Consider the following 72,089-nt stretch of genomic DNA (forward strand, 5'->3'; position numbering starts at 1 on the left):
TCTCCAAAATCGTTTCTGTGAATCGCATACTTGGAGACTAGTAAACTGACGAGCTCAAGAAAATTTAGTGCTCTCTGGGCGCTAACTGTTTATCCCGTTTGTGAGGACGAAAAATCAAATGGGTCAGACAAAAAATTGGTCAAGCAAAAAATCGCATAAAAAAGACCACAGGACTATTATAATTGCTAAATTTCGTTAGAGAGCAATTAAAAAAGACCTAACAAAAACAATGATCTTTTTTGAGTCGCAAAGAAACAAGGATATCGATTACAGTTTCGTTATTGCTTTGCGGCTAAAATCAGAGAACAGTTTCACTATTAGTCTGCTTTTTCTGAAATTGCTTTATGATGCTTAGGTGAAAATCTGATAAATACAGAGACTACTTTTCTTGTCTTCCAGAATATTCTCACTTCTCTTATCTGAATCTCTATGCTTTAAAAACTGTTTTCAACTGAATTTTTTGTTTGCAGTCAATGTCAAAAGCTAAGGTGACGTCTTGGTTGAAAATCGGACCACCAAAGCAAATATTCTTTTGACAAAACTCTTGATTACAAGCAGTCGCTTCAAGAGAGCTTCATTTCTCAATAAGGCGGTTTTTTGGATTTTCGCTTCCGGTACTTTACTGCCTTGCCTCGATCCATGTCGAAGATCAACTTCTTCGAGTTGTCCAGAATACCTAAAATTGTTCTCATCTTAAAGTTGCGCATTCGGAATTCGATATCACCAAACACGCTGCTCAAAAAATCAATGCACACATTAAGTTTAAACTGAGACGAGAAAAGCATCTAACTTTCACTTGCAACCATCGCCTCCTGGTCTCTTTTCACGTAGTCGTCACAAAAAACCTTCATGAGTTTGTGACAGTCCTCAGAGTCGAGCAGGAAGTAGGTAAAGCAGTTGGGATTCAATTTCAAATTGATTTGAATCCACTTCTTGTACTCTTCCTGGCTCATTGAACTAACATCTTTTCTCAAAAGGGACATCTGCTGTTCCTTCTCGTCCACAACTTCCAATTCGGGACTATCCGGTTTGTCATCATCTATACTTTCGCACGTTTCTCTTGGAGGCGGAACTGATCCTTCAAGGATTACGCTCTCACCGGCCAGGTCTATAAGATCGTCAAAACAACAGTTCACATCAAACGCTAACTCGGACGTTAGTAACTCAAACGAGCCGCCAAACATGTCAGACGAGCTCGTGGTTGTAGATTCCGGTCTCAGCATGAAGTCGTCGCTCCCTCTCGATCGCGGAACTTTGCGTACGGGCTGCTCAAACTGCACAAGAGGCCTGGGCTCTTTCTTGAATACAGACGGCATTAAAGCGTACAACGGGAGCAGGGAACTTGCCTGCTGCGTAGAATTCGACAAATTGAGTCCACTCCGAACTGGACTCCACGGAGCCACATTCCCTGTGTCACAACAAATAAAAGGATTCAAAGTCTGGCAAATTTCACCTTAAAACTTTCCGATAGGAATAGGAAAAGTGTCGCATTTAAACAACAGAACAGGAAAACGGTCACTAGATAAAGAGAAAGTGCTTGAAAAGAAAACTTTCACAGTACATTCTCTGCAAGAAAACAATACGATTTCCCTATCTACCACCCGCAGAAGAATTTGCCGATCATTGAAAGATCTGACAACTCAGGCCTGCGCAAATCTTAATTGGGATAGGCATCGTAGATTCGTCAACTTTGGAAAATCAATAAAAATAGCAATCTACGGTCAATTCCGATCTTACAATCGATTTTAATTTAGCAACCATCTTTCAGAGTGAGAGCAATTGAGAGAAAGCGTTCCCGAACAAAAGCACAAAAACGGTCAAGCGAAAAATTTGCATAAAAAATACGCACACGTTTAAAATAACTGCCTCAAACTTCGTTCGAGAGCAATCAATCATTTTGCCGCTTTGGGATCGAATCACTTCACCGATCAACAAACCATACCACGAATTAATCCTGTTAGGAACACTACAGGACAACTTTATAACATCGAGTGGATTTTGAAGTGCATCTTAAGTGTTTTAGTTTTTGAAGTGTTTCAACTGCTGTTCTGATTTCCACAAAACTTCAGGAATTTTGCCAACAATATTTTAGCCAGGATTATTGAAACAGTACAAAAAGTGACAATAAAGATATGTTATATCAACACCTGGAAACGCAAAGCAAAGCAAATGGTTGGATTAAAGGTAAACCATCACAATTGAAAACAAGGAAAACCAAAAATGATATACAACAGTTAAAGATGTTTCGCACTGAAAACCCGAGTCAATTGCTATTGAACCCTAATTGAACTATAAATTCGATTAAAATGAACAATCTTTGAATTGATTAACTGGTTTAAGCATAGCTCCCGATCACCAGAAAAACGTAACCGAAAAACATCGGGCGTATTCCTCTCAAACGACTGGCTTCGCCAGTAGTTAGCTGTCGTTTTAAGGAGGCTAGCTTAAGCTTAATTGAGGGGGAGCTCAAATTCCACAAATATTTAGTTCAGGATTTTCGCCGAATGGCGACGAACATTTTGTTCGTCTAATCGAGTTTTCGCCTGAAATCCCTCCCCTTTTCATAGAATATAATTGACGAAAAATTTTGCAACAAAAATTGAACAATGAAAATCAAATGTCACTCACGTTAATTCAGTTTCAGGGCTGCAGAAATACCTGAACAACTACCGGATTTCTGAAGAGCAAACAATGGATTGGAAAATGTGGACCGATATGAACAACACTACCAAAAGTCAATGTTACAATTAATAGCAAATTTCAGCCAGAAGATAAGAAGAAAACGTAGACAGAAAAATCAGTTGATCGCATATTGTTTTTTTTCTCAGCTGTATTGAAACTATAAAAATCTACCTCGAAGGGTTGAAAATTTGATCAAAAGTGCCTTTATTGCCTAATTTTAACGAAAAGCTTTATCAGATGATTTTTACCTATATTTCAATGTTGATATTCGTCATTAACGCGACTGTGCATTTTCCATTTGCCACCCTTGATCAGAAGAGAAACAAATTAGTTATTTTTTACATCTAACAGTGGTCTTCCGCAAAATACAGCAAAAATTTTTGATGAAAAAATGTGTATGCATGAGGATTGCGCAGTAAAATATGAAATAAATGAGTTTACTGACAAATCAAAGAAAGCGAAATCGATAAAAGGAAAGTTACAAAAACTTGATGATTAAAGTTTCACAGTGACTAATCCTCGATCAAATTTACTCGCAACAATAGATGACATTGAAACAATACAAAAAAGTGACAATAAAGACATTATATCAATACCTGAAAACGCAAAGCAAATGTTTAGATTGAAGGTACAAAAACACAATTGAGCAAGGAAAGCCAAAACTGATATACAACAGTTAACGTATTTCTAAAGCTGTTTCGCACTGAAAACCCGAAAGAATTGCTATTGATCGCTAATTGAACTATAAATTCGATTAAATTGAACAACCTTTGAATTGATTAACTGGTTTAAGCAGCTCCCGATCACCAGAAAAACGTAACCGACAAACATCGGGCATATTCCTCTCAAACGACTGGCTTCGCCAGTAGTTAGCCGTCGTTTTAAGGAGGCTAGCTTAAGCTTAATTCAGGGGGAGCTCAAACACCAAAAATATTTAGTTCAGGATTTTTGCCGAATGGTGAAGAAAATTTCGTTCGTCTAATCGAGTTTTCGCCTGAAATCCCATCCCCCTTTCATGAGAATATAATTGACGAAAAATTTTGCAACAAAAATTGAACAATGAAAATCAAATGTCACTCACGTAAATTCAGTTTCAGGGCTACAGAAACACCTGAACAACTATCGGATTTCTGAAGAGCAAACAATGGATTGGAAAATGTGGACCGATATGAACAACACTACCAAAAGTCAATGTTACAATTAAAAGCAAATTTCAGCCAGAAGACAAGAAGAACACGTAGACAGAAAAATCAATTGATCGCATATTGTTTTCTTTCTCAGCTGTATTGAAAATATAAAAATCTACCTCGAAGGGTTGAAAATTTGATAAAAAAGTGCCTGTATTGCCTAATTTTAACGAAAAGCTTTATCAGATGATTTTTACCTATATTTCAATGTTGATATTCGTCATTAACGCGACTGTACATTTTCCATTTTGTTTCAGGATATCTGCCACCCTTGATCAGAAGAGAAACAAATTAGTTATTTTTTACATCTAACAGTGGTCTTCCGCAAAATACAGCAAAAATTTTTGATGAAAAAATGTGTATGCATGAGGATTGCGCAGTAAAATATGAAATAAATGAGTTTACTGACAAATCAAAGAAAGCGAAATCGATAAAAGGAAAGTTACAAAAACTTGATGATTAAAGTTTCACAGTGACTAATCCTCGATCAAATTTACTCGCAACAATAGATGACATTGAAACAATACAAAAAAGTGACAATAAAGACATTATATCAATACCTGAAAACGCAAAGCAAATGTTTAGATTGAAGGTACAAAAACACAATTGAGCAAGGAAAGCCAAAACTGATATACAACAGTTAACGTATTTCTAAAGATGTTTCGCACTGAAAACCCGAGTGAATTGCTATTGATCGCTAATTGAACTATAAATTCGATTAAATTGAACAACCTTTGAATTGATTAACTGGTTTAAGCAGCTCCCGATCACCAGAAAAACGTAACCGATAAACATCGGGCATATTCCTCTCAAACGACTGGCTTCGCCAGTAGTTAGTCTTCGTTTTAAGGAGGCTAGCTTGAGCTAAATTGAGGTGGAGCTCTAATTCCACAAATATTTAGTTCAGGATTTTCGCCGCATGGCGACGAAAATTTCGTTCGTCTAATCGAGTTTTCGCCTGAAATCCCATCCCCCTTTCATGAGAATATAATTGACGATAAATTTTGCAACAAAAATTGAACAATGAAAATCAAATGTCACTCACGTTAATTCAGTTTCAAGGCTGCAGAAACACCTGAACAACTATCGGATTTCTGAAGAGCAAACAATGGATTGGAAAATGTGGACCGATATGAACAACACTACCAAAAGTCAATGTTACAATTAAAAGCAAATTTCAGCCAGAAGACAAGAAGAACACGTAGACAGAAAAATCAATTGATTGCATATTGTTTTCTTTCTCAGCTGTATTGAAAATATAAAAATCTACCTCGAAGGGTTGAAAATTTGATAAAAAAGTGCCTGTATTGCCTAATTTTAACGAAAAGCTTTATCAGATGATTTTTACCTATATTTCAATGTTGATATTCGTCATTAACGCGACTGTGCATTTTCCATTTTGTTTCAGGATATCTGCCACCCTTGATCAGAAGAGAAACAAATTAGTTATTTTTTACATCTAACAGTGGTCTTCCGCAAAATACAGCAAAAATTTTTGATGAAAAAATGTGTATGCATGAGGATTGCGCAGTAAAATATGAAATAAATGAGTTTACTGACAAATCAAAGAAAGCGAAATCGATAAAAGGAAAGTTACAAAAACTTGATGATTAAAGTTTCACAGTGACTAATCCTCGATCAAATTTACTCGCAACAATAGATGACATTGAAACAATACAAAAAATTGACAATAAAGACATTATATCAATACCTGAAAACGCAAAGCAAATGTTTAGATTGAAGGTACAAAAACACAATTGAGCAAGGAAAGCCAAAACTGATATACAACAGTTAACGTATTTCTAAAGATGTTTCGCACTGAAAACCCGAGTGAATTGCTATTGATCGCTAATTGAACTATAAATTCGATTAAATTGAACAACCTTTGAATTGATTAACTGGTTTAAGCAGCTCCCGATCACCAGAAAAACGTAACCGATAAACATCGGGCATATTCCTCTCAAACGACTGGCTTCGCCAGTAGTTAGCCGTCGTTTTAAGGAAGCTAGCTTAAGCTTAATTGAGGGGGAGCTCAAATTCCACAAATATTTAGTTCAGGATTTTTGCCGAATGGTGAAGAAAATTTCGTTCGTCTAATCGAGTTTTCGCCTGAAATCCCATCCCCCTTTCATGAGAATATAATTGACGAAAAATTTTGCAACAAAAATTGAACAATGAAAATCAAATGCCACTCACGTTAATTCAGTTTCAGGGCTACAGAAACACCTGAACAACTATCGGATTTCTGAAGAGCAAACAATGGATTGGAAAATGTGGACCGATATGAACAACAATACCAAAAGTCAATGTTACAATTAAAAGCAAATTTCAGCCAGAAGACAAGAAGAACACGTAGACAGAAAAATCAATTGATCGCATATTGTTTTCTTTCTCAGCTGTATTGAAAATATAAAAATCTACCTCGAAGGGTTGAAAATTTGATAAAAAAGTGCCTGTATTGCCTAATTTTAACGAAAAGCTTTATCAGATGATTTTTACCTATATTTCAATGTTGATATTCGTCATTAACGCGACTGTGCATTTTCCATTTTGTTTCAGGATATCTGCCACCCTTGATCAGAAGAGAAACAAATTAGTTATTTTTTACATCTAACAGTAGTCTTCCGCAAAATACAGCAAAAACTTTTGATAAAATGTGTATGCATGAGGATTGCGCAGTAAAATATGAAATAAATGAGTTTACTGACAAATCAAAGAAAGCGAAATCGATAAAAGGAAAGTTACAAAAACTTGATGATTAAAGTTTCACAGTGACTAATCCTCGATCAAATTTACTCGCAACAATAGATGACATTGAAACAATACAAAAAAGTGACAATAAAGACATTATCAATACCTGAAAACGCAAAGCAAATGTTTAGATTGAAGGTACAAAAACACAATTGAGCAAGGAAAGCCAAAACTGATATACAACAGTTAACGTATTTCTAAAGATGTTTCGCACTGAAAACCCGAGTGAATTGCTATTGATCGCTAATTGAACTATAAATTCGATTAAATTGAACAACCTTTGAATTGATTAACTGGTTTAAGCAGCTCCCGATCACCAGAAAAACGTAACCGATAAACATCGGGCATATTCCTCTCAAACGACTGGCTTCGCCAGTAGTTAGCCGTCGTTTTAAGGAAGCTAGCTTAAGCTTAATTGAGGGGGAGCTCAAATTCCACAAATAATTAGTTCAGGATTTTTGCCGAATGGTGAAGAAAATTTCGTTCGTCTAATCGAGTTTTCGCCTGAAATCCCATCCCCCTTTCATGAGAATATAATTGACGAAAAATTTTGCAACAAAATTTGAACAATGAAAATCAAATGTCACTCACGTTAATTCAGTTTCAGGGCTGCAGAAACACCTGAACAACTATCGGATTTCTGAAGAGCAAACAATGGATTGGAAAATTCGGACCGATATGAACAACACTACCAAAAAGTCAATGTTACAATTAATAGCAAATTTCAGCCAGAAGATAAGAAGAACACGTAGACAGAAAAATCAGTTGATCGCATATTGTTTTCTTTCTCAGCTGTATTGAAAATATAAAAATCTACCTCGAAGGGTTGAAAATTTGATAAAAAAGTGCCTTTATTGCCTAATTTTAACGAAAAGCTTTATCAGATGATTTTTACCTATATTTCAATGTTGATATTCGTCATTAACGCGACTGTGCATTTTCCACTTTGTTTCAGGATATCTGCCACCCTTGATCAGATGAGAAACGAGAAACAAATTAGTTATTTTTTTACATCTAACAGTGGTCTTCCGCAAAATACAGCAAAAAATTTTGATGAAAAAATGTTTATGAATGAGGATTGCGCAGTAAAATATGAAATAAAAGAGTTTACTTACATATCAAAGAAAGCGAAATCGATAAAAGGAAAGTTACATAAACTTGATGAGTTAAGTTTCACAGTGACTAATCCTCGATCAAATTTACGCGCAACAATAGATGACATTGACACAATACAAAAAAGTGACAATAAAGACATTATATCAATACCTGGAAACGCAAAGCAAAGCAAATGGTTAGATTGAAGGTACAAAATCACAACTGAGCAAGGAAAGCCAAAACTGATATACAACAGTTAACGAATTTCTAAAGATGTTTCGCACTGAAAACCCGAGTGAATTGCTATTGATCGCTAATTGAACTATAAATTCAATTAAATTGAACAATCTTTGAATTGATTAACTGGTTCAAGCATAGCTCCCGAACACCAGAAAAACGTAACCAACAAATATCGGGCGTATTCCTCTCAAACGGCTGGCTTCGCCAGTAGTTAGCTGTCGTTTTAAGAAGACTAAATTAAGCTTAATTGAGGGGGAGCTCAAATTAATACTTAGTTCAGGATTTTCGCCGAATGGCGACGAACATTTCGTTCGTCTAATCGAGATTTCGCCTGAAATCCCTCCTCCTTTCATGAGAATATAATCGACGAAAAATTTTGCAACAAAAATTGAACAATGAAAATCAAATGTCACTCACGTTAATTCAGTTTCAGGGCTGCAGAAAAACCTGAACAACTACCGGATTTCTGAAGAGCAAACAATGGATTGGAAAATGTGGACCGATATGAACAACACTACCAAAAGTCAATGTTAGAATTAATAGCAAATTTCAGCCAGAAGACATGAAGAACACGTAGACAGAAAAATCAATTGATCGCATATTGTTTTCTTTCTCAGCTGTATTGAAAATATAAAAATCTACCTCGAAGGGTTGAAAATTTGATTAAAAAGTGCCTTTATTACTTAACTTTAACGAAAAGCTTTATTAGATGATTTTTACCTATATTTCAATGTTGATATTCGTCATTAACGCGACTGTGCATTTTCCATTTTGTTTCAGGATATCTGCCACCCTTGATCAGAAGAGAAACAAATTAGTTATTTTTTACATCTAACAGTAGTCTTCCGCAAAATACAGCAAAAATTTTTGATGAAATGTGTATGCATGAGGATTGCGCAGTAAAATATGAAATAAATGAGTTTACTGACAAATCAAAGAAAGCGAAATCGATAAACGGAAAGTTACAAAAACTTGATGATTAAAGATTCACAGTGCCTAATCCTCGATCAAATTTACTCGCAACAATAGATGACATTGAAACAATACAAAAAAGTGACAATAAAGATATTATATAAATACCTGAAAACGCAAAGCAAATGGTTAGATTGAAGGTACAAATCACAATTGAGCAAGGAAAGCCAAAACTGATATACAACAGTTAACGTATTTCTAAAGATGTGATCGCTAATTGAACTATAAATTCGATTAAATTGAACAATCTTTGAATTGATTAACTGGTTTAAGCAGCTCCCGATCAGCAGAAAAACGTAACCGACAAACATCAGGCATATTCCTCTCAAACGACTGGCTTCGCCAGTAGTTATCCGTCGTTTTAAGGAGGCTAGTTAAGCTTAATTGAGGGGGAGCTCAAATTCCACAAATAGTTCAGGATTTTCGCCGAATGGCGACGAAAATTTCGTTCGTCTAATCGAGTTTTCGCCTGAAATCCCATCCCCCTTTCATGAGAATATAATTGACGAAAAAATTTGCAACAAAAATTGAACAATGAAAATCAAATGTCACTCACGTTAATTCAGTTTCAGGGCTGCAGAAATACCTGAACAACTACCGGATTTCTGAAGAGCAAACAGTGGATTGGAAAATGTGGACCGATATGAACAACACTACCAAAAGTCAATGTTAGAATTAATAGCAAATTTCAGCCAGAAGACATGAAGAATACGTAGACAGAAAAATCAATTGATCGCATATTGTTTTCTTTCTCAGCTGTATTGAAAATATAAAAATCTACCTCGAAGGGTTGAAAATTTGATAAAAAAGTGCCTTTATTGCCTAATTTTAACGAAAAGCTTTAATAGATGATTTTTACCTATATTTCAATGTTGATATTCGTCATTAACGCGACTGTGCATTTTCCATTTTGTTTCAGGATATCTGCCACCCTTGATCAGAAGAGAAACAAATTAATTATTTTTTACATCTAACAGTAGTCTTCCGCAAAATACAGCAAACATTTTTGATGAAAAAATGTGTATGCATGAGGATTGCGCAGTAAAATATGAAATAAATGAGTTTACTGACAAATCAAAGAAAGCGAAATCGATAAACGGAAAGTTACAAAAACTTGATGATTACAGATTCACAGTGCCTAATCCTCGATCAAATTTACTCGCAACAATAGATGACATTGAAACAATACAAAAAAGTAACAATAAAGACATTATATAAATACCTGAAAACGCAAAGCAAATGGTTAGATTGAAGGTACAAATCACAATTGAGCAAGGAAAGCCAAAACTGATATACAGCAGTTAACGTATTTCTAAAGATGTGATCGCTAATTGAACTATAAATTCGATTAAATTGAACAATCTTTGAATTGATTAACTGGTTTAAGCAGCTCCCGATCAGCAGAAAAACGTAACCGACAAAAATCAGGCATATTCCTCTCAAACGACTGGCTTCGCCAGTAGTTGTCCGTCGTTTTAAGGAGGCTAGTTAAGCTTAATTGAGGGGGAGCTCAAATTCCACAAATAGTTCAGGATTTTCGCCGAATGGCGACGAAAATTTCGTTCGTCTAATCGAGTTTTCGCCTGAAATCCCATCCCCCTTTCAGTAGAATATAATTGACGAAAAAATTTGCAACAAAAATTGAACAATGAAAATCAAATGTCACTCACGTTAATTCAGTTTCAGGGCTGCAGAAATACCTGAACAACTACCGGACTTCTGAAGAGCAAACAGTGGATTGGAAAATGTGGACCGATATGAACAACACTACCAAAAGTCAATGTTACAATTAATAGCAAATTTCAGCCAGAAGATAAGAAGTACACGCAGACAGAAAAAACAGTTGATCGCATATTGTTTTCTTTCTCAGCTGTATTGAAAATATAAAAATCTACCTCGATGGGTTGAAAATTTGATAAAAAGTGCCTTTATTGCCTAATTTTAACGAAACGCTTTATTAGATGATTTTTACCTAAATTTCAATGTTGATATTCGTCATTAACGCGACTGTGCATTTTCCACTTTGTTTCAGGATATCTGCCACCCTTGATCAGATGAGAAACAAATTAGTTATATTTTTTACATCTAACAGTGGTCTTCCGCAAAATACAGCAAAAATTTTTGATAAAATGTGTATGCATGAGGATTGCGCAGTAAAATATGAAATAAATGAGTTTACTGACATATCAAAGAAAGCGAAATCGATAAAAGGAAATTTACAAAAACTTGATGAGTAAAGTTTCACAGTGACTAATCCTCGATCAAACTTACTCGCAACAATAGATGACATTGAAACAAAACAAAAAATGACAATAAAGACATTATATCAATACCTGGAAACGCAAAGCAAAGCAAATGGTTAGATTGAAGGTACAAAATCATAATTGAGCAAGGAAAGCCAAAACTGATATACAACAATTAACGAATTTCTAAAGATGGTTCGCACTGAAAACCCGAGTGAATTGCTATTGATCGCTAATTGAACTATAAATTCGATTAAATTGAACAATCTTTGAATTGATTAACTGGTTTAAGCATAGCTCCCGATCACCAGAAAAACGTAACCGACAAACATCGGGCATATTCCTCTCAAACGACTGGCTTCGCCAGTAGTTAGTCTTCGTTTTAAGGAGGCTAGCTTGAGCTAAATTGAGGTCGAGCTCTAATTCCACAAATATTTAGTTCAGGATTTTCGCCGCATGGCGACGAAAATTTCGTTCGTCTAATCGAGTTTTCGCCTGAAATCCCATCCCCCTTTCATGAGAATATAATTGACGAAAAATTTTGCAAAAACTGAACAATGAAAATCAAATGTCACTCACGTTAATTCAGTTTCAGGGCTGCAGAAATACCTGAACAACTACCGGATTTCTGAAGAGCAAACAGTGGATTGGAAAATGTGGACCGATATGAACAACACTACCAAAAGTCAATGTTACAATTAATAGCAAATTTAAGCCAGAAGATAAGAAGAACACGTAGACAGAAAAATCAGTTGATCGCATATTGTTTTCTTTCTCAGCTGTATTGAAAATATAAAAATCTACCTCGAAGGGTTGAAAATTTGATAAAAAGTGCCTTTATTGCCTAATTTTAACGAAATGCTTTATTAGATGATTTTTACCTAAATTTCAATGTTGATATTTGTCATTAAAGCGACTAAGCATTTTCCATTTTGTTTCAGAATATCTGCCACCCTTGATCAGAAGAAAAACAAATTAGTTATTTTTTACATCTAACAGTGGTCTTCCGCAAAATACAGCAAAAATTTTTGATGAAAAAATGTGTATGCATGAGGATTGCGCAGTAAAATATGAAATAAATGAATTTACTGACAAATCAAAGAAAGCGAAATCGATAAAAGGAAAGTTACAAAAAAATGATGATTAAAGTTTCACAGTGACTAATCCTCGATCAAATTTACTCGCAACAATAGATGACATTGAAATAATACAAAAAAGTGACAATAAAGTCATTATATCCTTACCTGGAAACGCAAAGCAAAGCAAATGGTTGGATTGAAGGTACAAAATCACAATTGAGCAAGGAAAGCCAAAACTGATATACAACAGTTAACGTATTTCTAAAGATGTTTCGCACTGAAAACCCGAGTCAATTGCTATTGTACCCTCATTGAACTATAAATTCGATTAAAATGAACAATCTTTGAATTGATTAACTGGTTTAAGCATAGCTCCCGATCACCAGAAAAACGTAACCGACAAACATCGGGCGTATTCCTCTCAAACGACTGGCTTCGCCAGTAGTTAGCTGTCGTTTTAAGGAGGCTAGCTTAAGCTTAATTGAGGGGGAGCTCAAATTCCACAAATATTTAGTTCAGGATTTTCGCCGAATGGCGACGAAAATTTCGTTCGTCTAATCGAGTTTTCGCCTGAAATCCCATCCCCCTTTCATGAGAATATAATTGACGATAAATTTTGCAACAAAAACTTAACAATGAAAATCAAATGTCACTCACGTTAATTCAGTTTCAAGGCTGCAGAAACACCTGAACAACTACCGGATTTCTGAAGAGCAAAAAATGGATTGGAAAATGTAACCGATATGAACAACACTACCAAAAGTCAATGTTACAATTAATAGCAAATTTCAGCCAGAAGATAAGAAGAACACGTAGACAGAAAAATCAGTTGATCGCATATTGTTTTCTTTCTCAGCTGTATTGAAAATATAAAAATCTACTTCGAAGGGTTGGAAATTTGATAAAAAGTGCCTTTAATGCCAAATTTTAGAAGCGCTTTAGTAAATGATTTTTACCTAAATTTCAATGTTGATATTCGTCATTAACGCAACTGTGCATTTTCCACTTTGTTTCAGGATATCTGCCACCCTTGATCAGATGAAAACAAATTAGTTATTTTTTACACCTAGCAGTGGTCTTCCGCAAAATACAGCAAAAATTTTCGATGAAAAAATGTTTACGCATGAGGATTACGCAGTAAAATATGAAAGAAATGAGTTTGCTGACAAATCAAAGACAGCGAAATCCATAAAAGGAAACTTACAACACTTGATGACTAAAGTTTTACAATGACTAATCCTCGATCAAATTTACTCGCAACAATAGATGACATTGAAACAATAAAAAAAGTGACAATAAAGACATATTATATCAACACCTGGAAACGCAAAGCAAAGCAAATGGTTGAATTGAAGGTACAAAAGCACAATTGAGCAAGGAAAGCCAAAACTGATATACAACAGTTAACGTATTTCTAAAGATGTTTAGCACTGAAAACCCGAGTGAATTGCTTTTGATCACTAATTGAACTATAAATTCGATTAAATTGAACATTTTTTGAACTGATTAAATGGTTTAAGCATCGCTCCCGATCACCAGTAAAACGTAACCGACAAACATCGGGCGTATTACTCTCAAACGACTGGCTTCGCCAGTAGTTAGTTGTTGTTTAGGGAGGCTAGCTTAACCTTAATTGAGGGGGAGCTTAAATTCCACAAAATTTGAGTTCAAGATTTTTGCATAATGGCTACGGATATTTCCTTCGTCAAATCGAGTTTTCGCCTAAAATCCCATCCCCCTTTCATGAGAATATAATTGACGAAAAATTGTGCAAAAATTGAACAATGAAAATCAAATGTCACTCACGTTAATTCAGTTTCAGGGCTGCAGAAATACCTGAACAACTACCGGATTTCTGAAGAGCAAACAATGGATCGGAAAAAGTACCGATATGAACAATACTACCAAAAGTCACAATGTTAAAAAAATAGCAAATTTAATCAAGACGATAAGAAGAACACGTAGACAGAAAAATCAGTTGATCGCAATTTGTTTTTTCTCTCAGCTGTATTGAAACTATAAAGATCTACCTCGATGGGTTGAAAAATTGTTTAAAAAGTTCTTTTATTGCCAAATTTAACAAAACACTTTATTAGATGATTTTTACATAAATTTCTATGTTGATATTCGTCATTAACGCGATCTGTGCATTTTTTACTTTGTTTCAGGATATCTGCCAACTTTGATCAGATGAGAAACAAAATAGTTGTTTTTTGATGTAAAAATTTTGATGTAAAAATGTTTATGCGTAAGGATTCCGTAGTAAACGCATGTTGTGGTAAAATTTTTGAAAAAAGACGACGTTATCAAACAGATATCGAGGTTCGAAACGAAAGAACTGTAAGCTCAAGTCAAAAACAAACTTGCTACAGCTAAAAAATAAACGGTAGAAAACATGAAAGCTTCGACGAGTCGTGCTATATAAACTTTTAACAAACATCACTTTCAAAAGTATCACAGAAAAATGACATAAACCGAAAGTAGACCACCCAATAAAAATGTGATTCATTGATGATTAAAGTTTCACAGTGACTAATCCTCGATCAAATTTACTCGCAACAATAGATGACATTGAAATAATACAAAAAAGTGACAATAAAGACATTATATCCTTACCTGGAAACGCAAAGCAAAGCAAATGGTTGGATTGAAGGTACAAAATCACAATTGAGCAAGGAAAGCCAAAACTGATATACAACAGTTAACGTATTTCTAAAGATGTTTCGCACTGAAAACCCGAGTCAATTGCTATTGTACCCTAATTGAACTATAAATTCGATTAAAATGAACAATCTTTGAATTGATTAACTGGTTTAAGCATAGCTCCCGATCACCAGAAAAACGTAACCGACAAACATCGGGCGTATTCCTCTCAAACGACTGGCTTCGCCAGTAGTTAGCTGTCGTTTAAAGGAGGCTAGCTTAAGCTTAATTGAGGGGGAGCTCAAATTCCACAAATATTTAGTTCAGGATTTTCGCCGAATGGCGACGAAAATTTCGTTCGTCTAATCGAGTTTTCGCCTGAAATCTCATCCCCCTTTCATGAGAATATAATTGACGATAAATTTTGCAACAAAAATTGAACAATGAAAATCAAATGTCACTCACGTTAATTCAGTTTCAAGGCTGCAGAAACACCTGAACAACTACCGGATTTCTGAAGAGCAAACAATGGACTGGAAAATGTGAACCGATATGAACAACACTACCAAAAGTCAATGTTACAATTAATAGCAAAATTCAGCCAGAAGATAAGAAGAACACGTAGACAGAAAAATCAGTTGATCGCATATTGTTTTCTTTCTCAGCTGTATTGAAAATATAAAAATCTACTTCGAAGGGTTGAAAATTTGATAAAAAGTGCCTTTAATGCCAAATTTTAGAAGCGCTTTAGTAAATGATTTTTACCTAAATTTCAATGTTGATATTCGTCATTAACGCAACTGTGCATTTTCCACTTTGTTTCAGGATATCTGCCACCCTTGATCAGATGAAAACAAATTAGTTATTTTTTACACCTAGCAGTGGTCTTCCGCAAAATACAGCAAAAATTTTCGATGAAAAAATGTTTATGCATGAGGATTACGCAGTAAAATATGAAAGAAATGAGTTTGCTGACAAATCAAAGACAGCGAAATCCATAAAAGGAAACTTACAACACTTGATGACTAAAGTTTTACAATGACTAATCCTCGATCAAATTTACTCGCAACAATAGATGACATTGAAACAATAAAAAAAGTGACAATAAAGACATATTATATCAACACCTGGAAACGCAAAGCAAAGCAAATGGTTGAATTGAAGGTACAAAAGCACAATTGAGCAAGGAAAGCCGAAACTGATATACAACAGTTAACGTATTTCTAAAGATGTTTAGCACTGAAAACCCGAGTGAATTGCTTTTGATCACTAATTGAACTATAAATTCGATTAAATTGAACAATTTTTGAACTGATTAAATGGTTTAAGCATCGCTCCCGATCACCAGTAAAACGTAACCGAAAAAACATCGGGCGTATTACTCTCAAACGACTGGCTTCGCCAGTAGTTAGTTGTTGTTTAGGGAGGCTAGCTTAACCTTAATTGAGGGGGAGCTTAAATTCCACAAAATTTGAGTTCAAGATTTTTGCATAATGGCTACGGATATTTCCTTCGTCAAATCGAGTTTTCGCCTAAAATCCCATCCCCCTTTCATGAGAATATAATTGACGAAAAATTTTGCAAAAATTGAACAATGAAAATCAAATGTCACTCACGTTAATTCAGTTTCAGGGCTGCAGAAATACCTGAACAACTACCGGATTTCTGAAGAGCAAACAATGGATCGGAAAAAGTACCGATATGAACAATACTACCAAAAGTCACAATGTTAAAAAAATAGCAAATTTAATCAAGACGATAAGAAGAACACGTAGACAGAAAAATCAGTTGATCGCAATTTGTTTTTTCTCTCAGCTGTATTGAAACTATAAAGATCTACCTCGATGGGTTGAAAAATTGTTTAAAAAGTTCTTTTATTGCCAAATTTAACAAAACACTTTATTAGATGATTTTTACATAAATTTCTATGTTGATATTCGTCATTAACGCGATCTGTGCATTTTTTACTTTGTTTCAGGATATCTGCCAACTTTGATCAGATGAGAAACAAAATAGTTGTTTTTTGATGTAAAAATTTTGATGTAAAAATGTTTATGCGTAAGGATTCCGTAGTAAACGCATGTTGTGGTAAAATTTTTGAAAAAAGACGACGTTATCAAACAGATATCGAGGTTCGAAACGAAAGAACTGTAAGCTCAAGTCAAAAACAAACTTGCTACAGCTACAAAATAAACGGTAGAAAACATGAAAGCTTCGACGAGTCGTGCTATATAAACTTTTAACAAACATCACTTTCAAAAGTATCACAGAAAAATGACATAAACCGAAAGTAGACCACCCAATAAAAATGTGATTCATTTAAAAAATATTGTCTTTAATAATGCCCCCAATTTTTATTTAGAGCGTGCGGGCAGTTTTGGGTAAGGGACGTAAGCAGAGTATGCTTTGAAGGTTGCAGGTATGAGGGAGGGGTTAGTATTTTGGGCGTTAGCTTTTGGTCGTTAGCTTTTAGTCAGAAAGGTGGCTGACGAGTGGCGCGTGATGTCTACAGTTTGGATGGTAAAGAATGTGATGGTATCACTCAAAACGGCCTTTTAACCTTGAATATTGGACAGTTCGTTATTGCTATACAGGAAATACTTTGGAAGTCCAAAGTTCAAAAAAATTCAACAAGAAGAAAGAAGTCAGAGTTCAGGTAATGCACAAATTTTCTTCAGATAAAAACACATAGCCCCTACAACAACGGAAGCGAGTTGGAGAGATGCGCAACGAACTCAAAACAAAGCTCGACTAAAACAGAACTACCATGACAAAAAAATAAATGGACAACAAAAAATTAAAACATAATTACCTAATAAAACAGCCACTACAATAACGGAAACGACTGGGAAAGATGCGCAACTAACTCATAAGACAGCTGGTCTAAACCAGAACTTTCAAGACAAAAACCAAATGAACAACAAGAAACCAGAAGTTAACTGCCTAAAAGAAACTTTTAAAAGATGCAGACAAAATTTATTAGTTTGAGCAGTGGGTACGTGGGGGGGTAGATAGGTGGTGGTCGGCGAGTATTTACGTGGGGTAGAATTCTCATGTTTGCATAGGGAGGACGAACTATACTGAAATCAAAACGTTTAGAATTGCCTTTCTATCATTATTATGGGTTAAAGCATTATTTATATAACCAAAAAGGGCTGTACAATAGAGTTCTCAGAACAAACGTTTTAAACTTCTTTCTGCAGGCATCTTATCTTTTGGATGTTATAAAATTAATTTCAACGGGTAATCTATTCCGTTCGTGCCCGATTGCAAAAACAATGATCTTTTTTCCGAAAGTGCCCTTCATAGCGGATAGCGAGAGTTTGGAAATTTTATTCACAACATCTCTCTACACAATTCCAGATAACAGCAAACTCAATCTAAAATCCTATTTGGATGGTGAGCCAAACAACGAATTTAAAGAAAACTTTGAAGAGTGCGTTCTTTACAGGTTACCAGAGCAACTTTTTAACAAAATACAACATTGGTGATAGTCGAAAGATTTGTCTGGATGCACAGTTCATTTTCAGTTGTAATTTCTGGAGAATGTGGTTAATAATATAGCGAATTACAATAGTCCAGCCTAGTGAGAGTCGGCCTTAAGTGTCCCGCCTAATGATGGAGCGGTTAGTATTTTGAGCGTTAGCTGTTGGTGAGGTAGGCAAAAAGGTTGCTGGCGGGTGGCACGCGATGTCTAGACTTGATGGTAAAGGAGAATGTAATGGTATCGCTCAAAACGGCCTTTCAACCTTGAATATTGGACTGTTCCTTATTGCTATACAGGAACTACTGTGGAAGTCCAATGTTCGGAAACAATTCATTGAGAAGATAGAAGTCAGAGTTCAGGTAATGCACAAATTTTCTTCAGATAAAAGCACATAGCTCCTAAAATAACGGAAGCGACTCGGAGAGATGCGCAACAAACTCAAAACAAAGCTCGTCTACACCAGAACTACCATGACAAAAAAAACAAATGGACAACAAAAAATTAAAAATTAATTTCCTAATAAAACAGCCACTACAATAACGGAAACGACTCGGAAAGATGCGCAACAAACTCATAAGGCAGCTTCTCTAAACCAGAACTTTCATGACAAAAAGCAAATGGATAACAAGAAACTAGAAGTTAACTGCCTAATAAACTATTTAAAGGATGCAGACAAAATTTAATTCGAGCAGTGGATATATAGGGGGTAGATAGGTGGTGGTGGAGGGCGAGCGTTTACGTGGGGTGTAGTTCTCTTTACCTTGCATAGACAGGAGGAACTATACTGAAATCACAACGTTTAGAATTGCCTTTCTATCATTATTATTGGATAAAGCACTATTTATATAATCAAACGGGCTGTACAATAGTTCTCAGAACAAAAGTTTTTATTTTCTTCCCGAAGGCATCTTATCTTTTGCATGTCACAAAATTAATTTCAATGGGTAATCTATTCCGTTTGTGACGGATTGCAAAACAATGATCTTTTTCTGAAAGTGCCCCCCATAGCGGATAGCGGGAGTTTGGAAATTTTATTTACATCAAGTCATTTTACCACTTCCAAATAATAGCAAACTCAATCTATAATCTTCTTTGGATGGTGAGCCAAACAACGACACTAAAGACAACTTTGAAGAGTGCGTTCTACACAGGTAACTAGAGCAACTTTTTAACAAAATACAACAATGGTGTGCCAGGTGATAGTTGAAATATTTGTCTCGATACAGTTCATTTTCAGTTGTAATTTCTGGAGAACGTGGTTAATAATATAGCGAATAGCAATAGTCCAGCCTAGTGAGAGACAATGCACTCACTTAATGAATATTTTGGAATGGAGTCTGATGGATTAGATTTTAAGTTATAAATAGTATCAACATGTAGAGACAAACAATTTGCTTGCAAAGAGAAAGTGACCTCTAATAAACTATAATCTCAAATATTCTCTAAGAATATTGAATCAATAGGAAGTTGAATATCACAGTCGACTAGTTGCGGCACAACGTTTAAAAATTCTGTTGTATTTATGTGTTGAAATTTCGCACCGTTAAACGATTTCTGCAGTGTGCACAAAAATGAATAAAAAAGTTCCTATGTCAAAATGTAAACAAAGTAAGCAAGCCTGTAATTATCGTTGACATGACGGTTTACATTTGGTATAGGCTGTAAAGGTAACAGATAGCAAGTGAAGAGAGCCGGAAACGGAAACGACTAATTTCGACTGCAATGGTGAAAAAGTACCGTCAGCAAAAATTTTGTGATCTACCGCAGAGGTACCACCTTAGAAACCTGAGAACACGATGCTCAATTCCTTGATTAGTTTTAAGATAAGGTCAAAGTATACAATATGTTAACAGGTTCAAATGCTGCTGAAATTGAGGCCGATGAAGACGCGCTTTTTCTATGGTTAATAGAATATGATTGGTTTACCTTTAGGACAGCAGTTATACTTGAAGAGAAATTTCTTTAAGCACTTTCGAAATATCGTCATCTTCCAGCTATCAATTGCTGTAACAGATTCAATTTAGCACAATAATAAGGCAAAGTCTTCACAATGTCTACCCAAAACAATGTCCGGTCTCAATTCACAATTAATAACACAGAAAGCTGAAACGAAATTAAATATCCTGCCAGTTGCAAGCTGAGACTATTTAATAAAATTATACCAATTTGGCGATCTAGGTATCACCTGTTGATCTTGTATTTTACCGACAGTTTCTAATAACTGGACATTTGCTTTAGGTAATAAAAACTTAAAAACCAATGCTCCTCTTCGATACGGAAAACCTATAGAATAATAAAACTCCTCCTCGAGTCATAAAAAGACAGGACTAAAATAATGGCAAAACTTTGTTCGGGAGGAATTAACAATCACGTATTGAAAAACGTCCAGCCGAAAACAGGTAATTTGGCAAGTTACTGAAAAAACCAATTTCGAGAAAAACCCCACCTAAAGTGACACCAATAGATACGCAGGGAAAGAATCTTGTAAAACTTCAAGATTGACAACAGCCAAGAAGCTTTCAACAGTCACAAAGCTTTCGCTACTGTTTGGTATATCACATACTGCTAGTTTTAAAATTTTGTCCACAAGAGCTGCAGGTTTAAAACAAGAAACTGAGTAGCAAAAAAGAATCGGAAACAGTACATTGATATAGCAAACATGTAAAAACAAAAAGTAAAAAAAGACTACCTCTCAAAAGTAAATTGAGATCCCAGAAAAATGGAAACCAAAAAATGATCTTTTTGCTTACCAAACGACGAGGCGAACCCAAGATCTTGACTGCCTTAGATAGCGTGATAACAACCCTGAGGTAATTAATGTAACTCTCATTGTGATTACAACAGTTCCATGACTGTATGCCACAAGCCACTGAGATGATCAGGCCACTTTTTCCAGCACCCTCGCAACCCTTCATATAGCAACAGAAGTGAGAACAGAGTGGCTTTGCAGCTTTTCATAGTAATTATCGGGCACTAACAAGTCAATTCACAAAGTTATACTCCAGTAGTTATCGCAACGAGAGTTTATCAAAACAAGTAGAATTGAAGAAAGTGGTAAGAAAAGGTCCGAACATTCGACATTTCACATACCATCTTCGAAATTTGAAACAGGATGTACTGCGCTTTATAATGATGTCACTAACTTTTTCCGAGGTTCTTTTCCATAATTAGAACATACCAGAAAGTTCCCGGATCAGCTGCGAAATAGACGCGTACCGTACCACAAAAATAGAAGTAATTATAGAAATGAGTTGAAAAAGTTATTGACGCCCCTTTAAAAACTATAAACACAATTTTCAGTGATATAAAGAGGGTACGTTCGTGGAGTGGTGTGGTGGTAGGTTTGTGTGTGTGTGTGTGTGGGGGGGGGGGGCGTGTGTTAATAGGGACCTAATTACTATGTATTAGTAACAGAGCCCTTGATAAAATCCACAGTTCGAGAACAGAAGTCAACGCTAAAAACAGAAGTCATGTTCGAAAAGAAAGAAGCCAATTTCATGAACTTGCTTTTGCTAATAAAAAACAGTACAATGCCAATACTACTCTTCGTGCCGTAGAAGTCTGGAATATCAATAGTCCTCTTCGAGTTTAAAAACTATACTCCTCTTCGAATAGGAAAAACCAACAAAACCGCAATACAGCTACGCTCAGCCTATAGCTTTGCAGCAATAAAAAGCTATACAATCACCATGGTCACAATTACCCTGTAAGACTGGAACAACCGTCAAGCAAAGGAAAAAACTCGACTACACAAATAGACCACCTGCAGAAAACTGATTCTGAGAGGCCATTGAACCACAGCCACTCCGCTGCATGCTTTCCATCTCTTTGACATTATGGAGCAAGTCTTGAGCGAGTGGGTCCTCTGAGAACGGCAGCAGAATGCCACCGTGTCTCATGGTCAACTCTTGATCACGCATTGTCAAGTGCACAGAGACAAAATGCTGCTGCAACTTAGCACCGCTCGGAAAGACAGCGAAACACTGCGAGCATGTGACTAGTTCTCCCATCGCCTCAGATGACGCACACGTTTTGTCCAGATAGTGCATAGTTTGATTGAAATCTTGACTGAACAGGTCAAAGTCCGATGTCAACTGAGCTTTCTTGGAACTTCCCCGCTGGTTCAATTTTTTCCTCGATCCCGACCCTGAATTAACCCACTCATTGCCCGTAATGCCTTGTTCAAAACTCAAAGCACCCATTCGATAGCCACTCCTTCGCCCAAATGGCTGCGACCCATCCAAAAAATTAGCCGAAGAACCATCATAACTTTGGTGACTAGAGGCTACTCCAGCGCTTTGCTCTATGCCCACGTATGGTACAGAGGTTCTTGATTTGCGACCCGGAACAATCATTCCTCGGTAACTTGAACCTTGATAGCCAGTAAAATTATACTGAGACGAGTCCATTGCAGCCGCTTTAGATTAAGGAGCACTGAAAATGAACTAAACTATTAAGGAGTCAGCAGCAGAAAGTAGCAAGCAAGGGATCCCTAATTTCAGCATTAGTTTTTCGTGGATAGAGTTATAAAAACCGAGAGTTGAAGAGGAAAAAAATGTTTACGGAGGAAAACTATCAAATGATATATTCGAAAATAAAATTTCTATTGTAATCTACAGTGGTAATTTGCATAAACTAATTCGTAAATTAGGCCGAAGACGATAAAGCATCCGACTGTTTCGATTCTTCCGTCCCAACACCTTCCTGGCCTGAGGTCATTGGCTCTAAAGCAGTTCCCAGTTGGATACACGTGGATGGTGGATTACACTTGGCTTTCTTCAGTTTCTGCTTTGTCAACTGCAGCTCCTTCTGTATCTCTGAACTGTTAACAGCGGCCCGCTCTAAACTCTGACTCTTATACATAGCTTCAATTGCTTGAATCCGCTGCTCTTGGACGGAATCATCGACAACGACACTCCTCTTCAAGTCTTCTAAGTGATCTATCGGAACCACTGGTGTCAGCCGCGTGTTACTTTTCTCTTTCTGTTTTGTCACCGATAAGATATATGGTTTGATGCTCTTTAAAATTTGTTTCATTTGCTCATGTTTAAGCAGTAAATCTTTGCACTCCTTGCACCATTCATCTAATTTCCTTTGAGTGAAATCGAAATCTTGGTCATTATCAACTTGTAATGAGGAACTTTGAACATTGGACCCAACTTTATCTTTCACAGATTCAATCCCCGAAACAAACTCTTTGCACATGGTAGTAAAATTTTCAACATCACTGCACAGTCGTTCCGCTTCAACTTTTTTGGGGTACACTTTTCGCCTGGTCACGTCAAGTTGCAATGATTGCACTTTCGATACGTTGGAAGCGTATAGCTTCCGGATTTCTTTCATTTCATTCCGCGTTTGTTCTGCTTCCGGGCACAACTTTGCCCGACTAGAACTAGATAAACTACATGAAGAATTTAAAGATCTATTCATAGTTGACGATTCCAAAGTAAAGTTACCCGGACTAGCTAAGCGCAGCATTGGACTGGCAGGTTTTGTCATATCGAGCAGTTTCTGAATCTGTGAAGGGTCTTGTGACAATGACCTCATCAATGCAAAATTTTGAAACTTCAAAGGATCCAGATCAAATGCAAATCTATTTTGTTCCCGATTGTGACTGGTCAATTCGTCCAATGCTCGTTTAAACGGAGTCTTAAAATCTGTTGTCCTTTTATCAGGTGACACCTTGAATGACATGCAGTCGGTCTTGAGAACCATTAAACTTCTCAGACACTCTTCAAATTCTGACACCAACTTCAAAAAATCTTTGTTCGGGTCTGAATGCTTCAGCACTTCAAACGCACTCACGTAGAAGTCCACACTTGACGCAAACTTCTCCGAGTGATCTTTCGCCATTTCCAGATTTCGCTCTCTTATATCAATGTCCTTTGTCAATTGAGCCGTTAGTTGGGCCTCAACTTTGCGAACTTCATCAATTAGCTTCTGAGCGAACTCAGACACCATTCTGCTATTGTTTTCACAGGTTTTTTGAAACTTGAAAAATTCATCCTGATTTTCCAACATTCTTCCTTTAACAATAGCTTGATTCGTTTTCAGTCGTTCGAACTCCTCCGACAAATAATCAAGTTTAGACTGAATAATGAGCGAAATTTCGCCGCACGAGGATTTAAGAGCATCGGGGAAATCCGAAAAGCATCGAACACACACAAACTCGTTTTGGACAGTATTTGCTATAATCGCAGCACTATCTGGATGGTTGCAACATTTGATAACTAAATCCTGACTGTTGCGGGACACCAACTTATGTGAAGCGAACATTCGTGCACTATGCGTTGCAACTTTGCAGTCAGCACATAGAGATTGTCGGCAAGTTTCGCAATAAAACATCTGTTCAGAAGAGAAAATCTGATCACAATTAGCACACGAGATTTCTTCAGTACAGAATTGTTCGTTTCGCATTTTCCTTAGCACCATTAGCACAAAGCTTTCAGAAAAAGTTGAGTTTTTATCACAGCGCGGACAGAAGGCTTCCAACGTCCTGGATTTGCTGTCATTGCTCGCAAAAGATGTGACCTCTTGGTCAGAGAACTGAGGGAGACAATTGTAACAAAGGATATGGCTGCAAGTTGACTGAAATAACTCATGCTGCATGAATGAGTTGCAGGACACACATGAGAGCACGTCGTAGGCAACATCTAGTGATGTTCTCCTATCAAAATGTGCCACTTCTCCAGACATTAAGCCATCTGGAACCATATCAAGTGATAAAGCACCAGAACATATGTAAAAACATTTCTAATCAGTAGCATAGATATCCAAAGCCAATGGAGCAACTCTATTATCCTAATACAAGCAAACGGTCACATGACAATATACCCAATGCCAGAATACCCAATGCGTCTATATTCAATGCCATTATACCCAGCTTTTTCCCTTTAGATTTGACGATTTGAGTAATTAGATTTCGCGATTTTCTTAAATCAGAATTAATTGCCCTTGATTATATAAATTAATCTCAATTATGGGAGAGGGGATATTTGCGCATTTAATAATCGATTAAACATATAAGTGAATTAGAAAAAAATCGAATTAAAGAATGTAAAATTGCTGCTTCATGCTTTGTAAAATTCTGTCAGTGTAGGCCATTTGGTATCGTCAGTCTTGTTAACGAAATGACTCTAAAGCCCTTTGTGTACAACACTGACGGATTAGTGTAAGTCTAGCTCAAGTTTCTGTACGTGAAATCAACTGGTCTAAAACAACGGAGAATTTGAACTAAATTAAGGGGTCTGATTTGACCAGTGATAAAATGAGTATAAAGAAACTTTAAATTACTAACATATTTGGCCTTTCGCCAATTCCATGACTATTTATGGAGAAATTTTGAAAGCAAAGCAGTTAACAACAATTTAAAACAAGGAATACAATTCATTTTTTGGTAGGTCGGAATCTAGTTGGCGCCTTGCGGTGGTCAGACTTACTCCTCGATGCCAAAATTGCCGACTTATGGCTATGATTCATAAACTCAAAGATATTACTAGCAACGTCAGTTCTAGTTGTGTTTTCTTTGATTTCATCTTCGGTGCAACTAGATAAATGTTCAAAATTATCAAAGTTTTCAAATATCAGCGTTTCACTTTTACTGGTCAGGCCAGGTAACTTGTTAATCAGGTCTCTAGACGCGAAATTAAAATTCTGGTCAAACGAAACATCAAATATTGAATTTTCGGCAGATTCTATTCCAGGCAACTTCGCAGCATCAGGTTCCGGTCTTTTATGCTTTAAATCGGCAAAAATATTGGCTGTCTGCTGTGCTCCCTCGGACCAAATAATTTTCAAAGCCGGAAAGTGGACAGTTAATAGGCTGATTCTGGTTTGTATGTCACTCGATGACACGTCCTGAGAAATTTTACCTTTTTCAGACATGTTGAAAGGCTTCGAAGGGTCGAATTCTATCAGTAAAATGGGTTTTCTGTACAGCCGACACATGGCAGTTGCCTAAACAAACGGTTCAGTTTATTAATTCATCAGATATCAACTTAAATGTAGAAAATTCGCCAAAAGTACAATGAACTGTTTCATACTCATAATGGAAGAAAATCGTTAAAAAATGAAAAAGAAAATCAAGAGAGGCCTAGTAATCATGTAAATGGATATAGCAAGCCCAACAAAGTTAGACTATTTTCAGTCGATTTCGAGCTTACTCTGGTTAACCATACAAATGAGTTAACAACTCACATGTAAAGTTTTTTGTTTATCATATTGTCTGTACCCTGTCAAATATACTATGGAGGTTGATACACAAACTTGGCAGAAATAACACGGATTAATAAGACTTGGTTTAACCTAAATTCTTGAATATTATGTCAAAATTTATGTACAAAAAAGCCAACGCAATAACCAAACTTCCGGCTCATTTCATATGCACTTGTTTTCGGTAGAAAATTGTCCAAAACCGTATTTTTCAAAGGAGTCACTGAGAAATGAACAATCGGTTCAATTTCGATATTTGGTACATTTACTTTAGCATATCTTCAGCTTCAATTTCTTTGTTAACTAGGGATATCATTTATCGTAACGTTTCAGAACTCATTTATAAGAATAAAAAATTTTTGCCAGACAATTCAGCACGGCCGCTGTTTTCTTTTTCCAAAAAATATAAAGTAAAAAATTTATTAAAATCCGAAGAAGTAAAACAGCCGACAAATTCCGGAAAAAAATCTGAGCAAACTGACAAAAGAGGAAACTAAAGAAAACTCCACTTATTATAGTATAAAACTGTTACAATAGAGATCAAAAGATCTTCACATGCATCTAAACAATTAAAATTTGCCTAGAGACAAAGCACAATCGTCATCTGCAGTGCAAGAAAAAAATTACAAAAAAAGCGCAAAAATAGTTATATCAAAGGTCAATTTCATTTAACAAATCAGTCAAGCAAGCAGAAATTGACAGTAACAAAAATTATCCATGAGTAGCAAGCTTAACGATCGTTCCAAATGAAATCAATGAAATGAAAGAAACAGTCAAAAACTCCTAAAATCTGCAGAAGGATTGAAAAGGCTACTTATTACGAAAAAACCCCTACTCTGCTTTTTTTAACACCCAGCATTTCCTGTTTATCCAGCATCTCTTGAATTGAAAGAGAAAATCAAAAGAGGTCAAGCAATTATGCAAATCGATACAGCAAACCCCATAAAGATTATTTTTGGACAATTTTAAAATAACACTGGTCTCTCGTACAAATGAGTTATTAACTTACAATTAAAGTTTCTTGTGTTATCATATTGTTTGTACCCTGACAATTATACTATGGAATTTGATGGACAAACTTGGCAAAAAAGACATAAATCGACAACTGTCTGAAGAATTCAGGGGCTGTAGCCTAAATCAATTTTTCTTTATGGGTGCAAAAACCTTTCTCCCGCCGGGATACAAAACACTGACCTCGCAATCCACAACCACCCGCACTAACCACTGCGCTGCGAATCACTTACCTCTCCTATGCTGCAACCCATCAGAAGCTTTACTTCGGAGCAATAGAGATCACTCAAAAATGAAGAACGAAAGCGTGAAAAAGTCACTTGAGAAGTCAAAGAATGTTCAAGAAAAGCGCAAAATTGTCAAGCACAAAATTTGCATAAAAAAGACACACACGTTTACAATAATTGCTATGAATTTCGCTCAAGAGCAATTAATTAACAAGGATTAATAATACTCGGTGTTCGCCTAATTTCTTGAACATTCAATGTCAATCAAGTTAATTCACTCCAGAATTAACTTAAACATAACCGACTAACGTCGGGCGAATTCCTCTCAAACGATCGGCCAGGGGTTGCTTTCGGTAGTAGCCAGTTAGGTATTGTAGCATTTGGGAGAGGGGCGGGTTTCAGGGGGGGGGGTCAAGGGTACGGGTTAGAAATAGAATGAGACAAGGGGGATTGGACGAGAGGGCGAGGGGGTAGCTTGGTACGTATGGGAGTAATTGTCGTTTGTTTATAGGGGTAGCGCTTGTTTTGGGAGCGAAAGTCCTCAAAATGACCTTTCAAACTTAAATAATACCATAATTTTGTATTTACTATTGATTATTCAGCTACGAAGTTAAAATCACAGAAGTCAATGTTCGGAAACAAAAAGTCAAAATTCAAGTCATGAGCAAATTCCCTTCAGCTAAAAAACAGCCTGTAGAATACGGCAACGACTAGAAAAGTTGTACAAGGTAATCTCTAAACTAACCTTATCTAAATCAGCAATATCAAATAACGAAAACATTAATTGTCAATAAAACCAGAGAGTGTTTTAAAATCGCAGACATAGCTTTCAGTTTAGGGGATGTGGGCAGGTTAGGGGGTATGTAGTTTTGGTGGTGAGTAATTACGCAAACGTCTCCAGAAACAATACGCCTGGAGGACACAAAATAGATCTAAAAGTGCCCCACAGTATCGTACAACAACCAAGTGCATAACGGGGCACATAGGTGCCCGGAACAATCGGCTTCCTAAAAAAATCGTTTCTGTAAGCACAATGATGCATGCCAAGAGCTAACAAAAACATACCTGGGTGTAGAGTCTTCCTGAGTTGAGAGATCCAATCAAATCTGACAAACTTTTCCGTTCAACACACAAATCATCACTCAGGAGGTAATCACCAACTTCAAGAGTAACCGGCTCAATATCTATGCCTCTCTGGTGCAACATAGGGGGAAGGTCACTGCGAAACTCACGCATGTCCACTATTACTCGAGGAGTTTGGTCCAGATCGTCTGTTTCTACTGCTCCACCTGCTTTTCGGGTGCTTACCGACTCATACGGATCAACGCTACAGAGCTTTCCTCTTTTATTCGAGTCCATATCCACGGCTGCCATGGAGGCTTTCTCTTGCATAAGTTTATCGAATGCTAACTTCTCCTTCTGCAGAGAAATGAGAAAACTTTGCTCTTCTACTGAGTCTTTGTATACCATAAAGTAAACCTTCACTGGCTTCTGAATGCTGGCTGCGTACACTTCAACTTGCCTGACGAAATCAACTTGGGGATCATAAAGAATCACGTAACGCGGACACAATCGATACAGGTTGCGGATAATATCGTGAGAAGATCTGTAAGAATGAAAAATTGTAATCGGCTCTTCGTTGCATTGTACCAGAGCTTCATTTGACAATATGTTGAGAACATCAGCATTCTCAGACTTTTTACCACCGCTCACAAATTCAGACATCAGCTTTTGCCTGTCAAGGTCGTGATATTTTCCCAGTTTGGTCACTTTGGAAGGCACGGCATCTTTTGATGCTAAAAGTATGCAGCTGAAATAATTAACTTTCTTGATTAGATTTTAACAGACAGACAATAAAATATCAACTAGAAGATTGACTAGGGATAATTCTAGGATCAAAATCATTGATTACCAGCAAAGTCTTCCATTGAAAAACTCCAGCTTTAGTTAACTTAAGATAGCTTTTCTGTTGACAAAATTTTACAACTTAATTGTCAATGAAATACTTAAAGCATCGCTTATCTTTATATAATTTAAAGCAATGAAGAAAAATGACCTTTAGGATTTGTTACGCACTGATTTTTAGAGATTGGGTCTATGGTATTATTGAGGTAAATATTTGAAGCAAATAGTTAGAATAACTGTCATTTTACAAGGACTTATTTTGATGTTTCACAGTGCGATTTTTAGCAGATATATTTTAAATAAAATTAGCTAGTAATAGCCTTTTATTGAGCGGTTCAGATGCGTGATATATCCACTAGTTTGCCTTGTATTTTAGAGTTTTGTTAATACCGGTTTCGTCTCTAATGAAGTTGACTCAAACTTAAGAGTTTTTAGAGAAAATTCCAGTTCAATCGTTAATTATTTCAGTAAGAATTATTTAATAACTTTAGTAAGAAGTTTCTCAAGTTTTATCAAGTTTTACAAGATGTTAGGCAACTGATTGTCAGGCTGGTTCTCCGTTGTTCTGGTGATCGTCGTTCCGCAGGGTTGTGCCTCGAGTTGTATTGGTCCTTCGCAAATATTTACTGATCTACAAGTTGGGCAATTTCCGGCTTTTGTACGTCTCTTGATGTTTGTTAACTACATATTCAAGTTCCGTATTAGCACCTACTTTATCAGACTAATTACTTCACCACTTCACCAAGTACACAATCTCTCATAAAGTTATTTACTGATTATGTGAATTTATCATCAAGCAACTCAAAAAAGTAAATATTGAGGCTTTTAGGCACGTGATATGTTTGCTATTAAACTGTCACTCTGCGGTTGTTTTTCGTAAACATAAACAAATTAGAGGTTACAGGCCCAGATGGAAAATACTGGCTATATATGGCCTTGAAACTAATTGAATATTAATTAATATAAAGCACTTAATTATGGATATTTAAAGGAATATCATCACGTAACTATGAGGGACGAAATAGGGGCGTGACACTACCGGACTTTATGAAAATTTTCCATGAAAATTTTGGGAAAGAACTGGGTTTTTACAATTTTTCTATAAAACATATAATCTGCACGAGTATAATGATATACACATATTTTTATTGGAGCCACCCGATTTATGTTTTCTTAGAAAAGAGTTTTGGAACGAAAGCATTTAAGTTAAAGACAATTAATGAAGTTAAGAGAAATAAAGTTTAAGTTGAGATAAATTGAGATAAGGATTAAAGTGAGGAAAGTTAAGACAAGATTAAGAGCTTTGAAGGAACGTTAAGGATGTGAAAGCGCGCTAATTTCAGAGTAAAGAGTGGGAACATAAGTTAAAGTTAAGGTTAAGAGAATAACGGGAATTAGCACTGGGAATAATCATGGTTATTTCGTTGAATAATGGCTCGAAACTTGGAGAAGGAGGTGAAGTAGGATACTGGTTGAATGACTAGTTTAAAGCACTGGTTAATTTCTGGAAGTGAACAGCTATTTCGAGTATATAAAGCACTGATTAGTTAAGCTTATTGCGTGAAGGGGTACTTAATTTGTTATAAGAATAATACTTGTCGAACTTATATAAGACTTTCAAGAACTTAAAGAATACTCTCCTCTCGGGGTTGAGCTTGATGGTCCAGTTCGTCGCCTGTATTGAATCTGTCAAGAGTGTTCAATGATAATGTTGAAGTTGCTGGCATTGAGTTTCGTCTTTGTCGCTTGAGGGTTCCAAGTTCTTCTGGAGAGATGACTGTTGGCGGTTGCTTGAGTTGTTTGGCGAGAGTAGTAACTACTTCTGCTTTCAGATGTTTGGGTACGGAAACTACTGGGTTTAGCGGTACATTGGTTCCGTTAAGCTTTATGAAATTTGGTACCATTCGTCGTACAAAGGCTACTTTATGGTATAAGAACATGAAGAGAATATGTAGGGCTAAATTTCCGATAAAGACAATGATTGTTAGCGAGAGAGAAAGTTTGATTGGAACGTAAGATTCAAATTTGTCAATTAGTGCTGGTTTAAATGACTTCATTTCAGTGGTAATGGGCTTTGCTATAGCATCTAGTGATTCTGTTGATAACTTTCGATTCGAGTAAATTCTGTTTTAACTTTCTTCAATAAATCTAGATTTGCTTCAGTGCTGGAATCATATTTCGGAAGTTCGTTGATGTTGGGTACTGAGTTACTTAAATGTGCAAGTGGATCTGGTAATTTTACATTAATTCTCGTTGCTGGAAGGTACTGACAGCTTTGTAAATCAGCTCGAATTTTAATGTGGTCACTGAACATTGTATGTCCACATTTTAATGTGATTAAACAGATGTTACAACCTTTATGAGGAACATTGGTGTGTCGGCCATTTTCATCCGTAATAATCTCAATAAGGGTATAATCACTTGAAGCTGATGTTAGGAGCCAAATTCCGCATCCAAGGTTCTGTGCTCGTTCGGGGTTGGGTAACACAACCTTCTCTGTGTCACATACTTTCAATGCTGAGATTGAGTGGTGAAACTTGAGGGTTGCTAGACACGAGGAGAATCCAAGGTGGGTTTCCATTGTCTCATGACAGATTCGGTATCGTGGCGATCCAAGACAGTTGTCATACTGAGCTCTCGTCAGTACTGTAGTTTCCATCTGTCCTTCTGAGATTGCTAAGTACTCTCCATCACGTATCGTAAGGCATCTAGAGAGTCCTCCTGGGGCATAGGGATTACAATTGCACGATAAACATCAAACACTGTCTGGCTAGAGGCTGGGGGAATGGCTAGTGTCAGTAAAAGTCCGTCTTCAACTGTCGAAATCTCTTGTACTAATTTCGCATCGTAGTACGAAAGTATGTCAGTCATGGGTATTGCCAAAGTTAGACGATCTGGGGCGTTCTTTTGGCTATCATGGACTGCATCAAGGATCTTTATCAAATATTCTCGAGGTACTAAAGAGATTGGAAGGCGTTTGTCAAGTAAAGTAGGTATAGCATTGATAACATTAATTCGGAAAGAATAAAAGGCTGCTCTGTAACTTTTGATATCTGCATAAAGAGTAAGAAGTAATGATGCTGCTGTGTCGAAGTTAAAGTTTAATTGTTGCTGTGATAATTGAATTTCCATGCAGGTTGCTAGTGCATTCAGATTATGGTCTACAATTGCAAACTGTTAAACTAGTTTCCAGTTTCTGTTCTGGTTTTCTTGCAATTCGTTATGAACTTTATAAACTTTTGCAAGTTCGTCAGCAACTAAGAACAATTTCTCATCGGTTTCTGCGCCGATTTCCATGACATAGTCGTTGAGGCTATTAAAACTGTTAGCTAATCGATCGATATTTTCAGCGTTTTGAGACGTTCGCTGACAAGATCCAAAAATTCCTGTGATTCCACCGCATCCTCCGCTGCTCATTGCTATTCCTGGACCGAAAAGTCCAATTCCAGCGACTGCGGCTGCTATAGCAAGCGGGGCGGCTCTTTTCTGTCGATTTTGACGGTCCTCTTTGACTCTGATGAGGAGTTTTTCTGTCTCGTTACGTAGCTTGAGGACTTCAATTTCAGCTTCGATTGTTTCATTTAGGATCTTCGTGTAAAGCCAGTCAACATTGAAGGCCTTTGTCTGATTCCGATACGTTGTACTGTACGTCATATTACAAACCTCTGACAGTGTTATCCATTTCTTTGAGAGTTCGTTAAGTAGAGTCTCTACTTGTTGTCGTATCGTGAAATTATAACGAGGAAACGGGACTAAAAATTCCACGTTAATGAACTTCTCAGTGATTAATATTTTTCCTTCCTTATGGAAGATTATTCATTGAGCCAGAGCTGCTTCTGTGTTAATCGGAGTCTCAAAAGTGGGGCCGAAAAGTACGAGATGTAACACAATTGTAAGTAACATTTTTGTATTTCAATAATAACAACTATGTTTCAGGACAATCTTCTACTGATGTGGCTCTTCTGGGTGTTTCAACTGGTTCTATTTGGTCTTCCGGTGTTTATTTGTTCATTTATGTACTTTACTCGGGCTTTTAGTTCTAGTTTTCTCAATATGGCACTTGTTTATGTGATGTTTATTTATTTCAGGTGTACTCTACTTTTGGGTCATGTGTGTTGATGTGTGTATTTATTGATATTACTACTAAATATGGTGTTTAAACATGTTGCAGTGTGGTTATTTGGTTGAATGGAGGGTGTGTGATGATGGGGATAGTGGTTGGGGGGGTCGAATTGTGCAGTGTTTACATGTTTTTTCGAGTTTTTCAGATTATTTTGCCCACAATATTGCACCATGTGTTTTAATATCACTGTTTCTGCCTTAATTATTGGATGTTGTGCAAATGGGACCAGGTTTGTCGGAAGGAACGCTGTTCACTGGTCAAGATTGATCCATCCGAAATGCAATATGACAGCAGTAGATAATATAGTTATTGACAGCGGGAGTGGTGGTGGTACTGAGTGGTGGATTATTATTTTATTAGTATTTTTTATTATTATCATTAGTATCTGGGTTGTTGGGAGTGTGGGCAAATCGAAGGAGGAGGAGGAGGGAAGTGAAAAAATCAGAGGAGGCTGTCGGGGAAGATTCAGTGTGACTTATTATTTATTTTTATTTTATTTAACTATATTAATAGCTGTAATATTGTGTAATATTAATATTAATATAACAGTGTAAGGACTATTGAAACTGACTTTAATATTGTAGTTTTAGATGTAATATTGACTGGTGCTACTAATATACTTCGCACATGGTGATAGTAATACGGTAGTAATTAATATAGCAAGACTTGTTTTGTGGGGGGGATTGAGGATATAAGTAGGGGATAAAAGGAAGAATTAGAGAGGCGTAGTGAATAAGTGAAGGTTAGTGAAGGGTGTAATTGTTTGTTCAGAGCGGTGTTGTGTGTTTTGCAGCATGTGTTATTAACAATTAGTGATCGTTGTTGCATGGTATTTAAACGTCCTTGGCATTTATTGCATAATCTGTTCTGTTTGTGTGTTTTCATTCCTGTGATTGTTCATTTTTGACTTAACACTTTAATTTTTTGCTTACTTAATCACTAGTTGGACTCAATTTTTGAATTTTCAGATAGTTATTGATTAGTCATGGATGTTGCCCAGTATGAAGATTTTCTGGCTTTCTTGCGAAGCAAGACGTTTCCTCCATCTGAATGGGTGTATCCATCATTTGTTCGGACAGCTGAGGAACGACGGGCTTATCGGGACAAAGCGGAGCATATGGTACTGGGAACAAAGAATGAGGGGACTTCAGAGTTGGTCGTGGATCGGGAGGTGTTGATGTATAAGGTGGAAGTGAAGGTGGGCAGCGAAATGCAAGTTCAGGAGAAGGAAATTCCAACTCAGCAGATGGTGTCTCAGGAGTTGGCTTCGCTTCATGTCGGGTTCAGTGCTTCTGCAAAGCACATTACTCGTGTGAGGTCACAAGTCGATCGCCTGAAAGCTGCTGGGTTCTTCTTTCCACGGTCGATGGCGGGATTGCAGGCCGCTGTTGAGAGGTAATTGCATATGTTTATAATATTTATTTATATTTTTATTTGGTTTTCTTGAGTTTGTTACATGTATTATTAATTGTGAAGTGGTGTTTTCTTATTGTTTAGAGCTACTCGTGAATGTGTGCCATGTTTCGTGAAGAAGATGCACGGCAAAGAGGTGCATTGCACTTTTTTCCGTGCAAATCTTTGTGAAAACGTGTGTGCCAAATTGGGGTACGAGTTTTACAATGACATTTATGCTGAGTATGTGGACATAGTGTCATTTAAAACTCCAAAGTTGCTGGGTGCGGCTGGTGTGAGGGCCGAAGTTGGTAGTCTGTGTGCTCTCAGTGCTCTGTACTACACTTTAACTGGTCGGAAGTCAGGTATTTGTTGTATTTTATCGCAATTTTCAGGAAGTTTAGGGCTTTAATTCACTTTTAATCGATTTATTACAGACAAGAAGGTTCCCAAGCATAATGTTCGTGCTCTACGCTTGGCTATTGTGGCCAGGATGCGTTCGCCTGGGTTCTCTGAGCTTGTGAAAGACCAGTTAGGGTACTTTGTGTCGGAGTATGAGATTGCTGAGAGTGAAGATAATGGGTCGTTGGCCGAGTTCTGGATAAATTATACCTTCAATACGTGGTAATTCTGGTACATGCATGTGTAGGTAGCTATTATCTGAAGTTTTGCTGTTTAGTTTGTCGGTATGGCTTATTTCCTCGGATGCAACGTCAACATCTATTGGCAGTATACTGAGGAAATGGGGGGCGGCTGGGTGTGTTACAGGCATTCGGTCAATGCTAAGACCACCACTCCTGCTGTACTGATTCAGTGCATCGGAAAATTCATCAAAAATGAGTATCGGTACCAATTTGAGCCATTCGTGGACTTTCCAAAGTGAGTATTTAACTGGTTTTTTGCAGAATTATCGTGTTATTTATGTAATTTTGAGACATTTTGTTCATTATAATAACATTTAAACAGGTTGGATGATGCTGAGCGGTACGTGACTCGTTCTACTAGGACAAGGGGTCAGTCCGGTCAGAGTACTAGTAGTGGTGGTACCGTAGCTGAGGATAGCGCCGATGAGAAATGACTGGTGTCGGTGCAATTGTATTCATCATGTAGTTTAGTTTCATCTATAGGTGAGTTTTTACTTATTATTTGGCATTTGTAGCTTTGATAGTTGATTTTTACTGTTGGAACTAGGAACTGTGGTGTGTGTGAGCATGTGGTAACATTTTAATTGCGGTGTGTGACTTTATAATGACATATTGGTGAAAGTGAGAATTTGGTGACCTAACGACTTTTTTGATGTTTGAGCATTAACTTTAATTTACCTGTAAATTATTGCTGTAAATTATTGGTCATAGACTGATTCTAATGGTTCTAGATTCTTGTCCTGGTTGCTAGCAGCACTTGTGTGCAATTTGAACTAGTTTGGAAGAGTATTTGGTACTAATTTTCACATGTAATTTTTTCGTAATTTTGGCCATTTTTCCGCATCAGGGCTGGTGTTGCATATATGTAAATTTTTCGATTTTTATTAAACTTTGGGCGAATTTTTTGTCTTAGCCCACTCAGTAGACATCGGTGGGGAATAACTATGCTGTAAATTCAGGTTTTTGGGCACTTTTTGGTCAACTTTTTCACTAATGTATGAAAAACCGAAAAATGCGAAAAATTGAGGGCTCCAGCATCACTCAATTTTTAAAATGCTCCAATCGGTCTCAAAATTGGTAGGTCGCTGCAGGGGCTCAAACAACCCTGCAGCTCAAAAATTTGGCGCAATTTGAGCATTTTTCGCAAAGTTATGACTGTTTTTGTGATCTGAACCTGGCTATTTTTAAATCATGAAATTTCGGTCTAAATAAGTCGTCACTGTTCATACATTATCGGTATTGAATGGTTAAAATGGTACAGTCTGTGCTTGGTACTAACGTATATTAGTGAATTATAGGGTTTGAAGCTATTTATCGGGTGAGAACATTGACCTTTACGTCCAAAATGCTAATTTTCAGGCATCATTTTTCCACTAATTGAGCTTTTTCGAGTCATGTGTCAGTGTGGTGATTCTCTAGTGGCCTAAATCAGGTGCTAACTGTGGCTATCAGGGGTAGCATTTTGGTAGCTTTGAAGTTGATTAACTTGTGTTTTGTGCCGGTTTTTCTGTGAAATTTACTAGATTTTTACTTGTGAAGCATCATGTTTTGTGCATAAGTTGACATAGATTGGAGATAATTAATTTTTGACAATAATTATGGGTCATACTAGTGAGTACTATGTTGGTAGCAGCTGTTGGTGCAGTTTGGTGCATGATTTGACTTTATTATATGGAGTTTTTTACTTTAAAATTTTTTACTAAATTTGATCAAATATGTGCAATTTTCGATGTTTTCACTTTTTTCAACATTTATGAATTTCTGTGCAATTGTATGGGTTTATTGGGCTTTGACAACTACTAGGGAGACTGAATATTGGATATGGGCACATAGATCGGCTATTTGGTACTATTTTTCTGGTCTAAATCTGGCTATTTTGGCGAATTTGAGAAGAGTCTGGTAGGCTTGTTTTTTGCTATTATTTCAACATTTTACTTAACATTTTTCACTATTTTTAATATGAGCGTGTAGAGCTTGAGCATGCGCATGTTTTAAGCTAATAATATCGGGTTTTCGATCAAAATTTCGGATTTTATGAACATGTTCGTAAATTTTCAAAAAGTCTCCAAAATTGAGGGGCCCAGCGTCACTTAATTATTAAAATGCTTCGATTGAGCTCAAAATTGGTGAATCAATTTATCGGCTCAAAAAACCCTGCAGCGCAAAAATTTGGGCATTTTCAACTATTTTTTCACGAGTTATAACGTTTTTGCTGCAGTGAACCTGGGTTTTTTGAAAAGGCTCAGATAGGGGATAGGTTATTGGCTATGAAAAACTTGTTCAAAATGATTGATATTGCTATGGTTAGACTGCTCATGCGTAGGGCTTACTGAATTAACAATAAAATTGGGCATATTTAGGTATTAAGATGCATTTTTGATCACTTTTATTGGAAATTACACTTAAATTTTTGTGATTTTCATTATTTTGGCAGTCTTTTCTCAGCTTGTATTGGCACTAGGGGGCTGGGAGTGCATATTCTGAGAGTTATAGATGGGGGGAGTGCTGATGGTATAGTTAATTTTTGTCAGAAGTTGATATTTTTGACTCTAGCTGGAAATAACTGAATTTTTCCTGACAAAATTGTGGCGATTTCAGAGCTTATTTGGGTTTAAGTCTTCATGGTTGATACTGGGATGAGCTGGGACTGGTTTTTATTGTACTACAAGGCTAATGAGGGGTTGCACTAGGGTTGTAGGGGGTATAGGTGGCTTTAATCGGGTCAGGTGGGAAATAAAATGACAAAATTTTTGGAGTGCTGAATTGAAGCAGAAGCGCAATTTTCGTTTTTTCGTCATTTTTCAACATATACATGGAGTTATTGGGTTTTAATGGTTGTCTGAGGTTGTACCATGTAAATGGCAGTTGGGAGTAGCTGCTGGAGGCATTTGGGGCAATTTTTGACATATTTGTGGGATATAATTTACACTACATTTTTATCAATTTGAACAACTTTTGGTAGGGTTCGGTATTTTTGTCATAACTCAACTTTTATTAATTTTTGACGAGATTTTTGGGTACTGGGATGTCAAGCGTGAGCAGTAGGATGGTCTAGGGCTATAAAATGGGTCAATTGGGGGTTTTTTGTGGGAGTTATCATTGAATTCAAGCGAATTCGAAAAGTGTCAAAAATTGAGGGCTCCAGCGACATTCGATTTTAAAAAATCTCCAAATCGCATCAAAATTTGCATGTCGGTTCCTCGGCTTGAAAAATGCTGCAGCGCAAAAATTTGGGATGACCACAATTTTATGACCATTTTCCTGAAGTGAACCTAGGATGGGTCAATCTTAGGCTAAGTTTTTGGTACTTAGAACGGGTCGAATGGGGTCAATAATAGCTGGAATCGCTTCTACTGGATAAGGGCTTTTAAGAACAATAGGTCAATCCATGTTCAGACAAGTAGTTCTGGAGATATAACAAAATAACTAGGATTTGAGGTCAAAATTTTTTGAATTTTGAGCGATTTTTAGACTTTAGGGCTAAGTTGCTCAGGCTTGTTGGGCTTTTGGGGCAAATGAAGGGTACTACTAGACTGTACTGGGTCTGTACATGCTAATGGATATAGATGGTTATGGGTAGAGGGTCGAAGACTTGGCATACAAGCTCAAAAATGATGTTAAAATCCAATTTATCATAGCCACTGGCGAGTTTTGGAAGACTTAAGTGTGAAATTCCTGCATCTATTACTATTTCTCTCAGTTCATAGAGACTTGCTAATACGGATTCGTATGTGGGTTTGTGGTAGTATCTAAATTTGGTAACTAAACTGAAGATATAACGTTCAGAAATGGGGTCGAAGTAAATTAAAACTGAGCCAATATCAGGTGGATATCTAAGTCTAATTGCAATTGGGGCTGCTGGGTACCAGCTTTTGACTTGTCGGGCTAATCCCTTTGCCATTGCAAGGTCTGCTGATATACAGTGTGCAAAAGAGTGTGGAGAGTATAAGATATCTGTTGGTGAACTTAGATATGTTGCATTTATTTCTTGACTAAAATGATTTAGGTTTTGATTTGAAGAGCCTGGTGAAGAGTTTTTTGTTTGAGATCTGGTTACTGGTTTGTTTACTGAGCTGCTGGTCTTTTTCCCCTGAATATTTTGCTATACTTGCTCTAACTTGATCCAGTTTTGTCTCTCTACTTGGTGTATTTGACTGTTTTGCTGCTTGTGCTGATGCTTTTATTGCTTCGCGTTTTTCTTCTTGTTCCAGTCTGGCACGTGCATTTTTTGGTTTAGGACTGCCTGATCTTTTAACTTGGTTGGTTAGGTAAGGGTTTGATCTATCTTCATCATGTAACCATATTTGTCTACTCACTCTAAATCCTTGTACATTTTTCTTCTGTTGGTATTCTGGTGATTTGAAAGTACTTTTTTCTGGTTTTCGTTTAGGGTGATAAGGTCGGGCTCTTAATTTTCTGCCAGTTGACGCAAATTGCGTTCGTGTGTTTCTGGAGGCGATTCGATATCTAATGGTACTATTGACGGCTGAGGTTGTTGAGCTGGTAGGAACATTTCGTCATCTGATGAGGATGATACGAGAGGAACACGAACTTCTGGTTCTTGGTATCTAATTTCATCAGCAATTAGCGGATCAACTGGTATTCTAGCTATTTGTTCAGCGTCCAGGTTTAGGTCAGTTAAATTTTCATCTGAACTGCTGTTTTCATTAAATAGGTTTGGAATTGCTTCATCTGAACTTGATGAATCAAATACTGGAAGATGGACTGGAGCTGTTCGTGGTCTAACTGCTGGTACTACTACCCTTGGTGGGGCCAGTGGTGCTGCTGGTGGTGCTGCTACTGCTGGTTCTGCTAAGGGTCCACCTAGTGGAACATTTATGGTCACTTTTACTGGGTCCTGTTTCACTTTTGTAGCTTGTTTTATCTCATTTTCTTGTTCGTTTATCAATTCCGGGATATGTTTATCGAATAGATCTGGTTCCATGTGTTGTTTTCTAGATGGATCAGGTTGAAATTTTGCAGGGTTGATAATCTCGAGGTCTTCAGGAGTTTCACTTGGTTTAATTGGTTTCAATCTGATGCGATGAACACATTGGGTGTAATTCGTATTTACTTTTCGAATGATGTAATTAGAGTCAGTAAGGGCTTTTTCCACTCTATAAAGCGGTAGCCATTTCTGAACTTGAGAAGCTATTACTGTTGATTGTTCTAATAGTTTAGGATTCAATAGTAAACAGAACGATTTTTCCGGAATCGGTTTTGCTGAAGCTTTTTGATCATAATACTTTTTGTACTTCAGGTATGCGGTCGTCAGTTTTTCTTTGTTTTCCCCGAACTTTTGCATCATGGCATCTTGCAGTTCAATTACAAAATCAGAATTTACTGCTACTGCATCCATTACTTTTCTGGAGAACCTAATATCAAGAGGTTTTATGGGTTCTCTGCCATGGAATAAAGTTGAAGGACAACAATTTGTCGCTGAATGATATGAAGTATTATGAATGTTGCTAGAGGAACGTATTTGTGCCAATCTTTCCATTGTTCCTCAGTATTAAGCTTTAATATTCGTTTCAGTGGTCCGTGAGATCGTTCTACTGCTCCAATTGTTTGAGGGTGCTTTAGTGAGGCGTGCTTCAACTTTACTTCTAATAAACTTGCTAATTCTGACATTAATTCTGAAGTAAAATTTGTTCCTAAGTCACTTAGTATCGTTTGAGGAATGTAGCTGTGTTGGAAGAACACCTTTACTAGTTCTCGAGCTACTGTGTCAGCATATCCATTTGTTAATGGAACTGCAAATAGGTACTTTGTGAAAACATCTATTCCACTCAGAACATACTTATATTGTGATGACTTTAGGGGGCCTACTAAATCAATTTGGAGCATATCTCCAGGATATGATTGTAGAGAACTGACTGGTTGTAACTTTGGTGTAATGTGGCTTTTTGGTACTCTGTTTAATTGGAGACAAGTAAGGCAGTTTTTGATGAAGCTAATGAAATGGTCGTTGAAGCCTGGATAATAAAATCGCTTTCTAAATTCCTGAATTGTTGCTTTGATGCCTAAATGACCTGCTGTTTGTGAAATATGGAGTCTACATATAGTCTATATAGTCTCCACAAATGCTTAGGTACACAGAATTGTTTATGAAGTACTCTTCCAGTATCATCATAAAAATTCCGGTATAAGACATTCCCTTCAAGAATGAATCTGTTTAAGTGTTTGTGATACTTTTTTAAATTTGTGGTAGCATACTTTAAATCTGGTTGTTGATTATTCTGTTGAATCCAGTTTATTACTGTTCTAATGTCTGTATCTTTTTGCTGCTCTTCTGCTAAATTAAGGCTAATTAAGTTGTCTGTAAGGTCTGGGAACTCATCTAATGGATTTGGGTATTCAATTGAATTTATTTCTTGTTTTCTTTTAAGTTTTAATAGCCCTTGTATTTCTGTGATTGGTAAACTACTTTGTTTCTTTTTATAATCTTCATAAACTCCAAGTTTTTTAAGGACGTCAAGTTCTGCGTTGTTAGCTTCGTCGTCAAAATTGTCAATATCAAATAATACGTTCAGTTCAACATCAGGATTTTGTGCTTCTGTAGCAATTTTTATTTCTCTGACTGGAATTCTATCTGTTAATTTTAAAGACATTGTTGCTGTTTTGTCATTCTCCATTCGGGAGAGGAAATCTGCGGCGTAATTAGCGCGTCCAGGAATTTGAGCAATTACTATATTAAATGCGAGTATTCTGTCTAAACAATTCCAAAGAGATGGTGGTATTACTTTTGATTGAAAGAATTGTGTGAGGCTTTTGTTGTCAGTGAGTATAATTACTTGTTTACTTGATCCCCAAATGTAGTGCGAAAAGTAGTCCAGCGCAGAGTACAAACCTAGGAATTCTTTGTAGTAAATTGAGAACTTTAATTGCGTAGCATTAAACAAATGCGATCCAAACGAAACGGGAGCGCATGTTTTCTTCTCTTTCTTTCCCGTTTCATTAACGTAGTCTTCCACCATTAGTACAAAACCTGCACCTTGGTAACTAGCGTCACAAAGAATTACATACTGTAGGCCTGGTTTTGGCAATCGCAATGTTACATTCGTTGCTTCCATTAAATCCTTCTTTATTACTTCTAAAGCGTTTACGTGTTCTTCTGTAGTCTCTATTACTGCATCCTTCTTCAGGAGCTTATAAAATGACATTAGTTTCTCGCCTAGATTAGGTATGTAATTTCGGAAGAATGCGTGAAGCCGATTAATCTCTTTACTTGTTTTGTCGTTTTTGGCATTCTAAATTTATCAAGGAATTTAGTTATTTTCGCTTTTTCTGGTGATATTCCATCTGCGCTGATGCTATTTCCAAGGAATTTCATTGTATCTGTTGCTATTTCACACTTCTCAGGTGACAATTTCAGTCCCGATTGACGTATACATGTAAAGATTTCTCGTAAAGAGGGTACCAATTGTTCAAAATTTGTTACTGCACTTCCGATATCATCCATAAACTGGGTACAATTTCCTGAGGCTAAATATGGGTCCAAATAATGTCTAATAAATGAGCTAAATCCGGTTACTGACTTATTCAATCCTTGTGCAAGACATTTATAGGCATAGGTTCTCGAAGCAAAGTTAAATGCTAGCAGTTGCACTGATACATCGTCTGCCATTTGCACGCCGTGATATGCTTGAGAACAATCAAGTTTTGTGAACAATTTTTTCCCGGCAAAGTAATTTATTGCGTCACTCATGTTCGAAATCGGGAAATTCGTATTCACGTAGTCGTTTTTCAGCAAATGGTTTACTTTTCTCAAGTCAATTAACAGTCTAAGTCTTCCTGAATTCTTTCGTTCTGCGAAAAGTGGACAACTATATCTTGATTGAGATAAAGTTGTTATCAGTCTGTAGTAATGCATTAATGCTAGTTCTACTTGTAACTCATTTCTCAAATGGACAGGCGTTGGAGTGCCTTGTTCGTAAATTGGTATGCTTCTTTCTGGAGTTAACTTTATCTTCAAATCTGTATTATATCCGACGTCAAATCTATGCTTTGCAAAAATGTCACTGAATTCAACTAATAATTCACCTACCACTGCTTTTTGCCCATCGTTATGGGCCAATTTTTTCCACGGAAATTTGCTCAAAAAGGTTATTTTGTCCTGATGGTTACCCTTTGGATCTAATTTCTCCATTTCTTGCAGTTTTAGCAGTTGCTCAAAGATTTCTCTCTGCAAGGGCGACAAATTTGTCGGATCCGGGCACGTTTCAGGCGTTGGGAACCATAGTTTTTCATATTCTGGCGCTGGTTGAGCTTTTCTTTTCGGGGTGTCTGTAACTTGAATTAGTTGATTTATTTCTGTTAAGTAATTTTCGCTCATTTTTGCAACATTTATTAATTGAGGATCTACTTCTAACAACTTTACAGCTTGTTCCGATGTTAAGAATGAGAATTTGGCTATCTCTTCGCCTTTATTTATAGTAATTGGGTGGTCAGTAATGTTCAGGACATAGATGTAAAGAGTATTATTTTCAGCAACTTTACTTAAAGAGGACGTTAATATTACTTCGCTATCTTTTTCAAAGATTTCGTTTGGAATTATTATTCCACAAAGGTCAGTGAATGATTCTAGTTTATCGTAAAGCTTGCATTCTAATACTGCTTGTTGATTTGGCTGTAAGACTTGCTTTTTCTGTGTATAAACTCCAAATTTTTTACGTTTTACAACTCTTCTGGGTTGCTTTTCTGGCTTTATTTCTTTTATTTGCGGAGTTTGATCAGGGAATTTAATGTAACTTTGTCCTGGGCAGATGCTAACTTTATGTTTAACGAAGAATGGGTTACCTAATATTACAGGAGTTGTGACAATTAAAACAAGGAAATTTTCTGTAAATGTTTGTGTGCCCAATTTAAATGTAACTTTAATTGCTTTATCAATTTTGACTATATTTCCGTTTGCCATTTTAACTTTATCTAGATCTGGCTTTTCTATTTCTGTTATTGAATTGATATTTGTGTTAATTAGTTCCTTGTAAAACTCACGACTTATCACGTTGGCAAATGCTCCTGTATCGATTAGTGCGCGTCTATCTAATTCTCCATTAAATTTAACTTTAACATAGGATAATGTTCTGCCTAAAAGTGGGACAATGCTGAATAGTTGCTGAACATGTGGTGTTGGCTTTGGTGTGGGTTGAGGTACTTGTGTTGGGAGTTGCACAGAATTGTTAACTTTACTTATTATTATTACTTTTACGTTTTCTACGCTTTTTGTTACTTTTATTATAAACTGGCTCTATTACTTTATCTAAACTAGGACTAGACGTGCTTCCGTTATAATGGTTAACTGAGTTTTTATAGTTTTTATTTTGTTTTTTAAAGTTGGGTGGCTGTATTAGTTTTTTTGTTGATTAAATGGGTAATCCATACCTCTCATATTTCTACTTTGCAGTGCACCAGCACGACTAAATTCTTTTGCTTTTTGCATACCATATCGGTCTTGTGCTGGACTATCGTAAACTATACCCTGTCTACGAAGGTTTTGAGGGGTATTTTTTGTTGGAAATCGGTAAACAGGTCTATTAACATAAGCTGGGTGAACAAATGGGGGGCTATCTGAAGGTTCGGTCCAGTAATTCCGGGTTTGTGGCTGTTGATTATAATAGAATGGTCTAGGGGCATTAAATTTCGGTCTAAACTCTCGCTAATTATTAGCACGAGGGGCATACTGTTGCTGGGGCCGATAGTTTTGCTGAACTGGACGATAATTAGGCTGATATTGAGGGTAATTTGGTCGATAATTTTGATATTGGGGGCGGAAATTTTGTCTATAACTTTGTCTGTAGACTTGTTGAGGGTAATGTGGTGTGAATATGTTTACTGGGCCTTGTTCTGGTGGCTCATTTTTAGGTGCTGCTTTCTGTTCGAGTTTCTGCTCAAGTTCTTTCTGATTATTGGAAATAGTAGTTATTGCTTTTAACATTTTATCTGTATTTAACTCTGTTATTTCATTAAATCCGTCATCAAAGTACTCTTCTCTGTTGCACATCTCCCTTATTGCAATTTGTTGGCTAGCTAAGGTGCATAATTGATCAATGGTATCTGTATCTGGCCTTTTTAAGAGCTTAGGCTTAAGCCAATTTGGCATAGACTTAATAAAGAAGCGCTGTATTTGTTCGTTTTTTCTGTTTTCTGACATCTGAAGGGCAGAATCTCTTGCTTCCGTCTCTCTTTCGAATCTACGAGCTTCTGGGTCGCCTGCTCCTGCTGGCGCTACTACTATTTCAGGTGCTGGATACGCTTTATTGGCTTCGGTTCTTAACTTCACTAAGAAATTTTTTACAGTGTCTATTTTTGGATTAAACTTTCGATTCTCTAATTTTATAATTCTGATCTCTCTCAAGTCATCCTGCGTGAATCTATTTCTTAGAGCTGTTATACTGTCTGCGAAATTTAGTCTGGTATCCTCTGGTAGGGTTAAGAAGTATCGTAAAGCGTCTCCTTTTAAATGTAATTGCAAAAAGTTTGCTTGTTGCGCGGCTGCGATTGCTGCAACTCCGATTGCACCTGTTATTAGTTGTTCAAACTCGTTAAAATTGTCCGTTTCTGATCCAGAGAAGGGTGTGATGTTGATTTGCGCGTGTGCCATTTTGCTTTTTACCCGATTAGATTATATACTTAACGTTCTATCAGTCTTATTTTCGTTCTAAAGTATTAAATAGCACACTTAACTTAATGGAGAGATTAAGGGGTTTTAAGTAAAGAAAACAGTTAAATGAATAGCACAAGAATATCAGAAAAGAAACTACTGAAACCATTCGTTCAGAAAAAAATAAAGAAGGGCTGCTTATAAGCCTATTCCTAAAGCTCCGGTCGAATCGTCAGACTTACATCGTTGAAGCCGTATGGGCCGCCGAAGTCTCACCTCTAAAGAGTGCCCCTTAGTCTAGGAAAATTCGTGGGGACCACGACCGCACAGGCCTTGTGGAAGCTGCACTCAGATAGGCAACAGCATAATGACCGAAGTCACTGTTTGATTCATTAACCTCCGGAGCTGGGCGGGGAAATAAAATATAATTGTTTTTTATTTTTGTTTAAACTTTTGTTTTGCCCTCTTTTAGTTAATAATTAAGTTATGGTTTCAGTAATTTAGCTTATTCTGATGTTATCTGATAATCAGCGATGATGTTGTCAAGGTTAATATCTCTGTCAGATTGAAGTTTGTTACGAATAAGGCCAAATTTGCGAACTTTTTGATTTAGACTTTTTGCTGTCCAATAAATTGCAACACGTTTATCATCTTCATCTAGCACATAAATTACAATGGATTTATAAAGAGAAGAGGAGAAAGCAGTTACTATCTGAGCTTGGGTTTGTGTCTGTTTTGTGTGTAGTTAATGTTATTTCCTTCAATATGTTCAACAAAATTGGGGGAAGCGCGGCAATTATTAATAGCGGGGAGAATTTGTTCTTTATAAATTGACATAAATAAAGCACCAAAATTAATTTTACAAATTCATTTACTCACAATATCCTCGTTTGCAAATACCTTGTGTTGTTTTTGTCCGTTGTGGCGGCTGTGGTTGCGTTTGTTCCAGTTACTGTCCACTCAAGCACTTTTGAATTGTTGTTACAATTAGACCACGTAGACACAAACACTATTTCCACCCATTCTTTGGTTTGTTACTGCTTTTTGCATTATCGTCTTGCTCGGAAAAGGAGTCCCGGAGGCTGGTCTGGATGATTGGAGGCTCTTAAGGTAATGAAGAAAAGGAAAAAGAAGAAAATGTCGAAAGAAGGAAAATGTCGAATTTATCAAAGAATTATATCGTTAAGTTTCGGTTCGTTAAACTGGAAAACAGTTAATAGCTCCTGTCAGCATGTTACGCACTGATTTTTAGAGATTGGGTCTATGGTATTATTGAGGTAATTATTTGAAGCAAATAGTTAGAATAACTGTCATTTTACAAGGACTTATTTTGATGTTTCACAGTGCGACTTTTAGCAGATATATTTTTAATAAAATTAGCTAGTAATAGCCTTTTATTGAGCGGTTCAGATGCGTGATATATCCACTAGTTTGTCTTGTATTTTAGAGTTTCAATAATACCGGTTTCGTCTCTAATGAAGTTGACTCAAACTTAGAGTTTTTAGAGAAAATTCCAGTTCAATCTTTAATTATTTCAGTAAGAATTATTTAATAACTTTAGTAAGAAGTTTCTCAAGTTTTATCAAGTTTTATAAGATGTTAGGCAACTGATTGTCAGGCTGGTTCTCCGGTGTTCTGGTGATCGTCGTTCCGCAGGGTTGTGCCTCGAGTTGTATTGGTCCTTCGCAAATATTTACTGATCTACAAGTTGGGCAATTTCCGGCTTTTGTACGTCTCTTGATGTTTGTTAACTACATATTCAAGTTCCGTATTAGCACCTACTTTATCAGAATAATTACTTCACCAAGTACATAATCTCTCATAAAGTTATTTTTTGATTATGTGAATTTATCATCAAGCAACTCAAAAAAGTAAATATTGAGGCTTTTAGGCACTTGATATGTTTGCTATTAAACTGTCACTCTGCGGTTGTTTTTCGTAAACATAAACAAATTAGAGGTTACAGGCCTAGATGGAAAATACTGGCTATATATGGCCTTGAAACTAACTGAATATTAATTAATATAAAGCACTTAATTATGGATATTTAAAGGAATATCATCACGTAACTATGAGGGACGAAATAGGGGCGTGACAGGATTTCAAACACAGCCTGGAAAAATCCCTTTAGACACTATGTTTTAATTGGTTTTTCGATTCAAAATCAGTAGATACGAAAACCAGTAACACACGAAAGAGGACATTGATCCTGCCAGACATCACAAAACTTTCTTGATTGTCTCAAAAAACATGTAACTCTCAACACTCCGAGCCTTAAAACTCGGCGTTAATTGGGCTCCAAATTCAATTTACGGTCACTGAACAAATTTCGAAAAGAAATAGTAACATCCGTTTAAGTGCAAGATAGCAAAACTTATCAGAAGTAGATACCGGAAATTCCAATAATTTGGCATTTTTCGAGACAAAATTTCGAGTCTTTAACCAAATGTACACATATTTTTATTCACAAACCACGCAAGCCTGTTAGAAGTTCCGTCCACTGTACGGCCCTCATTTTTGCAGTATTTCTGAGTGGACGAAACACGTCTAAATGCATTTTGTTGTTGATCATTTTAGGCTGCAGAAGCAATTTTAAACTCCAGGCCGCTTGTGATTGTTGCCGAGCTCCCAGACACTTACGAGGTTGAAAAGTGGCAAAACCAATCAAACACAATGTTTGACCTCCCTTTTACGGCACTCGCACGCGTAAAGGCTAAGTGACCCTTCTTCCCTTGGTTTCTCTTCGGAACGCTTCTAGGCAAGCAGGGTCACTCTCGTCAGCACAAACAACTTACTTCCTTGAATAAATGTGCTCCAGTCTCCCGCAGCTGTTCTAGGTTGTTCAAAGGAAATAAAAATTAAGATAGAAACGAAAAGAAACAAGACGGCTCCTGCAATACTGTGAGTAGCGCAAAACGTTCGAACACGACTCAATTCAGTCAAGAACGTCTCTTTGTTCCTAGACGAAAAGCTCGTTTTAACTATCGTTGACGAATAAAATGATAAGTTAACTAAAATGAAATCAAAATTAGGAGGCAAAAACATGTCAAATTTTTCTCCTGGCAAAAATTTGATTTCAAATTCTTTGAATTCATATGTCCTATATTTCCAATATTTTTGTTTTTTTTTTGTCAAATTAAAGCACAAAACAGCTTTTTTTCTTTCTTTTCAATGTTTAGGTTACAAATTTAAAGTATTTTTGTATGAAAAACTGACGCTGTCCATATCAATTAATTGAATCTGGTGTATGTCGTTTTCATGTTTCAATCATAACTGCGCCAATTGGTGAAAGTATGATCAAAAGTCGACCAAACATTAGTTGAGAATAACGGCGCGGTGTCAAATATAATTTTCTGTTAAAAATTTTTTATATGCGATGACACAAAATAGCAGTCAATTGTAACCATCCTTTAATTTCCATGAGGACGTTATTGTAGAACATAGTTCAGTAGAATAAAAAATTTCTAAATAGAGACCAATTGGACAGCGCACGCGTCAAAGTGAATTGAAGTCTGTCCCTAAAAAAAGTTATTTTGACTTTATCGTTCATTAATCGAGTGGTTATTGTTCTCTTGTTATGTTTTTGACAGACCTCTAAAAATTATTAAATATATTTAATATCAGCTTAAACCCCTGAACACTTGCGCACTAATCCCCTGAGATTAAACAGATTTCTTGATCTGAGTTATTTATTTCTTAATGCAAGCGAAAATTAAAAAAAGTGACTGCTTCACAATAAACTCAATTTTCTTGAATCTTAACATCCCACAATCGTTCAGCTCTGTCAAAAATGAATTGGATCAATTTTCAAATGAACTGCGAGATATGAGTTTAGTGTAAGTGGACGCAGAAACCAACAAATTATTTGAAAAAACTGATTTGAAATAAACTTTTAAAAAGATTTATAAAAACGCTTATATACAGCCTCCGTTGAATCAGATAGTCCAAACAAAAGAGGCCCTGATTTTTACGAAAAACATTTCATACAAAAAGTCAGAGAAACCAGCAAAATTAACGAAAAACTCGAAAAATTTTTTACTATAGTTTTCGTTTGAATCAGGAGTATCACAGTTGTTAAATTCGATTGAGTTTCAAGGAAAAAAACCATAGAATACAACTGACTACAATGCAATATGTTTTTAAACCATTCGTTTAGTAAAAGTTTTTTTAGAAAAAAGGAAGAAACAAAATTTTTCCATTTTTATAATATTTCTTGGAATTTTGTTTAATTTTTTTTTAAGTTTCAAAACATTTTTTTGATTATATTGTAAACCTATTAAGCTATGAAACGATTGCCCAAAATTTAACAAAGTAGTAACTAAGGGGGAGAGCAAGAATTCGCGACAATTAAAAAAAGTCAATTTTCTGTATTTTGTCTTTCCATTATTACTATTTTTTTATAACGATGCAAAAAGTTTTCACTTCTCTTTTTTAAAGAATTTCGTATAATCCAATATAGAAGTTTTATAAAAATGTATTAACAATTTTGCAACGACTAAATTATAATAAATTAATATCTTCCTCTTCCTTTTCCTGGCTATCCTTTCAATTGTTTTTTTTTTTACAAAACTGCGATTAATGTTTCTCTTTTTTACACTGCGATGCGTCAAAAATTTGACTGAAGAAGCCGGGCTCGTACATATATATTCCCCCATTGTGAAAAATGGAACAAATACAAACTCGGTGCCCCGCTCGATTTTTTACACAAAACAGTTGCTTTCATCCAGCATATAATTATTGCAAAATGGTAAATTCAACGTTCTGTGTAGCCCATTGATTACACCAGCTCTATTAATAAACTTAAACAGCTTAAATTTAACAAGAATCATGAAACTGTTGACATTAAGCTGTGCAAAAAAATGCATTTCTTGACGTTATATTTAGCTTTTACAAATTGAATAGCGAACTACTATATAATGGGCGCAAATTTGCACTTCAATTCTGTGCACAAAAATAACCATTTTCAAGCCTTCACAGCTCGACTTTCAGGCTGGCGCGCAAAAAAATACCATACCCTATTTTATGAAAGTAATGTTGTGCGTCCCGCAATCGATCCAATTTCTACGGCAGCTTAATGTTCTGTTTCTCTACCCTATGAATTATTTTTTAATTTTTAGAACAAAATGACAGGATAACGTTATATGCCTCTTGTATGTGTAACTTACAGGAAACATCATTCTCGTCTTGACTGGTGCCATCACCTTCATTGTCTTCACTGCGTTGTTTCTCTTCCAAAAATTTTATCCCTTTGTAAAGGTACTGTCTGAGAAGCTCACTTGTTTTGGAGTCACGAACGCCAACAAATATCCGGCCTTCCGATTTTTGATTTTCCGCCAGTTTATCATTTTCCAAGTTAATCTCTTTCATAATTTCTTTCAGTGCACGCCACTTAGGGTTTTCTTCTAACTGTCCTTTCTTGTCGTCCCCGCATCCAAAAACACGCTGCTTAGAATTCACAAACAGACTGTCGGCTTCTTTCATGAACAACCAGCCGGTATTGCTAGCAAAAACTTCTTCATTCTTCCGAATCTCGTTTATGAAATGATTAAAAGATACACAATCCCTCTGCAGTAAGTTAATTAGTATATTGCGCAAAGTTTTAAGGTCGGTTAATAACTGCTTTGATTTTCGACTGACTGAGAAACTAACAGGATCCAACATAGTTCGAACTTGCCTTTCAAAATCGTAGGAAAGCACACTGTCCACAGAAAATTCTTCTTGATCCAAAGATGGATTATCTCGCTTTATCTCTGCACAGCACGCTTTTATCAGCTCCAGTACATTTCCCTGAATCTTCAGCATCAATGGAGTAATTTTAGTCTGGTTCTCAATAACTTCAGGCGCCATTGAGTCGAAACATTTTGCAATCGAGCTTCGAAAACGTGGCCAAATGTTGAGACGTTTCAGATTACACATTCGCATTACACGATCTGCTTTACCATGTGCAGACATGAAAGCAGTCGGAACTTCACTGAAAGCACAAATTCTTCCAGTCGTATTCTTCTGTCTGTACAGCCGAGTAATGAAAGCTTCCTAAATCATAAAGTTATTAAATCAAATCATAAATCAAATCAATGCTAAGAAGATTTAATTAGATAAATGAAGGCTTTGATTAGAATTAACAAGAATATATATCACCTGATGAGATAGCAACAGTCTTTCAGCACGATATATGAATAAAGCAGTCAGAAAATCAAACGGAATTCGGTTCGTGAGAAAATCCAAAACTAAAATTCTTGAAGTTACGAACAGAACACCACCCGATTTATAAATTTTGACTCTTTCAGTGACTGAATTTGTCGTCTCTGTCGTTAAGGAACAGGGCGCTGCATCTGCATCCCATAGATAATCCAAAAAACATGTCACATCGTCTTTGGCTGCATTGACCACAATCACCAAATTGGTTCGCACGCAGAAAGCTTTCAACATGTGCGCAAATATCTTTTCCATGCAGAGACCTCGAGCTATAACGTTCAGCGAGTCATCAGCCAACGCATTTTCAATGATTTCGTATTCATAGGGCAAGAGCGAATCCATTTTTAAATCTGGAGAAACACATTAAACGAAGAAACTAGGTTCAATTTATAACTTGCAAATCACTCTATAACACCGCTCCAACAAAAACTTAGTCTAGATGCCTATCTCTTAACGAAATGATTATTAACTATGGTATACTATATGTATTCATTTTGAGTACGCACACTTAAGAACGAAACCATAAGGGTGAGAAAAATAACCGAATAAACGTCGGAACAATTGCTCTTCCTAAATGGGACTAAGAAATTCAATAGTGGCATCGCTTCAAATAACCACATTAGAGGTGAACATAAACCACTATTAAGATTTAAAGTGAAAAATGGCATTAGTTTCGGCGCACTTTTCATTTGACTTTTAGTTTTAAATTGCCGCCAATTGAGTTCAGCTGCTTGAAATTGTGATTGAGAGAGAATTTTAGATCACGCGAAACGCAAAAAGTCAAGGGCGTAAAATTCACTCGAAAAGTCAAAACGGTCAGGCAAAAATTTTGCATAAAAAAGACCAACATGTTTACAATAATTGTTATGAACTTCGTTCAAAAGCAATTAATAAACGTAAGAGGTGAGAATGAACGTAAGAGAGATGCCAACAAAATTTTTATGAAACTCGTCTCCGCAGACCTTAGTCGGGGAGGAGCAGACAAGACAGCTCGAATGAAAAAAAGCAGATTCTAGTGTAAACAGTAGACTAAAACTGTTTACCTTAGTCAACCAAGCATTAACAGGAGACGAATAGAAATAAATGAGAAAGCTGAAGAAGCGCCAGAATAACCAAGGAGCTTGAGTTAGCCCAGAAGTGACATTCACAGAAAGAGAAGAGGTATCAGTGCAACTGCACAAAGAAAAATTTTAACAGGGAACGGAAAGTACATGCACGGATCGCAAATAGTCCTAGACAAGAGAAGAATAAATCTGATATACAACGTTCCATGTGGTTCTGAAATGTGAACACAGCAACAGGAGCCAAAGTATCATTAAAGAAATCTATCATTCAATAAGGCACTTGTCTTAGAGACAAGAGAGACCCCTGCAGAATGGTTTCCACAAATTAATGCGTTACTTTGCGTTACAACCAAGGCGTTTTTCTTTTCAGGCAACCAGATACAAAAACATTGTGCAAAAAGACTTGGGTTTGTTGATAAAAGTTCGTTAGAGCTTGCAGTGACAAATGTTTAGTTTAAATGTAATGGGATCTGATATGTACAATCAGATGGTCTGGCTATGGGTGCATCATTGGCTGTAATACTAGCAAACGTGTTGATGAAATCGTTTGAGGCATCACTGCAAAAAACCAGAGCTCAGTTAAAATATCTCCAGATCCGACCAAAACGGAAAGTGCAAATACTGTAACCGAAGAGTGACTTTCCGAGGAAGAAGGGTAGAATGTGAATCATGCAAAAACTAGTTTCATGCATAATGCCAAAAGATATCGAATGAGGAATACGCCAACATGCAGGATTTTGTTTGGATTTGTAATTATTGCAGCAATTAACAGACAGTGGGACGGTATGAGGAGATGAAATTGTTTAAAAGGTATGTGGATGATATCATCTGCACGGTTCGTGCTCCAGGACGAGTACTCAAAATTTGCAAATTCATTTTACAACGACCTGCAATTTAGCTTAGAAAAAGTTAACATGGAATGGGATTTGGCTTTTCTTGACATTAACATAAATGTGAGCAGCAAAAGCAATATCACCTATCATTGGTATCAAAAACAAACTGCCACTGGATTAATACTGAATTTTCGCGGCTTTGCACCGCTTCAGCATAAGAGAAATTTTATTCAAGAGACGGTTCACAGGTTTTTTAATACAACCTGTAATTTGTTGGCCTTCGATCGGGCTCTTGCAAGGAACAAAACTTGCTGGATCAAAAATCAGTATCCAGAGGAATGGTCTTCAAAAATAGTGAACCCGACTTTAGAAAAGATAATGAGTGGCGATAAAGACCGCTTGAGAACAACACCAAAAGAGCATCAAAAAAGCAAGACTAGATTTCATGATAAGTCAACAACTTTTCTACAATATAGAGGCAACCTTACTCAGAACTTTGCAAGCAAATTGATGAAACTATGCGAATTGCAAGTGGTTTCTATAACGCGGAAATTAAGATCATGCTTCCCCACCCTGAAATCATCTTTCGATAGAGATCTGAAATCCCACGTGGCATATGAGATAAAAAGTAAAGCTTGCGGATCCATCTATGTTGGGCAAACAAGCAAGCATGTTACCGCAAAGATAACAGAACATCAAAAGAAGGATTCCCAGGTGGGTCAACCTCTGGTTGAATGTTTTTGTGCCACTAATGACATTGAATGGAAAATTCTGGACGCCTGTTGGATAATAGAAAAGCTAATGACTATCAAAGCTATAAACATCAGCAAGCTGAAGCCGGCAATAAACACACGCGATGAACATGGGGGGCGGGAAATCACTCTAAAATATTAATTCAAATCATAGTTTTGACTAGATAAGGATACATAGGGCAAAAAACATTTTGTGGATGACAATACAAAATTTGCAAAACATACACAATAGGGATACTTAGGGTTAGGGCAAATATCGGAGTACCCCTAAAATACCAGAACATGGCCAAAATCGAAAAATCTGGAATAAGAATGTTTTTAAAGAAATTGAAAACAGATAAAAATATGAGTTGTATATAGGCTAAATATTTTATAAAGGAAAAAATTGTCTATTGATTTTATTAGAAAAGTTCCTTGAATTGTTTTAATTTTGGTCTCAGAAAAATGTAAATACATATTCATTTTATCCTTTAACAATTGTTGAAACAGATTTAACTTGACAACGAACGTAAAGTTCGAAAAGGTTTGTTTTAACTATCGAAATAATTTTAATTTGACAAAATGGTTTCTAAAGTTTTCATTGTTTTAGTGTTTTAGCGAGTATGAAATTTATAGATTTACCGAGATAGTGCTTAATTTGGCTGCAAGTTCGCCTGTTAAATAGAAGTTATGATTTTCACGCTATTGGTTTTCAACGCCTGACGCTCACTTCTGGCCCTGAGCATCGGAAGACCCAACCCATCTTTGAGAAGTTGTATTGTTAATGAATTGTTTTGGTATTTTCAAACAAAGCCATATTGATACTTTAGGTTAAAAATTTTTGTAATTACTTGTTTGTTTCTGCCCGTTTTCTCTGCTTAGGAGCCCATGCGCCAATTCAATTCCCGATGGATGCCAAATTTGTCCGAGAAGCTTGTTCTGGGGACGTAATGAACAAACTACTTGAATCCCAGAACCGTACACTCTAGTGATCACTCCTACATAGATACCACCGTGAAAGAGCTGTTTAAACTCGTCTGGCTTTAGCCCTCAAAAAATTTCAAATGTTTTGTTAATATTGCTGGGATTAATGATAATCGAAGTACTCTCCAACAGTTCGCCAATGGTTGGAAGTGTGTTAGATATAATATATTTGAAATTCAATCCCTCAGCTGTAATTGAGCCAAAAACCATTCATTCAGCTAATCAAACCCCCATCAATAAAAAATTATTTGCTCTGAATAATGTTCTGCAATTTGTGTTTTCTAAATTTTATCCGTGTGTAACCACCCTTAGTTTTGACAATATTTATGGCTTTTCTTTGTCTTTTATTTATACAATGGCAACAAGTTATTTTCTCGAATGCTTCATTTCTTGATTTATACTTTTGCTTCCTAAAAAGTTATGTTTCCTTTCCCGCAATGTCCAATGACCACGGATGTAATACTTCACTCAACCGTTTTCATGATCAAAACGAACGCAGTTATTGTAAAACTTTTCTGAGGAACGCGCGCGTAAGCTGTAATGCTTGTGGCCGGCAGCCCATCAGGTGCAGTGGTTAGGAAATTTCCGCTGACCGAATTGCCGGGTTTCAATGTCCAAGATGTATATCAAAAGCAGCACATGGTGCTCGCAACGTTCCCACCATAGCTCTGCCCGCTTACCGCATGACAAAAACAAAAATCATACAACTTCTTTATCGCCTCGAGCAGCCCTGGTTTTTGCTGATAATGCCAATGATGGAAACATAGTTACAGAGGCTCCCCCATAACGCAGCAGAAGAAAACAAAAAAAATTGCAGAACGTTTCTTACACAGCCCGGAAAGGCCGATATGATTGGTAGAATCCATAGAGAGATCTGTCTCTGGCGCGCAAACTTCATAATTTTAGACACAAAAAACCAAGGCAAAATTTCTTTAAAAGTTTTGATGAAAATTTTAAACAGTTTGTAGAAAGGGGCAACTATCAAGAAATTTCATTAAAGGTTGCCGCTATCTTCCCCACTTTGTTCTCCCTTGTGTGAAACTGAACAACAACGGTTCAGTTAACAAGACGTTTTTTCGACGCCCCAGTGTTGGTGCCAAGGCCGACTCGACGAATTCTTCTGGAAACTAGAGCTCTGCAGTATAAAATTTATAAAACCCTATAAACAGCAAAATTTTTGAAATGAAACAGTTCAACAAACTCATGGGGACAAGAAAAACTTTGAACGCAATCAATTGTCTCACTGGTGAAGTAATGTCCGGGATTTTATCAGCAAAAATACAATTAACTGAAAAACTGTATATGAATAAGTCAGAGAGAAATACCAGACTCCTTCCCAAGTAAACTTCAAGTAAATAGTTGACGAAGAACGTGTGAGTTAAACCCTTACCAACCCGCAATCTTCCAAAGCATCGGCAGTTAAAAAGGCACTCTTGAAAAAACACGGCAGTAGGAGGATTGGAGGATCTACTCTCTGTTCTTCAAACAACTCACTGAACATGGTAGCTATTTTGGCTACAACCCAAGCGCTCCCGAAGTGTCAATTATTAGTAAACGAGGCTTCAAAAGACTAAGTTCTAAAGTTTTTTGAGTTGAGGGCAGTTAAAATTTTGAGGGGATGGCAGCCGCGTTCTAGACATTGTAATAGTCAATGAGAAAGCCTATGAGAACTTGAATGAAAACAATACTGGAAATTATTTTAATTTGTTAAAGCAAGAGGCAAAATCTTCCCATCAAAAGTCTTACGCAAGATGCGAGCAACAAAAAAATTAGTGTCTAGGACAACGCCTATCTCAGGGAAAATCTCCACAGACGCGGGAGCCAACATCCATACGCACGTCCTACCGTCGACGATCAAGCAAATGCTCGTCTCACCAAGAACCCATAATGCAAGACCAACGAACAGCATGCCTGAAAACAATTTGACCGCGTAAGAAGGATCTTATGTAAAGACTTCAGACCGAACAGCGTCACATAATGGAAATGGCTTCGGAAAAGGGAGCATCGAACAGGGAGCAGCTCTACCGCTTAAACGTTACGGTTCTACACTACTAAAATCTGAATTTAGAGACGGGCGTTGCATTAGATATAACAACGAAGCCAAAAATACGCCTATGAATTGTCCATTTGGTGAAAAACTGACCATATGCTCTCAACTGTGCGAAGGGTGAGTATGCACACAGGAGACACAAAAAATCCAAGTGACCTTTAATAAGATCATGCAGGACTTTACTAATGATGTCAAAGTGTCTTCAAATTGAGTCCTTTTTCCACAGAAACTACTAGCATGGATGAAAACGCAAGACTAGAAACTAAAGCGAATAGAATACGGGGATCCAAATTCAGCCGTTTTGTCTTCGACATAAAGATATTTAACCCACTTGCCAAGTCATGCCGAAAAAACTCCGTAGAAGCGTACAAATATCATGAGTCGTTGGTGTGCCTCAAGTATTAGCAACAAGTACCTAACGTCGTGAAGACTTATTTCGTTCCGCTCGTATTTTCCAGCATAAGGTCTGAAGGACCGTTGGCAACGCGCACTAGATAAAAAAAAGCTAGCGAAATTGCTGAAAAGTTATTCGAGTCACCCTCGGACTCAATAACTTACACACGAAAAAGAATAATTTTTCTCTTCTGCGCAGCGCTATTGTATGCCTCAGAGGGTGTTTTAGTGTCCTAATTCTGTGTGACGATGCCATGAGCATGTTTTTTGCGGTAATTTTACATACGATGCTGTGATGTTTCATAGTGAGGGCTCACTGTTCCGTCCATTGGCTGGATCACACCCCCTTTTGAAAAAGTTTAAAAAAAGAGAAAAAAATCAAGTTCCAGATTGAAGCTAAGAAATATTTAGATGTGCCTGGCTTTTATTCTGGAGGGCTATAAAAGTGAGTTTTAAAGATATTGCACGGTTTTCTGGACTGCGAAAGTAATTTGCAACATTTTTCAGATTGTAAATGGTGCATGCATAGAAAATCAGTGGAAGAAATGACTTGCATTCTTCTTTTTATGACAACGTTGGTTCAACTGATCGCTTCAAGTTTCAAAAATGTAGCGTATCCGAACCATCAGAAGTTCGATTCTCGTCTGTTGTGGAAAATACTGAAAGACATGCAAAATCTCGTTGCTTAGCAGCTCTTCGTCGGAACTATGTCACAGACAACGAGGCCTCCACTGGGCCTCCTCGAGGCCTGCTATGAGTATTCTCTTTGTAGGATTACTCGAAGTTATTTTATGTCAACTTGAGCAATTTTGTGTTTGTGTTCAAGTATCCCCAGAATTGCTTCAAATAAACTTTGACGTTGCTTATTATAAAAAGTGACGTCAAAATACATTCGAAGCAATTCTGTGGATACTTGAACCCAAACACAAAAAGGCTTGCAATTATACACAATCAAGATTTAGGACCATCCCAGGTTGAGGTGCCATCCGGAAATGACCTCTGATCACACCGTGCCAGACGAAAGTTACCTCTGATCAGACCATCCCAGACCAAAGTAACTTCTGATCAGACTAATGTGCGCTCAAAACACTGTGTGCGCTTGAAATGTGCTCAAAATTTTCTCTGATCAGACCAAAATCAGACCATTGTCCAGACGATTGTGCGACCATGGCCCAGACCAAACCCAGACCATCTTCCAGAGGATTGTGCGCTCAAAATCACTTCTGATCAGACTATTGTGCGCTCAAAAGTCACTCCTGATCAGACTATTGTGCACTCGAAATCATCCCACCGCACGAATTTTTTTATAACATATTCATTTCAAAAAAAATGATATTTGCATTATAAGATTCATCTAAAGAAAACACCACTCTGAAAGTGTTATTGCTCAAGAAAACAAAAACTCAACTTCTGAGAAAAATTTTATATGGTATACATTAGTGCATATTTCGAACTCAATGGATGAATTTAGACAGCTTTCCATATAAAACGTCGTATTCTACAGTTACACGCAATTTTCGTGTAAGGGGACTGGCACGTTCTATCAGCTGCACCCCTTTGGTTCTGATCAAAGACATCAGATTCTCGATGTTTCTGTGATCAGAATGCTGCATTTCGTTGCCATTTTTGAGAGCGCCAACATCTTTCGGAAAAGAAAACAAAAAATGAAAAAAAATTCCGCTCGAAATTGTCTCTGATCAGACTAATGTGCGCTTGAATCTGCCTCTGATCAGACCATTCCCATCCTGAAGTGACCTCTGATCATACCATCCCCAGACCGAAATGACCTCTCATCAGACTATCCCCAGACCGAAGTGACCTCTGATCATACCATCCCCATACCGAATTGACCTCTGATCATACTATTGTGCGCTCGAACCAAATCCCAGACCCTGTAATTTTGGTCTGGGAACACACCGTGTGCGTTGGACTCCGTCTGATCGGAGGTCACTTCCGGATGGCACCTCAACCAGGGATTGGATTACTCCATCAGTTAATAAGATTTAGGAAGTCAAAAATTATTTTATTGACGATAAAAATGTAATTTGAAAGCGTTAATTCCACAACAAAGCCCGTTTTATTTAATTAACAAATTTTTTTTACTCATCTATTCAATTATTTTTGGAACAGGTTATCAAGGATCCTACAAGTGCTGTTGGCAATGATCAAATGCGTATTACATCTTGTTGTCAAGTTTATTATTATACACCAGATTAAAATACACTTACAACTTGAAAGAGGCTATCACTATATAAAAAAATTCAGTTAAACTAAAAAAGACTAAGTTTTACCGAAACTGATTATAAAAGAGTGATAGCGGAGTTTTTTTTAATCCACCTTGCGGACTAGACAGAAATCAACGTCGGATACATTGGGGCATAAAACAACTTCAGCCTAAATTTTAAATCCGCTGTAATAGAAACATATATACAATAAGCCGTAACAGAGAAAAAAGACAAAGAAGAAGATAACAATGGAGATTATGATATCAAACTGGTAACAAAAAACAAAGACAATCAAGAAAACGATGAATATCTACGCATAAAAAAGAAACTGGTCAACCAATAGGCAAAAATGAAAAATATACTTTACTTTTTGTTTGTTAGTCAACCAGTTTTTTGCTTGTTATTTTATCAAGTATCCCCAGGGTTGCTTCATTTGTGTTTTGATGTTGCTTATCATAGAAATCAACGTCAAAATATATTCGAAGCAATTCTGCGGATAATTGAACCCAAACACAATATTGCTTGCTAGTATACACAATGAAGATTTACATTCATCGGATGACTCCATCAATCAATTAATTAGATGTGGGAAGTCAAAAGTTACTTTATTGAAGTACTATAGGGCCCACGTGAGAAACAAATTGACCGCGTAAGAAGGATCTTATGGAAAGACTTCAGACCGAACAGCGTCACATAATGGAAATGGCTTCGGAAAAGGGAGCATCGAACAGGCTCATAGCTCTACCGCTTAAACGTTACGGTTTCACACTACTAAAATCTGAATTTAGAGACGGGCGTTGCATTAGATATAACAACGAAGCCAAAAATACGCCCATGAATTGTCCATTTGGTGAAAAACTGACCATATGCTCTCAACTGTGCGAAGGGTGAGTATGCACACAGGAGACACAAAAAATCCAAGTGACCTTTAATAAGATCATGCAGGACTTTACTAATGATGTCAAAGTGTCTTCAAATTGAGTCCTTTTTCCACAGAAACTACTAGCATGGATGAAAACGCAAGACTAGAAACTAAAGCGAATAGACTACGGGGATCCAAGTTCAGCCGTTTTGTCTTCGACATAAAGATATTTAACCCACTTGCCATGTCATGCCGAAAAAACTCCGTAGAAGCGTACAAATATCATGAGTCGTTGGTGTGCCTCAAGTATTAGCAACGAATACCTAACGTCGTGAAGACTTATTTCGTTCCGCTCGTATTTTCCAGCATAAGGTCTGAAGGACATCAGCAGACATCAGCCTAAATAAAACAACTTCAGCCTAAATTTTAAATCCGCTCTAATAGAAACATATATACAATAAGCCGTAACAGAGAAGGAAGACAAAGAAGAAGATAACAATGGAGATTATGATATCGAACTGGTAACAAAAAACAAAGACGATCAAGAAAACGATGAATGTCTACGCATAAAAAAGGAACTGGTCAACCAATAGGCAACAATGAAGAGTATACTTTACTTTTTTATTTGTTAGTCAACCAATTTCTTGCTTGTTATTTTGTGTTTGGGTTCAAGCATCCCAAGGTTGCTTCATTTGTATTTTGATGTTGCTTATCATAAAAATCAACGTCAAAATACATTCGAAGCAATTCTGCGGATAATTGAACCCAAACACAATATTGCTTGCTAGTATACACAATCAAGATTTAGATTCATCGGATGACTCCATCAATTAATTAGATGTGGGAAGTCAAAAGTTACTTTATTGAAGTACTATAGGGCCCACGGATGGCCGCAAATTTCTCCTTTGACGTAATTTTGCTCGAATTTTGTTTATTGCTCTCAGCAAATTGGTCGAACAACTGTTGGTCTCTGAATGTTTTTAAGTAACTGAAATCTAAATCATCCAAGCATACGATATCAAGATGTTTGACATTATTACAAGTTCATCAAAAGAGACAAAGGAAAAGCTGATAAACGAAGTAACACAAATACTGAATCAAATAAGGGAGTCACTAAATAGAGCAACAAATAAGAAAGAGGAATATAAGTACAAAATAGAAAATTTAGAGATTTGGGACATCAACAATAAATTTTAAACCAAGCGAAGTTAAAAACTCAATACTAGAGGAGCCAAAAAATAAAAAACTTTCCGCTTGTGTCCCCAGTACGTTATGCGCCACCATTTACAGAGCACGTGTCATTACATAGTAAAACATTATTTTTATATGGAACGTGTGTCAACGGATGCAAATAATATGCGCTCATTGAGCTGGGGCACAAACTGAAAAAAATCCTACAAATTGATAGCACACTTAATAAAGGATAAGACAATATACAAAATTATAGCGACTCCCACTGGCAATAGACAACTTTACTCAAAATTTTTTTAACCCAAATTACGAAAAAATTTACTGAATTCTGATAGCACATGCAAGCTAGTTCGTCAGAACGACATTAATAAAGACGCAACTATCCATTTGCATCTATTTTGAACAATTAAAGACCTGAACTGCAATGCCAATAGCTATAGGGCATCAACTAAAGCAGTGTTCAGGTCATTTTTCATGGTTTGCCAGGCGAAGAGGCTGCAAAAGAGTTAGGCGCAGTTTTATCAAACTGCTTAAATAAAGTCCAACTGTTACAGATGGATTCTCAGGCGAACTCCAAAATACTGACTATAGATCTTTAGAAAACAATTGGTGCAAAGCAGGTAATCGAATGGAAGCCATTCATCCAAACGAAAATGGAATAGAAAAAAGGCAATCACGATAAGAAATCATTTTTCAAGTGCGGGGTATCATCCCACAGGAAGCAATGTGTCATTCAGACAAATTAGAAAGGGATTAAAAAACTTGTTAAGAATTACTGGAACACATATGGTCATATAGGATATATTGCGTTTGCGTTTGAAATTTGAAAATGGTGGTATTGCATTTAAAAATTATTTCGCATTTAAACCTTATACTTTCGCAGAAAACAGAATGTTCAAATGTTCTCCGAAATACCAAGCAGACTTCAGTCACAGTAATTGGATTTTGAAGAAAACTCATAACTCAAAATAAACGTTTAGGGTTTTGATCTTTATTTAATATATCCAAACTATTAACAATCTGCCATCTTGTTCTACTTTGTGGGTACGCCAAATCTAATTGAGGGCACAATTCTGTGAATATACAAACAACCAAAAGTACGACAAACACTTTGTTGACTTAAGTTCGTTTTCCAGTTTTTTCAAAATACGAATATGAGGAGTGCCAATAACAGACAAAAGTAATTCAATGCAATAAACTTTCATATCAAATACTTTCTAATGTAAAATCAGTATTAAAAAAAATTAAATATTAGAATCTTTGTTGAATTGTTGTATTTTGAAGTACAGAAACAACTCAAGATAACTACTACAAAACGATACTTACTGTTCTAAAAGAAAGTTTGGAGACTTTTTCCTTGACGAATTGACAGTAAAAACATCACGAGCAAATTCAGTAACAGACTGCATTAATCTGTTCGGAGACTGCAATTGAAATCACCTTCAACATGAAAAGCAACTGAACAGAATTTTCTGCCAATAATGTGTTAGACATCGTAAATACAATCGAACCAGCTTGGACTATCCGAAACTATATAACATCAGTTGATCAATGCTTAAAATCCTAAAACACTTTTTACACACAATCTTTGCAACAAATGTTTGGTAATGATCATTTTTAACATTTTTTCATCTTTGGAACTCAACAAACAAAAAACATAGTGCAATACGTCTAAAAAGATAACAGAATTTTTTTCTAGAGGGCTTAACTAAATTAAAGAATCGCATCAATAGATTGAGACAAACATTTCTACAGAAAGATTCAAATTCCACCTTCCAAATTTTTTCAAGTTTGTTCGAACATGAATTGAATAATTTAGCTGCTTTGATTTACGTTAAAAACAGCAAAAAAAAGGAAATTCAAAGGAAAAAAGTGAATATAGTGTTATTGAAACTTATTAACAAAAACGTTTTTTGAATTTTTGGAAGGAGAGGGAAGATGTTTCTGCTTATAATACGTACAAAATAATCAGAATAGCAACGATTCGACAATTGAGAAAATCAATTATTAAAAGTTCAAAACAATGTTAGATACTCTTTCTGATTAAAAGCACATTTGAAACTTCAGAAAAAAAACAAAACTCAGACAAGTTTTGAAAAACAACGACATCTTCAAAATCCGGTACAATAAAAACTATTTAAAAAAGACACAAAAGGCAAACACTTTAAGTAAAAATTTTTTAAGATTAATTATATGGGGAGGGATGAGAAAAAATGTTGAGCTTCTTTTTTTATAACAATTGTATTCTGGTTATTTAAAAGATTTTCCATTCAGAACGAGCTGTAACGAGAAAGGAGTTAAAACGAGAAATGAGCTATGTTATTATTTCACAAACTTCCACAGAACATAGCATGGGGTCCTTGACTCCTAAACTCTTGGTCTTTCAAATGCTGTCAAAATTCTATTGGAACACATACAATTTACAAGTTATGAATGTTTTTCCAGATGTCCCTAAAAAAAGAAGTAAATTTAATCTATAAAAAATCTGATCCGCTTGAATCCGAGAGACACAGACAAATTTTTACTGACACCAACTCTTGCTAAAAATTTTAATGGGCTTCTAATCCAATAATTGCTAGAACATAGAAGGAGAATGAGATAAAAAAAATCAGTTCTTCAGTTTTCTGAAAACAGACCTCGACTGAAACTGCCATTTTATAAACTGAATTTTTAAACCAGCTTTAGGAACAAAAAAGAACCGGTACTTTTTTGGATTTAGCAAAAACTTTCAACGCCATTAAATTTTTCTCAAAAACAGCAATGAACATATTTGGGATGGAATTGAAAACTAAGTTAGGATCTTTTCTATCTAATAGAAAACAATGCAATGCGTTGAAAACGGCACCACATTTTAAGATTTAATGAGCATTTACCGTGGTGTCCCTCAAGAAACTGTACACGGAGCAGTGATTTTGATCCTGTCCATTAACAAATTCTCGGATAAGATCAAAAACGAAAGAGTTTCATAATTCAAAGATAACACTTGTATTACATTACCTTTATGTTTTTTTAAACTGTTCTGAACCGAACGAAGAAGTTCAAATAGACTCTAGAGGACAATTGCGGATGATCAGATTTGCAACACCTACTGTTAAAAATGTATCATGAGCTTCTCTAGACATCCAACAATGAAGTATTTGACAAAACTGATGGTTCTAAAATAGTTAACTTTTCGAAGATTGCGTATAAAATCATGGTATTCCTCAATATTTCGGATTAGACCAAACAGGATGCTTAAATGGAAATAAAGTTAAAATTACCTGTCAAAAAATAAGGTTAACACAATCACTGAATCTGCAACTCACCACAGGGCAACAGGCTTAATCAAACAATTAATCCAAACAGTTAAAAGACAATTAGCTTACATATAAGTAGCATCAAAACTAAATGTATTTACGAAAAAGACTCAAATAAATTTATCGTTTATCCTTTACGCAGATTTAAAAACATGCGTCACCTTTACTAGCTCACTTCGTCAGGTAAGCATTTAAATAGCATTAGCGCACAACCTAATATTGTAAATCTCACCTATGAAAAAAATTTGTTGTTATTGTATTTGTTGTTGTTGTTGGGAATTTACGACTGCTTGTCGAGGGGTCGATCTGACCCTTGAGTCTTGCTTTTAGAGAATTGTCCGTAAATTTCTGCAACCGTGAGAACCTCAACAGTTGCCACTTGCAGATACTTTGAGTGTTGAACAGTTTATTAACAAATTTCCAAATCAAGTTTAGTATTCAGTTTTTTAGTTCTCGCGGTTCCATAAAATTTATTTTATTGTCGCTTCGGTTTGCTAGTCTGCAATTTTTGAAATCAAATTGGTTTCGCGCCTTTTCGAGCCTGACTTTTCGGAGCGTGTACAATTCTGTGGATCTTCCTTGAACTATGTTTAATTCAGTCATTTCAATATCGTCTCTTCTTTCTTGAGTAAGCTTTGAGAGAAATAGGAGATCGTTCATCTGCATGTACATTGGTAATGTTCAAAAGCCTCTATTGATTTTCATAGTGCTCGTTTCATCCTGTTATCCACCTAACTGCTTTCCGCTGGAGTTTTTCAAGATTGCCTAAATCAGATATTGAAGCCGTGGTACAGTTGATTCTGTATAACAAGACTGGCAGCACCAGCGATTTGTATAATCAGAGTTTTATGAAGGTTTTTACGGCATAGGCGACAGTCCTCCATATCAAGTAAAATACTCTGTTTGCTTTATTGAGTCTAGCTTTTATATGCGCCAACTATGTCAGTTTCTTACTGACGGTTATACCAAGGTCCTTGACTGCTTGCAGAGAGATCAAATTTTGATTTAAGAGTCCAAAATCATTTTCTGGCCAAATTTAGTTTTGCACACCTGTTGACTGCATGTTGCATTTTGTTTGTCGCTACCCATTTTTGTACTGCATTCATGTCCTCCTGGAATTTGGTGTCACTGTTTCCTATAGAAAGGATCTTCAGGTCATCATCAAACAAGTATGGATCGCAAAATCTTAGGACATCTGTGAGGTCGTTGATGAGTATACAGAACAGAAGGGGTCCAAAAAGTGATTCTTGGGGGACGCCACTTGTGATTTCAAGAATCCTGGTGCTTGTGTTATCAGCTCTGACGTATTGTCTTCTATTATGGAGTTAGTCAAACAAAACTTCGAGAAAGCATCCGGCCACACCAATTTGAACTACTTTGATGAGTAATTCGTTATGCGGTACTTTGTCGAAAGCTTCTGAGAAGTCAGAGTAGAAGGTAACTATGTTGTCACTTGTGTTCTTGTTCATTGCATCGTAAATCTTTTGCAGGAAGGAAAACATATTTGTAGTTACAGATCTACCTCGAACAAAACCATGCTGATGTTTGATCAAGTGTTTTTCAAAGTGTTCACATAGTTGCTGGTACATGCATTTTTTGAAAATTTTACTGTCGATATTCAGCAGAGAAAGCGGACGATAATTCTTGACCAGCCTCCTGTCGCCATTCTTATAAATACGGTTGACTGATGTTGGTCGGGATTTTTTCCATTGGTCGGGAATTTTTCTCAAGTGCTTTATGTTCTTAAAGACTAGGTATCAGACATCAGTCATTGGTTTCGCTGTTTTTTTTGGTAGAAGATAGGGGGTACCAGTTAGAGCCCTTAATCTTAGTGATGTCGAGCTCCGATTGTATTTGATTATTTTGTTGCTTTGATAAACAGAAAATCGTTAAAGTTGGGTTCATAGAATTGATGTCTTCTATGCTAATGGAATGTTTAGGAGTGTAGACAGATTGAAAGAAGTTGTTTATAAAGTTTCCTTTGTCTTCAATGTTGGATGCTGATCTTCCACCATTGATTAGAACTTTTGGGAGGTTTGGTGACTTCTTAAGGAATTGAGATGTTTGAAGATGACACTGATGTCTCTAGTGCTCATTATTGTCTCTTGATAATTACACCGATCTATTTCTGCGGCCTCTGTCACCACGTTTTGAAATTTCCTTACGATGTTTTTCCGATATAACGTTGGTTTTTTCGCTACGAGTTCACGCTGAGTTTTCAACTTTTTCATCAAATTGGACGTACTTGATGTAATCCAAGGCGGTAGAGATTGCCTATGCCTGGTCCTTTTGGAAATTTTTGCTTGTGCTACCTTGTCGAAAAAGTCGTTCATCTCTTCGCACATGTTGTCTATGTTTGTGTAACTCAATTGTTTGAAGTCAGCAATTTTGATCGTATTTGGTTTCATTTCTGCATGAGGGCAATAAACTAGACGACTGATTGCCTTGTAATCTGAGCAGTTAATTGTTTTTGTGAATTCTTCGTCAATAGCGGAGTGCATGTAACAATTCGATAGAAGGCGCCGTCCAGTTTGTTGTTTTCGCGGGTGTTAAAACCAACATTTTGAAGAAAAAAGTTGTTTTCAAAGCTAGTACTCCCTGTTCGTCAGTGTCCTCACTTGAGAAGTTGTGCCAGTTTGTGTTCGGAAAGTTTAGATTTCCACGGATTTTTGTTGTGCTGTTTTTTGGTAGCTGACAGAAGTGTTCCGAAGTCCTCTTGTGTGTATCTGCACCCAATTCTTTTCGGGGGGTTGTAGAACACAGAAATAAAAAAGCTGAGTTTGTTAATTTCTAGTCGGCAGGTGATTGAACAGTCGGGTTAGTCAGTAATAAAATTTTCAGATGCTAGGCTGTTTTTAATGACAATCATTGCCCCTCCGTGAGTGTTGTTTTCCGCATATTGTTTTCTGTCTGATCTATATATGTTGTAGTTGTCTAAGAGTATTTCAGATGATGAAATGTTGTCGCTTGACCATGTTTCGCAATCAAAAATAAAATTATAGTCTTTGAGCATTACTGCATTAGCAAAGTTTGATCTTCTTTCCAGATTTGCTAGGCTTCTTGTATTAATTGGAAGAATATTGATGAAACATAGTCACCATCCTTCATGGTTATCTCCTAAATCTACTATCTTGCCATCATTGATCAACTCAAGGTTTCAAATATTCAGTTTTTCGCGTTGAACATTTTCCTCAAGTAGTTCTCTTCGTTTTTTAAGACACAAATTTTCTTTAAATGCGTCTTCTTTTGACTAGGCTGGTGAAATGAGCACAACTTTCTCACTTAGAACTGTTCTATTTTTCGTGGGCTTTCGCTAAAACTAATATGGCATCATGTTCAGCTGGAATCGTCAGAAGTAGTGTTCGTGTTTTTTCCTGGTTGTCGTACGCGGATGAAATTGCGTACTTTATCTTGAGTCGCGAGTTGCGTTTATGTTCTATGTCCTACTTGCGCGGCGAGTGCGCTTTACACAATTTCCAATTTAATTCGCTTAGCGAATCGCGTAAGGACTAAGTGTTTACTTTACTCGATTTGTAAAGACAGTTAATGAAGAATAAATTAAATTGGGCAACTGTACGCGAGAAGCAAAACTAAGAGAGTGAAGAATAACGCAACTGTTATTCCAGAAGTCAAATAAAATGTGAACAATATTTTCCCGTTGTGGGAAAATGGTAGCAACAGACATGCATGTGAAATAATAATGATTTATGCACATGCCCCTCAGGAATAGGTACACTGATTAAATTAAGTACATCGTATGATAAGTTTACTGCACTAAATTAATTTAGGATGTACGACATTTCTCCCGCTTCAAAAAAAATTAAAATTGCATGAAATAAAATTTTAGTAACAATATGAATAATAATAATAATACTTATTCACCGGTTAAATAGTATCAACAATATATTTACTGGTTATCATAGCTAGTCATAATTAATAATGTATCAGTTTTCACATATCTTCTTCATCAATAATCAGTTCACTTGAAGTGCTATGATCGGCTGGCCGTATGCGGGGGTCCATCGGAGACACCTGTCCTATGATAGGCGAGGGAAAGTCGTTGTGAATCGGTTCAACTCGAGTAGCTGTATCCACAATTGTTTGTATCACTGAGGGTTGAATCGATTCTATGTCGCCTACTCGACGCTTCCTACGGGGTGGAGCAAAGTTCGGAGGACACGAATCAGTAGAATCACCCGATGAGTCGTCTTTGTCATAACCATAATATTTGGGACTTTTCCTAGTCCGTTTGGTTGATCGTGTCAGAGTATTGGGGAAAGATGTTGTTGGAGCTGGATGAGATGATACGAGTGCTTCTTTCTGAATGTTTGTAGGCGGGGGTGCAATAAGTACTTCTTCAGTTATAATCGGCTGATCTGGAGCAGCCTCTGGGATTTCGGGTATTACTTGCGGAGCGAAATTGTCCGGAACTTTTGGCATACGTACTCGCATTGCGCGAGCAATGTTTGATTTATTCGAGGATACGCCACTACCAGTTTCTCGTTTGCGGTGTTTCATTTTCCTGTCTCCTTTCTGGATGCGAGTACACTCTTTAATATGGCTAAGTATCTTAGCTTCCGTTGTTTTTTCATGTGTGCGGGGTCCTCTGCGGTTGATGTAATCCGTCAATTTTGTTTTTCGTTCTTCACGAGTGCCTTACCCGGCTCGCGAATGACCGAAGTGTATTGGTCGGTCTTTTGGACTACCGAACCTGGGGCCAACAACTCATACAAGCCGTCCAAATTCTTCTTGGATCTCTTATGAAGGTGCTTCTTTCGGGCAATGTTTAATTGGACGGCGTGTTCTTTCAATGGGAGTGGACGGTGTGCGTGCGTGGTACGAAGGAAGCGTGATTCAGAATCCGTTGCTTGCCGTTCGCGATTAGTAGCATCCTTTGTCGCCTTGCACATATTACGCTCAACTTCGTCGTCACTCCGGATGTTTCCCCAATGTTCCTCCGGCAGCAATTCGTTGGGGGTTACAGTTTCTTCATCTAAATAATGATTCAAAATTTTTTCATAACTTAGGTCAGATGATTTGGGTTGAGTACTTATATTACTAAGTGGTGTATTGGCCGTACGCCCGAAGTGAGATTCGAATGGCGAAAGCTTAGTTGTTTTATGTTTACATATGCGAAGCTGGTATATAATGGATTTAAATGCTGCTTTAATGGTGAATGTATTTATATCTTTGTGTGCGTCTTTAATACATGCCAAGCGTTGTTTAATTGTACCAATTAGTCGTTCAACTAAACCTATTGCACGATAATCATTTGCCGGAGCTGGTATGAGTGTGATATTGTTTTTTGTACAAATATTTTTTACTTGGTTACCTATAAGACAACGGGCTTGATCTATTCTTAAGGAACGAGGAACTCCATGAATTTGTATATAATTGTCTAAAAATTTTATGACATTCGAGGCATTTGCATCATCAACTAATTCCGCAGAAGGGTATTTTGAAAATCTATCAATGCATGTTAAAATGTATATTTCATGTTCTTTTTCGTTATTAATGGGCCCTGCAAAGTCTATTTGTATTTCTTGGTTTGGAACTATACATGGTGTATGTGCTTTAAATTGTTTTGCGGGAATAACAGATTTCAAATTTTTACCGATAGCAGTGCAAGATTTGCACTCTATTGCTTTTACAAGCAAATCGCGATTCATGTATGGCCACCAGCAGTGCTGAGCCATACATATCATCCCCCAGCTACCCGGGTGACTTGCATGTAGGTCGTCAATGAGGGCCTCTTTGAGTGCGTTGGGAA

General features: G+C 36.6%; 2 protein-coding genes across 2 annotated transcripts; both read right to left on the minus strand.

Annotated features, from left to right (window-relative positions):
* Window positions 1-444: 444 nt before the first annotated feature.
* LOC142358765 (uncharacterized) lies at window positions 445-22,799 on the minus strand. The gene is made up of 3 exons (XM_075410342.1): window positions 22,143-22,799; window positions 791-1,408; window positions 445-676 (listed from the first exon to the last, which is right to left on the minus strand). Exons 1-3 carry the CDS (start codon window positions 22,786-22,788, stop codon window positions 582-584), a joined length of 1,359 nt encoding a protein of 452 aa, XP_075266457.1. The 5' UTR covers window positions 22,789-22,799; the 3' UTR covers window positions 445-581.
* Window positions 22,800-25,651: 2,852 nt separating this feature from the next.
* LOC142358766 (DNA repair endonuclease XPF-like) lies at window positions 25,652-53,036 on the minus strand. Its single transcript, XM_075410343.1, has 4 exons — window positions 52,634-53,036; window positions 51,661-52,528; window positions 28,894-29,624; window positions 25,652-26,335 (listed from the first exon to the last, which is right to left on the minus strand). Exons 1-4 carry the CDS (start codon window positions 53,030-53,032, stop codon window positions 25,766-25,768), a joined length of 2,568 nt encoding a protein of 855 aa, XP_075266458.1. The 5' UTR covers window positions 53,033-53,036; the 3' UTR covers window positions 25,652-25,765.
* Window positions 53,037-72,089: the final 19,053 nt, after the last annotated feature.

This window comes from Convolutriloba macropyga, chromosome 2 (assembly GCF_964194025.1).
Source record: "Convolutriloba macropyga chromosome 2, txConMacr16.3, whole genome shotgun sequence".
In the NCBI taxonomy this organism is placed as follows: Eukaryota; Metazoa; Xenacoelomorpha; order Acoela; family Convolutidae; genus Convolutriloba; species Convolutriloba macropyga.

Coding starts and splice junctions, on each gene's coding strand:
- LOC142358765 (XM_075410342.1), bottom strand. CDS start 22,788: ATGGACTCGTCTCAGTATAATTTTACTGGCTATCAAGGTTCAAGTTAC. Junction 1,409..22,142: donor TCAGAATCAGTTTTCTGCAG/GTGGTCTATTTG, acceptor GTTGTGACACAG/GGAATGTGGCTCCGTGGAGT. Junction 677..790: donor GGCGATGGTTGCAAGTGAAA/GTTAGATGCTTT, acceptor GAACAATTTTAG/GTATTCTGGACAACTCGAAG.
- LOC142358766 (XM_075410343.1), bottom strand. CDS start 53,032: ATGGATTCGCTCTTGCCCTATGAATACGAAATCATTGAAAATGCGTTG. Junction 52,529..52,633: donor GACTGTTGCTATCTCATCAG/GTGATATATATT, acceptor TTTATGATTTAG/GAAGCTTTCATTACTCGGCT. Junction 29,625..51,660: donor AGACGAGAATGATGTTTCCT/GTAAGTTACACA, acceptor GCATACTTTTAG/CATCAAAAGATGCCGTGCCT.